The sequence below is a fragment of the Acromyrmex echinatior genome, chromosome 15 (genome assembly GCF_024713525.1).
Source record: "Acromyrmex echinatior isolate Ae372 chromosome 15, ASM2471352v2, whole genome shotgun sequence".
Taxonomy (NCBI): domain Eukaryota; kingdom Metazoa; phylum Arthropoda; class Insecta; order Hymenoptera; family Formicidae; genus Acromyrmex; species Acromyrmex echinatior.
The window spans coordinates 3,638,732-3,710,820 of record NC_141866.1 but is presented as its reverse complement, the minus strand read 5'-3'; the positions used below and the strand labels follow the sequence as shown (position 1 = coordinate 3,710,820).

Sequence of the window (72,089 nt, the reverse complement as noted above, 5' to 3'; positions counted from 1 at the left end):
CTTTTCAGTATAGCATACCCTACTTTTTTCCTCAATACTTTTCAAATGCTTTTTCCATTGCTTATAATTCTTTTATTAATAAAGATACATTTGCTTAATATCGTCATTTTTTTTAATGTTCAACGTTTTGATTAAAAAAAAATTATTTACAATACGTTCACTTTTATAAAAGTTATAAACAGTTAAATGGTTGTGAGCAGTGAATTCGAAGTGTTTTATTCCTGTAGTGTAGCGTTTAAGAATTAATATATAAGTTATATAAAATTATTTTATATTTTTAAACGTTAAAATATATGTAAATATTTAGAAAAACGTAAATTGCATTCTACACATTCTCCGTATCTTCAAATTCAAGAGAGACATTTAAGTGTCACATTCTGTATAGATAATCGCATCGTTATACAGGATCAAACCAGAAACTCTCCAGGGTGTAAACACATGAAAAGATCGCCTTCCTATCTTCAATTCAATCTTTTTACAATGTACAAAACACTTCTTACTATAGGATTGCTCAGTTTTCTCACGGTCGAATTCGAGCTATAGTTTGTATCGTACACCATTGTTGTCCTTGAAGAACACTTTAAGATACGAAACGATACCGTTTCGGCTTATGTTCGAACATCGTTGAAGCTAAATTTCATCCGGGCAATAACCTGATTAATCAAATGACATGACGTTACATAGCGTAATGTCCTAAAATTAATGTTACGAATTCGCATATGACGTCACAATATTGCGATCTATTATACAATCGATCGGTAATATACACTCTGAATGGATATCTACGTCGCCGTCTCTCCTAAATTATTACATGGATTATATATTCATTATAGAAGTGAATATAACAGAGTAAAACTTCATCGAGGGAAAATAATTTTGCTAAAGAAATACAGGAAAGTTTAAGGCGTAATGGTATGGCTGAAGAAAATACAGTAATTAGTTTCCGATAGCTATAATCATTTAACTACCAAGTTACAGTTTAGTTGCATAAAGAATAGCTTGAAACGCTACCTCGTCTCTAGTCTTAATCGATTATCGCTATATAAAATGATAAAATAAAACTTTTAAGACAAAAAAACAAAAGTCTTCTGTTTTTAAATTTTAAAATTAGATTAATATGCAGCGATTAATAAAAAAACATTAATAAAGAAATTGTGTGTGAAAATTGATATTTTCACGAACATGTAAATAATTCGTTTCAAACATCGTACATCTTTCTAAAATTTTTAGAGTAAAATCTAACTCTAAAGAGTAAAATTTCAGTCTTAAAAATTGACAATTGAGCTACTTTTTTTTAATATTGGCTTATTTTTTGTCACTTTTTAAATTTAGACTTCAAAAATTTTAGAGAAACTGATGAAAGTATTTAATTCTCGCACAGTAGAGTTGATACAATCATTTCTATGTTTAGCTCTACATTTTAATTTAGTACATTAACCTTGAGATCACGTAGACACCTCGATTTCAGTTAATGGCATATATATAATGTGAATATAGTTATATGGTATAGTTATCTAATGTAGTTTTCAAACGTAGGTTCAAGGCCAGTACGTTCTGTCTGTCCGTGATCGTCGAACGAAGTTTAAATATACATCGAAGCATTCACTACACTTAGTTAATTCTGATAAATTTAACAACGCTGCTGGAGGACAATGCTCGCATATGAGTGCGCAGAGTAAGCGACTTTAACGAGGGTGAACGACATCAGAAAAACCGAGATATTAAAAAACCACATTATGAATTATGTAACATTCTACGAAGATTGGATATTCCTTTTGACTGTAGTAATAAATATCGATTTTTTATGAATTAATATCAAATTTTTATTTCCTTATGTTAGAAAAACAAAGCAAATTATTTGATGCTATGTTAATATTGAAAATAATTACGAATTGGATAATATTCTACGGAAATTGGATATTCTCTTTTACTGCTTTATAATAAATATCAATTTTTTAATAAATTAATATCAAATTTCTATTTCCTTATGTTATAAAAACAGAATTATTATGCTAGCACTGAAAACAATCTTTTTTAAGAAACAATCTCTTTCGTTGAAACTATAAATAAAATACATTCATTTTTTTTCCAATGTGTGTATATATATATATATATATATATATATATATATATATATATAATATATATATATATATATATATATATATAATATATATATATCTTTAGAATTATCAACAATAAGCGCACGGTATAATTTAAGATAAAAATTTAAATTAGGAGTAAATAAAAAATGAACTTGAATTATATTTAAATCAATTTTAAGATTATAATTTATTATTAGTTTTTTTCTAGGAGTATTGAAATCAAAAAGATATTTTTAAATTTAAGAATAAAAAATGAAGCTTTGAGCTATCATTAGTTTCTCTCTATCTTTATCTTTGTCAGGATCTCATCCTTATCTTCTTCAACTATTCTCTAATTAAATTATAGCCGGTACTGATAGTCCACTCTTATTTTAAAACAGTTTTAAGTAATGTCTGCTAAAGGCTTAGTGATTAGCTAATGATATCTTAGAAGAAACTAATTAAAACGAATTTAAATACAAGAACAGACTGAATAAATACTGACCTATACATATGGGGCTTTCACTTTTTTTCAATTGTATCGTGTTCAGAAAAGATATGTATACAATATGTAAATATACATGAATGTTCTGTAAATGTATTGAGTTCATTAAACCTAAATGTACGGATCAATTATTCAATAAATTTCTAAAAGGAACAATTTGTTCGAGATGATATGCTGACGAATGCTATTAAATCACGATAACAGGTGAGGAATTAAATAAAAAATAAAACGGATACGAGTCTCGGGGACGTGGTGACCTCTATCGTCGGCACGTATATGTACAGGTAATGAAAAATCCAAACAATTAATGTTCTGCTTTATCGGCAGTGCGGTCCCGGGTCAACGACCACGGTGTTGAGGAGCGCCTGACCTATTTATCACGAATGTATGTATCCAGCTTGCGCACACGTGTGCGTGCTACGTGCGTTCTTTCTCCTCTTATCTGCCCACCTATTATCTGCTGGCGGTGATCTTTGAGAATCTCGACGAGCACACACATTTGAGATTACATTTCCGAAATCTACCGCCGTAGACCCGTCTTTAACCGAATCCATCCGTCCATTTCGGACAATCTCCTCTCTTCCTCCGTGAAATCGCGAAATCGTCCTCGCGAAATTCTCCATCGCATACAGAAGAAAGCCACGAAAAAAACAGACTCCTTCCAGCAGATCCTCGAATGCCGCTGCGGGTCGGACGTATCACCTGGCGAATTCGAATCGATCCTCATCTGTCGAGACGGACGAGTCGCCTCGGCGCGAAAGATGATCAATCGGCGCGACATTGATTCAATCGGGACGACAGCGAGTCTCCGGGCAGTTCGTTTACGTGATCGCCATCGTGTCGACCAGTCCGTGACGCGACAAATCGCTAAGGCCTACCTCAACCTCCCCGTCAACCCGCTTTTATCCGGAACGGAACAGACGCGACCGAATGATTAACGTCGGGTCGTTAACACCGTGTCCTCCGAAGATAAGGGTCGTCTCTTGAGGGCGATGCGCTCTAGGTGTCAATGCCCTTACGAATGACAACGGGAACACCCGTTGTCATCATTCGTAATACTATAGACAGCCACGCTCACATGATATCGCGTGACAGTATAAGCCGTGCAAGTCTGAGGGTTGATAGGACGGTTCGATATATTGTGCGATTTTATATTAAAAAATAACGAGCGACGTGGACGAGAGAGAAAGAAAGAGTGCTCGTGCGCGCGCGAGAGAGAGAGAGAGAGAAAGGGAGAAGGCGAGAAAGAGAGAGAGAGAGAGAGAGAAAGAAAGGAAAGTTGATTAGTTAGGCGAATGAAAGAAGTATCTCATAAAGGTGCGTACTTGCCACTTTCGGGACTGGAGGGACTGCCGATTAATCGCGCAACGATATTATCCAAACGTGGACAATATCCTGGATCAGCCGCGGCGGGCGACTCCTTTCGTCACGAAACACTGCACATGCTGTCACACCACGGCGCGGCGCGCGCTCATCGCGTTGAGACTCGTCCCCCGTCCCGGCCGCTATCGAGCGGCTTCGCGCGCGCCCCACGATACGTGTATGTACGTGTACGCAGCGTGCTCACGCAACGGGTGGGAACGGTGCGGTGCGGTGCAGTACGTTCACGCGACTCCAACCTCGCGCTCGACGCAGTGGCGGCGCAATGCCGCCATGTTTTCTCTTACAGTCTTACCGCCGACGGTTTATTACCAACCCGACCGCTCGGCCGCGTTCGGTCGCGTTCGGCCCCTCCTCAGCCACCCCGCGACCCGCCATCGCCTCCCCCCTCCCCCCGACCCCCTTGTAATACACGCGCACGCAACGGTTGTATTGTATGTACACCGCTACGTACACCGCGTCAATCGCAAAACGTGGAGCGATCGCAACGTCGACGCCGTTCGCGCGCGGCGATACGTGAAATTATGACGACAGCTCGAGAGTCTTCCGTCGGAGATATCTGCTTCGCAATAACACCGTTTTAACACGTCGCGATAGCCAAACGATACTTTGCCGAAAGACACCCACGACGATCTTTTGCAAAGATTCACTTTCGATGGTTACGATAGCGAGAAATACGGAACGATACGAACATGACTCTATAATCCTTCGCTCCATAACTAAACTTTACGATTTGAAATTTGCATCGAATGACGTTGCGATTTTCGAGATATCGAAACAGCGAGCCGACTCGCGGCAGTTGTTCAAAATAAGAGTAATAATAAATGTTGAAATAATCGAAATAATGTTAATTCTTTCTCTTTCCCTCCTAATAATTCATTTTTACAACATAATTTCCGATATTCGAAGTCGCGTTTTATCTATATATATATATATGTTGAATAAATAAAAATCGAAATGTATTTTTTGTAAATATGTTCGAATAACATTTCTAATTTTTAAAATAGTCAATGATGACAAATAGGAGTGATATGTAAAAAAAGTATATAAAAATCAATATTCAATATGCAATGTATGCAAACAAGACATTTTGTTTTTCATTTTTATAATTATATCGGAATTTATATTATTATACAAATATTGACGAGTTAATAACTGCAAAATAATATTCATATATATGAGAGATATCACTTTCTCTTAAAAAATGTTATTCTCTTTTTTCATAAGAATATTCTTTTTTTTAACGTGACTGTATTTCTCTCAAATTGTGACCGTTTGTTTCAGTTTATTTCTTCTCACTCTATTTGTGTAATATTTGCTGAGAGGATAATGTACATGGTGAATTTTTCAAACTGCGGAAATTTTTGTATGAGAGACTTGATATTTCGATGACATTGATATAACTGTATCAGTGTATCTTTATTAGAAAAAATTTTTCGATTTTTTTTACATTTTTATATCTAAATTTTTTTTTTCATTTTCTCAAATTGAAAAATAATATATATCTTTAAATTATTTTTATATGTCACTAGCAATCAATACCGATTATTTTATCTACTAGATACGTAGACATAATTTGTATTTTTAAATTTGGATTACATTTTTTTTGTAATATTATAAATGTCGCATATTCATCGACGATCGATCATATTCAACTCAGCGTTTTCCAGTTACCTATCTGACAAATGAAAGTTTATAAGTTTAAGAATTTTTTGTATTTGTAATCGGCGAAACAAATATAACTCAATTCTCTTAAACATATTTGGTTAACAATTATTTCTAACTAAAGTATTATTTTATAATTTTAATTTTATGATTATTCTACGATGTGAAGCTTGGAATGAATATTATTTGATCATATGATATGGAAGAATACGAATTTCATATAAATTATCTTCACTTTAGATACATATTAGAAAGTTTTAATTTTGTTTCATTTTGTGGATAAAATTTATATTTTATAGAAACTGTTTTACCAAGTAATTATTAAAATTCTTATATTTGCTGTGTAATTTTTATTTATGATAATATTTTATATAATTTTCTACATGTTCGATTGCTGAAATTATATCTTCCTCGTGAACATATTGCTGGAGATAGTTGGTAGATGACGCTACAAACATTTAAATACTGTCGCGATTGAATCATCTAGATTCTGGAAAATAGAAATTTTATCGAAGTACATAATTGATTGATAGTACATCTTATATTATAAACATATAAATTTTTTATTTTTAAATCTACATTTATTACGATATATATAAATGATTATCTAATATATATTTACTCCATTTATGTTACAATAAGATACATAATTTCAAATAAAATATAAAAAATAGCATTAGTATTGAAAATAGTATTAATATTATATAGTATTAATATTATTTAGTTTGGATTTTTTAAATTGGATTTATTATTTAAATTGGATTTTTTTTTATTTGTGGAATTATGCTATAAATACTGACTTTTATCATTCTTTAATAAAACTTTAATGAATTGTATTTATTAATAGGTACATATAATGCACTCAATAATAAGAGAAATTAATTTAAAAAATATTACATTAATATTTTTCAAATTACAACATAGAAATAAAATGAAGAAAATAGCTGATGATAAGAGAACTATTATTAACAAATATAAAATTTAAAAAATCTCTGTACAAAGTCAAATTGTTTCTAATGAATTTTGTGTACAGATATCTTTAGTAGTTATAAATATTTTAAAGAGTATGTTTAGAAACAATGAGACACACATGTTTCTCATAGCGCAAAGTAAAAAATAATTGATGTTTATATAAAATATCGATTATATTAAATACACTTGTTTCTAAAATTTAAATTCACTAATTACAAGATCTAACATTTGATTCATTGTCAGTGTTGAACGATATGAAAATTCATTTCTTTTTTTATCATGACAGCGCGTTACATCTATATGTAAGGAGGAAGGGGAGAAGAGGAGGGACGCTTAATTGCACAAGAATGCGAATGAAACGAATCCATAAGAAAATCCGCTTACTTTCATTTCTTCTTCAAGGAATCCTATCGCGGATTCTTCGCTCGCGACATTCCCGAGGGAGATGCGCGCAGAGAGAAAAAGACTTAACAGATTACGTTCCTCGAGGATCATATAATTTCGCGATCACGACAATCATGATGAGGAAGTCAATCAAAGCGATTTTATTTTTGTATTAATGCATATCGATAAACATGGTTTTTTTCCATGGATTGTCACGGAAAAAGATCATTCTTTTTTTCCTTTTTTGTTCTATCGTCATGCCAATGATTTTCCTCCTACATAGGACTCCACTATTGGCCGCGGTCGCGGCAGGCCTCCGGCACGTGATATTGTGGCAATCTGATTAGAATTGTTAATGTTATTGCGACTAGAAGCAAAAAATGGTGCAACGGCAATAGGCTCGCGCATGTACGCACATGGTGCATTCGCTCGTGCTCGCATTCGCTCGTTTTCTTCCTTTGCGTCTCTCGCTATCTTTCTCTCTCTCACTCTAGAATCATTTAAAATTTCGCTAAAAGCGTGCAAATAGCGTGCAAATAGCTCTTTTCCGCGAATTTTTGTTACGGCTTACTGCACTCACTACTCACTCACTTCTAACTTATAATTATCATGTATAGAAACATAAACCTGATTTCATTTGTATATGACTTTATTATTTTGATATTTCTAACTATCTTTTTTTACTACTAAATCTCATAAATTTATGCAATAATCTTAAGAGCGTTTCCTTTAAGTCTTACACTTCGAAATTAAGATGTATAATTTTTATCTTATTTTTAAGATGTATAATTGTTCTATACTTCGTATGTTCGATTTTATCTTTACGTTTATCTACACAATCTTATATCGTTGCTCAACGAAAATGTTTCTTTTTTTACTTTTATTCATCCCGCAACAATCGCGATACCAATTATTTCTTTGTGAAATTGAAGAGGCAATAAAAATGTGTTACAGTCTTTAAATAACCAAGTCGCAGCTATAATGTAAAAGCTCAGGAAGTGGGTTACCGCCGTGACCAGAAAGCTTTCGCAAAAAGGGGTTGGAAGAAATGGACGAAGTATGGCATAAGCCATAGAGGGATGTTAGGCTTTACAAAAACTACCCTCGCAGTCTGGCTTGAATAGGCTTTAGGACAAAGAACGTCAATTCCTTTATGAAAGATAAAAAAATCATAGAAGTCAGCACAAGATTATTCACACGCGATTTCCTTATCAATTTCATAATAAAAATAAATTCCGAAAATTGTTATAATGTTAATATTTGAAATAAACATTTCATTATGTGTTTATTTCTTTTGCATAAAACATTTACTTCAAACATTTATTTTTGGATAAATTTTGTTCTTTGTCCGTTACGATAACTGTAGGTTGCTACGACGAAGTCAATTACTACGCATTTCTGAATTGGTTGTAATAAAAACTTTCTATTCTAACGAGTTCATATCAATTTAGAAGACAACCTTGGTTTCGATATACATATATATATATATATATATATATATATATGCATACATTATACACATATCTATTAATGTTCTTATATTGCAGCTACTAAAAATCCATTTTTATTGCAATTGTAAATTATAGGCATTAAATATGTATACGTATAAAGTCTAATTGTGTTTTATATATAGATATATGTATGGGGTCAAATTATGTTATATATAGAAGTCTATAGATAGAAAAAAAAATATGATTAAGTTATATATGGAAGTCTGTAGTTAGAAAAAAATATGATCAAGCTTGTCACAATAAATTACTGGTACGCACAACGGCAGAACGACGGCATTATGATGGATGTTGTTAAAACCATATCCTTGTTCTACGTACGATGGGCATGGAAGTAGGAACTATATCTAGCTTCTGCGAACGTTCTCAACAATGTATCAATTTCTTTTAACAATTATTAATATTTAGAATATTGTCAAAATAATTAATATTTAGACATTGTCATATTTATAAAGAAAATCATCTAATTTTTTTCCATCTAATTTTCATTTATAAATTTCTATAATTATATAATTTTTGTAATCAATATCTCTATTTCTATCATTTTTAAGAGAAAGAAAGATACATAGTATTATAACTAATTGTAAAAAAAAGAAGGCGTGCGATTTGCAGAATCAGATATATATATATATAAATTCACTCAGAAATATTTAAATATTAAGATCTGCTTCGAAAAATAGGATTTCTTTTATTTCAAAAAAGAAAAAATTAAAAACATTAAAATCCAACTCTACACTCTTTATATTAGTTTTATGATTTTTTAATGATTATTTTTTTTATGATTTTATAGAAAGAAATGTAGAATATGAATGAAAATATAGAATAATAATATTAAAATAAATGCATCTAAAACTGATACATATCATAATTTTAATATTGACATATATCTCGCTAATCCGCGATCAACACAACTTGTATATGATGTGTAGCCTCAATTGAACATCGATACGTTTTAAAACTATTTATACATTTCATCCGTGACAGCTGATACAGCAGTTTGATATCTGAAACGTAGTATATTCGTGATAACATATGATTTCGGAAAATCGCCACGTGCATGAAAAATGCATAATCGCGTAGGAGTGGCGAAATAAATCCCACGAGCTGACATACTAACAACCAGATAAAAATCTAGCCTTGCATCGCAGGTGTGGTCTGCAGAATAATTTTTATAGCTTAACGTCGCATTGCGATATGACTAATGACGACTTATCGGCCAGTAATTCTTCATTATGGAAAATCGAATCTGAAATTGTATATCGCGAATTAATGAACTTGAAGACACGTTATTTCTTAACACGATATTTTTATACACTCGCGATGCTATAACGATAAGTAAACAAGCGGAAAACGTTGCAAAGTACATAGCAAATATTATAAATTCATATCAATATTATAAATTTGTTGATAAAAATTGTCTTGTATTCGCTTGAAAATCTTGTTCAGTTTACGTCATTTTCATATCTCAGCCAGTGAGAAAAAAAAGAATCCTTTTATAGCGATAATTAACGACGTTAATTGACTATAAACAACATAGCTTTCCTATGAAGTTTAAGGAAGGGAAACTTTCTGGGTCGATAGACTTCTACTTTGCCGTTATGAGTCAGATAAATACAAGCGTATGACGAAGTAATCGACCTTAGATTAGCCTCGTCAGGAAACTGTTGCTTTTCCGCTAAGCGAGATTATTCAATTCTACTTTTACGGTGTTTCAGAAGTAGGAAGTATAGTGACGCAATGCCATCTACCCTTGTTCTACATTGTATCTTTATGTCACCAGCCTGCCGCGGCAGTTATTCGCGTGACAAAAACGATACCCGAGATATTTGGTACATGGAATGATTTCATTTTTAGCGTTGTTTTCACATGCTCTCATTCTTTAGTTATCACGCAATGAGCGAATGTCACCTATGATTATTAAACGACGCGGAAAACAGGTTAGCACATGGAGCGATTTACAACGAAATAATTAATATAATTAACATAATGCTGTGAATTAAATATTGCGTAAGAATATTATAAGATATTTTAAGTATTTAACACACTGTTATGATTATAACATATTTATTAAGTAGAAACATAAAGTGATTTATCAATCAGAAAATAAGTGATCTTTGATAAAAATCCAATTGAGATTTGGTTTAATATACAGGTGAACAATAAGGATTTAATTAAAAGTAAACAGTTATTTTTCTCCTCAATTTCGACGTCATTTATCTAATTAGTATAGATATGTATTTGAGACCTGTCAATTTTATTTGAGTCAGAGTTGTACAACCTCAGTTTATGAGTATTAAAGTAAACGAACTAAGCATTGAAGAAAAAATGTTTCTTACCAAGTACAGACTAAAACTACATTCATACAAACAAAAATTGCAGTAGTAAATCTGAAAATATTCTAAAAGATGAATATTATAATTTATTTAAAAAGTTATTCCTTCTTGGAATTGCGCCCACCTACACATATTGATGATCTGAGATCTTACTCATTTTTCGATATCTATTTTCGTATAAGATTATTAATAATTTCGTTATATATATTACATTTTGAATAGTCATAGATATGATTTACTTGGTCCATCTACACAGAAAAAATTTTTTCTTAAAGTTTACCCTGAAAATACGATAATCGTGGGACAATATTGTATAATTTCGAAAAATTTTAATATAAATCTCTCTCATTCATTAATAAAATTACAATAAAGTATAAAATAGTTTGATTAATTTACTGAAGCGCATGATAAAAATCTTTAAAATATTGTAACGTACCACAACTATCGTAATTTCAGGGTAAATTTTAAAAGAAAAAATTCTCTCCGTATAGTACTGTTACAATGAATGACATAATATTTATAACATCAACAAATATTTTGAGGATCCTTTGATTTGAAATTCTTTGATTAGAAAAGCTACTCAGATCCTGGATTTAAATCCAGAGAAATGTACCAAAATTTGATAAAATGGCGTTTCATTTATTTTGTTCGGTCTAGTTGTTACGAAGTAAGAACCATTTACTTTCAAATAAATCCTAATTGTCCTTACACTCTTAATCCTGTACCGCGTAATATTATGAAATTCGAGGCAAAAATCTTGAAGTAAGAATGACATTTCAAGTTATACACTAATAGGAGGTATTTTTTGAGGAAAACGTCTCTATAATAAATCATCATCAATCATTTATCATAGCATGACATAAGAAATATAAAAAATAAAATGAACATATATAAGATGAACATATTTGCGGTATTTTGGAGGTACAAGGTTCTTCGTATGTACCACCAACATTTCAAAGATAATATTCGATAGCAACAGAATTATTCAACTGACAGAGTGAGATATAACTTTCGGCACGATCAAACAGCTCAATTATTTCAGCACAATTAGATTAAGCATCGGTGAATAGAGTTCTGACAATTCCTTTAAGATATTTTATGTTTAATGGTATTCATATTATGTCCCTTGTAATTTATATTTCTTTGTAATTTATATCTACTTATTAGTTTATATTTCAACGTACTGCCAATTTTTAGCGATACGTGATTAAGAGTGTTTATTTTATAGAATTCGATTATTTATCAAAAATTCAATTACATTGTAATTTTTCCTAAAATTGATCCACGATGGTCATTGACATCAATTCTTTATTAATAGATGATTATAGTTTAAAATGTACGTGCAAAGATGCCGATTTAGATCATGCACAATTCTAAACGCTCACATTCGCGATCTATGGGAATCTTTGATTCTTCAATTAATAATTAAGTTATCAATTGTTTATCATAAACATTTAAGCATATAAAATGCTCCCACGCATGTGAGTGTACTAATGAGGGCCTAATAATGGTATATGCTATGGAGACCAAGGTCGTTGTACGGCATATGCATGATTTTTAAACGCATGTAAGCGCAATCATTTAATACACTCATAAAATGAATATTAGAGATAATATATGACAATCAATTACGTTGCTTTATTACAAAACGAATGGCTTACTTGGTGTTGATCAAATTGTACCGGCTCGCAGATGACTTAAATTTCAAATCTTATTACAATTTTACATTTTCGAAAGTTCATTCACCTTGAATATATGTTTCAGAGAATTTCACGATTCGATGATTTGCACTTTATCCTTAAAGTCATGCCATGATTACCGAAATTGATACGCTCGCAGCGTGATTTCTGTATTTTTACAAAAATAGAATTTTATTAATACATTTGTATTATTAAATATGATTACAAGTTTAAAAAATATTTATGAAGTTATTGATGCGACAATTTACTGTGCAATTCCATTAATTATCCTGTTATTTATGATAAAAACGCGTCTCTCTAAATATGAAAGGCATGTAAATTAATAGAGCGACAAAATCGCGTAGACAACGTGCCTATCTAGTACTTCGGAATGTTTGATTGAATATCCGATTGCAATTATCATATTTAATCGTGCGCGCTATCATATTTATTTTCGATAGTATGATTTTTACAATCCATGAATAATGTTCCTATGTAACTACAATCAGTTTGTTAAAATTATTACAATATTATGAAGTTAATATATAACTTATATACGAGGTATTCTGGACTGGCCATTTTTTTCTGTAAATCTTTTGAATAATATAGATTTAATCGATTTTTCCTTAAAGTATTTTTAAAAAACGATGAATTCTTTAATTTTAAGTATTAGGTGTTGGAATTAATTCGTAGCGTTTTTTAATGAAAGAATGTTATTTATTTCACATGAGCATTAAAAAATACATTAATGAAAGTACTTTCCATCACTTGTAAAACGCTACGAATTAATTCCAACACCTAATAATTAAAAATAAAAAGCTTTTGGAAAACTAAATTTCAAAAATACTAATAAATATATTGGATATAATAAATATAATAAATATATTGGAATGATTCTTTGTTGAATTTTGGTTGTTGCATGAAAAAATTTATAATCTTTGAGGAGAGAGATTAATTAAAATGAAAAAATTTAAATCATGATAATAATGTTGCTAGAGAATATTAGATTCTAAGTTACTCAAAGAAAGTAATTTCAATAATGTTACGTATAAATCGAGATGTAATTGTTTATGACAGCATAAGCTAATATAAGTATTTGCATCATGTATAGTATATGATATAAATATTACAAACTTTATGTGTCTGCTAGCAAAGGGCCTTTATAGTCATAAGTTCTGCGCGATCTGATTAAGATATCACTCGATCATGATGATTACCTAAGTAATAGCTATAGAGCGTACATAACTATTCTGCTAACAGATTTGACCGTGAGAGATTTCGTTATACGAGCATAATGTAATACAGACAGTTATTAGTTCACAATTACCTGCATATACCTCAAGATATACAGCACGTGGCAGCAATTTTTGTAAATTATAATTCTTTTATTTTATGACTAGATATTTTTCACATGGTATGCAAATTACCATTCAATTATATACGTGGTATTTCAGAGTTGCATTATAGTACAATTTCTATGTCATTGGTTATTGCGATAGAAAATGTGTGCGAATGAGACTGAATCATCTAATACAATACATTTATATTAAATTATAAATGTATTGTTATTACACGATAATAATTTTTTATTCACACGTACAGAAAATACTTAACTTGTAGCATCTTTTAATAGCTCTCGTTAATCTCCTTCATAGTATTGCTAAATATGTATTGTATAAGCAAATGGATAAACGTACAGGATATGCATTCTCTTCAGGTTGTTCTAGCACGGATGTAGATATGGAAAGTGCGAGTCAAGGACGTAATTCATTTAGAAAGATTGCATCTCTTTTCTCTATTTTGTGGCAATTACGTTACGTTTGACGCCACTATAATTTTGGCAGCTTACAACGATAATATGGTATGCATTTATATTTAATTAACGATTTATATCATTTATATATTAATTATGATAATTGTATGTGTAATAAAAATATCTTATTGTCAACATTGCAAAATATTTTTTTTCATTTATAAATAGATGTAAAGAATGTAACATAAAATTCTATAATTATATATTATAATTAATTGTATAATAAATTGTATAATTAATTTATGTTGTAAATAGAAATGTTAACAAAACTACACAAAAAGCAATTAAGTAAATCGAATTGAATATCTGTTATTAATTAGATATTCATTTTATTATTAATCAATCTTAATTTTTGAAACTATTTATGATAAATTATTGAGTCTAAATTACATAAAGGAAATTAATTTTATTATATTACTGTGAAAATGTAACGTTTAGTAGTATAATTAAGTATATTAATTCCATTGTTCATGCGTTACTATAAAGAAATTGCTTTAATTGTTTCAAACAGATTTTATATTTAATCTACATTATTCTATAACTGTAATAATTACATGTACAAAATGTGTTACTTTATTTGTAAATCCAGCTTTAGTCTACTTTGCTATTAATTGTGTTTCAAAACTAACAAATAATCGATTCACAGTTTGCTTGAACTGAAAATTATATGATATCACAAAAAATATTATTAGGCATGAAGATCCATCTTGATCGAATACGGTGTTTTTCCATTCATTTGTGTTTCCATAAGTTAATTATAAGTATTAATGCATTAGTACATTAAAAATGTAAGGCAAATTTGTCAACAGCGATTAAAGAATCATTAATCTTTTGAAGAAACACCAAGGTCCTTTGCGGTAGATATAAAAAAATAATTGCAATTCCACGCAATAATTAATTCCTACAGTAATTTGATAGGCGTATTCTCAACGCTGATATAACGATTCTGCAGGCGATAACGATCCTGCTCGATTGACAAGTCTGATAAGCCTGCATATGTATTACTTCCTACAAAAACCTTATATTGCGCATATGTTACATTCTAACGGAACCCTATCGATAACTGTACGTTACCGACTTTATTAGATTCTAGAGCTAAATTAATAAATACAATGTACAAATTAATTTATAAAGTTTTGTTTTTAGCACACTTATTTTATTTTCCCTGTCATAATATCAATATCAATACCAAAATATATCACGGAAATAGATCTCATGTCCTTCAAACATTGCGCAATTGTTTTTTGTTGCAGGTTTTGCAAGAAAAATATACAATATGGTTGAACGATTATTGAATAAATGTGATATAAAATTCTAAATTGAATGTTTCTTATTTTTACATGAAAAATGTATTCCAAACATGGATCTTTATAGTTATAGGAAACATCCTAAATATCAAACTTTATTTTTGTCATTTTGTATCCAAGAACTTAACACAAAGCTTTTTTTTATCTTACATGCAAGTTTTATTTTTTATGCTGTACATTGTAACGTGATTGCACAACGATACTTTTTTGCATGACTTGTTTTCTGCTCTAATATGGTCGCTATTATACATCATTAAATATTCATCTATGTACGTTCTATCTTTTTTCCCACGCTGACGAGAATAAAGATATTTTTAATGGAATATATTGATGCTGATTTAATGTATATCAATTTATTAAAATCACCTTTGACCATTTCCGCGGTCTCAGCAGTTTGCTCTTCGTAAAAAGCAAGAAACAAAAATGCCTTTTATATTTATAAAATATGTGAACGTAAAATTATTAACGTGTATCAACATAGCTTTTATTATCACGCTAAAATATAAATTGTATTTCTCCCTTCTTCTTCGAAATGTTTATATCTTTATAATTTTTATTATTGTTAGGTAAAAAATAAAAGAACGAAAAAACTATTATAATATACTTCAATAAGAGCATTAATAAAAAACAGAAAATAAATACAGAAAATAATAACATAAATTTGAAAACTTTGCGATCTAACAATAAAAGCCTACAGCTTTAGGTATTAAATTTTTATTTTTCAATGTGATTTCCCTCAACTTTAATGCACTTATCTAGCGATGATCCAGTGCTTTTATGCGTTTTTGGAAGTTCTTCAAAATAACTGTTTACTGTAACTCAATTTTCTTTATTAATGTATACGATAGTATATTCAATATAATTTTCATCTCTTAAACAATTTTATTAGTATTAAGCCTTATTTAACAAAGAAACTTAATTTAGCAGTGTTCCATATCATCTATTTTACAGACATGAGTACTGTTTTGTTTATAAATTAACTTTTATAACAAATTATTACTTTTAACATCTTAACAGAACAAATTTAAACTTTAACTTATATAAAATATGTAGATGTCGCTTTATCATGCGCTAATATTTTGAATATTACCATATTTATGAGTTAGATCGCGAATTTTTCAAATTGTTCATACATAGTCTTTTCTTTTATCTAAAAGTACACAAATTGTTTACAATCTTTAATTAAGTTTAAATTGCTCTGTTTTAATTTTTTAAGAATTTGTATTTACAAACAAATTAAGCTATTTAAATGAGTCTGATTTTAATAGATGACAATAACTAACTCGGTATTCTAGATTACCATCTAAGGACACAATTTACTTAGATCAGAATTTACATCAAAGTGATTAAACAGATGAAACAGTTTGTACTATAGTGAATAAAACACTATGTTGTACAGGTTGTACATTATTAGAAAAATATACAACTGAAGATTGCGAAAGTATAAAAATCGAAAAAATGCACAACGAGAAAGGTATCACATCAGAAGATATTACATAATCATTCTATATTGTATTATGTAATTTTAATTATTTAATTATCTTTTATGACGTACATTTTATAACAAGTAAAAATAATTAATACATAATTTTTTATATTTACATTTAGATAAAAATTTTAACAACCAAAATGTAAAATACTCTCAAAAATAAATATATTGTATAATAAATTATCCTATAATTAATAACCTCTTGTACAATGTCATATTAAAGCAATATTTGTGTTTTTCTTGAATTTTAAGATTATAATACATTATTATAAATTAAAATTATAATTATAATCTTGCTTGTGAAATAAAAACATTCTTTTAATATTATTTTACGTAGTCAATAAAATAGATTTATTTTTGTAAAATATCAATTTATTATTTTTAATAAAAGAAATTACAGAAAAATGTTTAAATTTTCTGAAAAGTTATTTATTCAAAAGTTACTTACTTCCCACTCGTTTATTTAAAACAATTTTCTAAAACTTAATTAAATGATAATTCTTGCAATTGTTTGTATATTTTTATAAAACGCATACTTGAAATTATTCTATTTCATATTTATACTCATATAATATTAAAATTTGGAAAAATTGAAATTACTTGGAAGATTCGAAAAAAAGATTATATAATGTATAAATTGTTTCGCATGTTTCACGTTTTATGCAATTGCACTATTCTTGCATACGATCGCAAAATGATTTCATAATAATTCTTTGCACTTTTTTATTTGATTTTTTTATACGATTTTTTTACTCGATTAATAATTGAATATTATTCTTATATTAAATATTCATATATCTTGTTTTTATTCTGTTTGTTTAAATCTGTAACAGCATATTAAATCTTTATGCATCTCAATTTGGTGTTACAATAAAAACAATAAAATATAATTTCTATATTATATCCAGATTATAATCAAAATTTACGCGAGTATATAATCATTATTTAATATTATTTATAAATTTATAATTTATAATATTATATTGCATTTACAATAATGTTTCATTTGCCAAGAATAAGGATCCATTGTTTGTGTACAAATCATATAAGCATGTTAAATGTTTTGCTTTTAAATATTTGGCTAGGTTTGCTTGGTGAAATATAATTTATTATTGTCACTCTCGATGTTTCCTTCAAACAGTATTCGTACGATCGTCGCGTTACACGCGTTAAAGTGAAATTATCATTTACAAATAGTGATAGTAAAATGGCAATTTGGTGTTTCAATAAAACAATAGCTTATGGTGCAATAGCATCTGTTGCTTTAGTATATTATATTATTGTATTACATAATCGCAAGGAAGAGAAGAAAACGGACAGTAAGTTGAAATATATCTATTCAATTGAAACCTGCTTTCGTCGTTTGTTCATTTGAAATATTCGCCGAGTAGTATGTAACATAGATGAGAAGACCAATTGTAAATGTATAAATCTAATTGTCATATTTCTTATTTAAGAGGCCGATCATAATAAAGCTTGTGAAATTGAAATAACTAACACATCTTCACTTAATATACATAATAAAAAACAAATTTCTACTAAAAATACTGCAGCTATTCCAGATAATACGACAGTGATATCAAAAGTTAAACAAGTTGTTTCCTCATTGCCAAACCTAAATACATCTAATCCAGTAAAACCGCCACGAAATAAAAGATTGTACCGGATACCATCAAAAACTGTAGAAGATTGTAATTTAATTATGCAAAATAATATCAGGTAAGACATCGCTTAAATCATTATGATAATAAATTATTATAAATTTCAATTCTCATTATTATTTCTAATTTGTTGTTAATTTTTAATTAGTTCCTAGTTAATTATTTTTAATAATTATTTCTATAAATCGTGAGAATTATCAACTAAAATTTGCCTATTTAATTTCTTATTAATTATACTAAGAAATAATTTAACAATATAATGATTTAATAATAATGTAATGTGATAAAATTAAACATAATAAACATTTGTTTTACATATTTCTCTTAACCTAAAATCTTGAAATAAAGATAATAACAAGATAAATTACAGGTGCTTTACACACAATGAGTCAAGCGATACAATTATCATAAATAATTCACCTTCATCTTTTGAACATGGATTTAGAAATACTAAAGATAACTTGAATCCAGTAGTTATTCATATTAATAATTCAATAAACTCCATAAATAATAAAGTCCAAATAAAAGTTTCCAACAGTCCGGTAAAACTATCGACATTGAACACGAAGACAGTATATGCTTCTGATGATTCTTCTACTAACTGTAAGAACAGGTAGAATTCTCTTTTTAATTGTTAAACAAATTTAAAATTGTACACGATAAAGAGGCTAATTAAAATTTTCGATTGATACAGATTAAAAGTAAAGTAAAATAAAACTTATACATATATGTTATGGAATATACGCAAAATTATCTTGTATGCTATCTTGATATTATATCTGAAAATATCTGAATTCAAATAGCTCCTTATTTATATGAATTTTATATTGTATATTCATATTTCCGCAATCTATTAAATATTTAAATATTTAATTTTTAAATTAAAAAAAAATTTTTGTCTTTCTTACATGACTTAAATCATATCTACTTATTTGGCGATTTATTAATTCTTGATATTGAAAAGATTAAATTTAAGAAACAAATTAATTTATTTAATATTAAATATTAAATTTATTTTTATTAAATATATATTATTAAATATATCTATTAAATAGTAAGATAATTAATATTTCATATCTGAACATATATATGCTCATATTTTTTAAAAACACTTCTGAAAAGAAGATAACTAAACTTTTATTATAGGGTAACTACGGTATATACGCCGCACCTATCAAAAACTTAATTTATCTAGTATTATTTACTATGTTAAAAGTAAACGAACTATAATTAAAAACTTTGTATTGTCTACTATTATGAAAAAATATTAGAAATCCGAAATATTTATATTTCGTATTAAAAAATAAACTTTTTTTAACCCTTGCATTTTTGCCGTATGTATATCCCATAGGAGTGGGATATATGGCTACTCATAGGGGGAGAGGGGTATGTATGACTCATAAAAATTTACAAATAATGCATACGTAAAATGACACAATAACTTATAAAATGCGTTTATAAAATTTTATTAAAAAATAAGAATAATAAATATGTATATAAAGTAATAAATAATAATTACAATCTTCCCACATGTATTACAAATGTTATGCGTTTATTGTATTTAGTGCACTGAATTCAATCTGCGCACACTTTGTATGCTTTGGACATAAATTCCGCCTGTTAAAAATGCCATATATCCCAAATAGATGGGATATACAAGACAATAAACTAAATAAAGAATACAAGAGCAAAGTACTTGTATTCGTTATACATGCTTTACTATTCTTCTACACTCATGTATCATGAAATAATCACTAAGTCTTTTGCACATTCTACAGTAATCATTTTATGTAGATAATTTATGACGGCGTTACTTAACACAATAACAAATTGAGATTCAACTTACAATAATTTCATTAATATTAAAAAACCGAAATCATAACACAATACTAATATAACATAAAGGCATGTAACAGAGTAGTTGTGAGAAAATTATTTCCACTTCTTTTATTTTTTCTGACTTCTATGACATAAATCCTAGTGCGGCGTATTTGTCGGAATTACCCTATGTGCTAAGCCAGATTAAATTGAATTATTGTTATTTAAATTTAACGTTTTAATTTTTTATTATTGTTTTATTATAATAAGAAATATATATTTATTTTTACGGTTAGGTCCACCAGTTTGACTAAGATCAACCAGAAAAATGAACCTAGGGAGATCAACATTAAACTGCCATCGTTCAATCGTCGACGCCTTGTAGAATATTTTATGACATTTCGTCGAAATCGATTAACGAATATACGCGATAATAAATGTACGAAGGAAATAGAAAGAAATAGTGTAACTATTATAATCAATACTTCTACGTAAAGATAAAAATAATAATAGCGAAAACGTATTTTTTAAAGATTATAATATTTTTTTTTATTTTGTATTTTGAGATGCAGGTACATCTCTTTTATTTAAAAAAATTAAGAAAATTGTTTAATTATACTAGTTTTTGTACAAATTAGCAAAAAAATTTCTCTTTTTTACGTAGAGAGAGAGAGAGAGAGAGAGAGAGAGAGAGAGAGAGAGAGAGAGAAAGCGAGGAAGGGAAAAGCAGAAACACGCAAAGTACAATATAATCGCGTAAATACTTATATTTTAATTTTGACTATGTAATGTTATATATATTTGAAATTCATATCTGTATTGTCGTTTATTGTAATAACGCCAATTTGTAAAATTCTTCTATTTCAAAATGTTACTTGTTATATTTATTATTTGTAATCTAGATATACACTTTAATATGTTCTCTTGTAAGATAAAAGTTTTATGAACGGCTATCACGTCGTTCAAAAATAATATTTTTATAGATTCGTATTTATATTATGTTGTATATTGTTTATAAAATTTGGATTAAGATTATATTTATTTTATATTTACTTTCGTTATACTTAAATCTGGTTATTTTCGTAAATACAGATACAAATTTCTTAGTTATTCTTATTACACATGTCGTACAGAATATATATTTATATTTAAATATGCTTACGAAAATTTTCAATTGCAAGTTCTAATAAATATATATTCAAAGACAAGAGCAGACATTTTAAATATTGCTTTACGAGAATATTGCGCTTACGTAATAGAATTTTCTTATTTTAATTAAATGCAAATAAATACTGTAAATAATTATAAATATTTTTTGTTATCCATGTTTTAAAAATCTTAAAATATAAAATGTCTTTTTATATGCAAAAGTTTTTGTTATATATAAAATTACAATCTAATTGATTGTGTTATAAAACATAAATCATTTCATTTTTATTTTACTTTATATTTTCAGTGCAATTCTCTCTCTCCTTCTTTGTCGAAAATATAATTTTATTATGTATTATCACGTTACTCTTTAAAATATTATATGTATTATTGTTACATGAAAAAATTAATTCTTTGTGGTTACATTTCTTAAAAGTTTCGTAATGATCACGTGATCAAAATGACCCCAGAACACATTTAACCGTATTCACAACTTTCGTTTTATGAAGTAAAAAAAATACTGATTAAATGCGCTCTGGGATCATTTGAACTTCAGTGACTACAAAGGGTTAAATATTATGATACATATTTTGGATAATTTTTTATTGCATATTTTAATAATAATTATTATGCTATTGTATATATATATATATTATACTATTGATTTTCTTTTTATAGTACTATAGTAAAGTTATTTTAAAAGAATGTCTAGAAATTTATACATTTTTTAACATTTTATCGCAAGGATTTATCTAAAGGAGTATGTGTGGTGATTAATTTCAACAATAGTATAATTGCGCATGTATGCATGTACGAAATGCTTCATTATCCAAAATATATGAGTGTAATGTAGATCTAATATAACATTCAATAATTCGATTTTTTATTTATGCCAACTTCCTTATGAAATAAAACTAGTATTTTAGAAACATTAAAAATTTAAATATTTAATTTATATAAAATAATAATTTTAATATACGTGTTTTTAAAAAAAGAAATGGGCATTGTAAACGAGATTTGTGATCTAATTTCTATTCACGTATTTTCTATATTAATCCTACCGATCGACATTGATATAATCTGTTATTATATAATTGCCGAGTTTATTCACGAGACTCGTTAAATGCGACACGACGTGGACAACATTAAATAGCTTGAAATTTCTATAGCAAATATCTACTAAATTACACATCATTATCTAACTGATAAAAAAAAGTATGTGTTTTTATTTAGATATTTTTCTCATGTAATTTTTTTTAATTTGATGGAGAGAATCGTGATAAATATTTATATCATACAGAATATGTTTGTTACACATGTAATAAAATTGCGGCAATAATAAAATAATTTTTGTCAAATTCTATTGTCTTAATTTTGTAAAAATGATATATAAAAAATATCTATTAATAATTTACTTTATTTAATATTACTCGTGTAACGAAATCAAGTTGCGAATGTAATTGTAACTACATATATGTAACAATTACGTAAGTTAGAAGGACCTGAATTACGAAATATATTACAAAATTATGTGACTTTTAACGGGAATGACAAAAAATAATTTTTAAACATGAGGTATAAAGAAGCTGAAAAATAAAATATAATAAATATACATTTTTTAATATACTTGCTAGATTTTTTATACTTTATGTAATTTATAGTTCTGTAATAATGCTTAATCTCGTTGTAAGTATTAAGCATTGTTACAAAGTAGAATTATAATTTTTATTATTGCTGCAATCAGTGTTTTTGTTATTCTTAATTTGTTAAGTTATATATACTTTGAAATATACATATATGTACAATATAAGTAGTGTATTTTACCGTTTTTATCAGTTTTATAGTTTTCAGCTTATATAACTGTATTGATATATTAAAAGAAATGCATGCTTGTGTGGAAAAAAAAAGATTAAAGATACAGTAATATGTTAAAAAAAAAGTTGATATTTTTGTAACTGGATTTTCCAAGGATAATTATTAAGGAACTGCCGGCATTTTTTCCATGTAATTGCGATTATCTGTTTCACGCAGCTTCCCCTTTTCTAATTCATAAATATTCGTAAGTTCGTTGACGAAATTATTATTCATAACGCAAAAAAATTATTACTCATCGACTTATTACTCGGAATTATTATTCGAGGCCATCAAAGAAAAAAATTTCATTCTGTTCGCGACAGTGCTCCTGAATTTTCATTGTGCAATCTGATAAATCGCTGTGTCTAATAGATGTTCTCCCTATAAGAAATCATTGGTGCCAACACGTAATGCTGGTTACATTAACATCTGTCATTGTCTTGACATGGTCTATCTTGCCAAGAACGTCATTTATTCTATGAGATCAAATGTGTGAAAATCATCGAGACATTAATCTGCCAATTAATCGACATTAAGTAAAGATATTTGTCGTACATGACACCTAACAATTAATTCGACCGGAAAATTATAATTCAGTGAAATCCATTATGACATATGACGTATCGCGAACATAGGTCTGGGTTGAGCAAGTTTGCATTAATATGGCACCATTGACATGATATGTATTTTTTGATCGATTAAATCGCGAAGATCGTCAACTAGTTTTAAAATTAAAAGTTTAAACATCTGATGCACAGAAATGATCTATCGGCATAAAAAATGATTTATCGACTGATTGAAGTGTCTGATCGTAATAGATCGTTTGTAATATCGAACGCTTCGGTCGATGAATTATGTATACGCTGCTGGTTTATACTTAAAGTGCGAATACACAATGCGCTCGATCGTCGTTGCTACGCGTGATTTGCATATTGCGGGTTCGCGAGTAATTAACGATCGGCACGTTACATAATAAACCGATTCCCGATGATAAGGATGTCCATTCGTTAGTATGTGATCTATTGCACTGTGTAGATATGTACCCCCGTTAGTTGGCGCGCGCGGTATTTCCTTTTTCCTTCTTGGATGACGCACATGACGTCCACGTCCACGTCCGTTAATCGTGGGTGTGAACCGGCGTGGCCTGTGGCTATACTGGCGGGCCCCTCGCAGACCTTGAATTATCTCTTGTCTCGAACGAGCATTCGATCTGTTGCTATAAATGTAACTCTTGTGGATATGTCAAGGAAGCTGGAAGAACTTGCTACAGACTCTTCGATGGCGTAACCGGTAGTCGACTCGTGTTGTAAACAAACTTTTTAAGGCTGATGTCCGTTTAATTTTAACTTTATTCTGAATAACTTTATTCTTAACATAGCATAAATCCTGTTAGTTTTTTGAAGATTAAAATTTGATGCCAACCCGCACTAAAAAAAAAATCTAGTTATAGCTATCAGATATTGAGTGAAATAGTTTCAGCTAAATGTTGAGGTAATATAACTAAACATAACTTTACCTTTACAAATATTTAATATTATCAAACGATATTACTGAATATTTGTAAAGGTAAAAGTTATGTTTAATTATATTATTTCAACAATATTTGATATTATTTTACTCAATATCTGATAACTAGACTTTTTTTCAGTGCGCTAAAAAAATTGACTTAATTTGCACACAATATTACGATTTGTTATTGCGATCGTATTATATTTAGCCAACTAACGGCAGTCTACTCTGATACATTATTAATAGCTAATTAATTCCAATCATAACGCATAATTAGTTGTTGTCTGTACATCATATCCCTCCATGCAAAATACGCATGCATTAATCTTATCTATAAATTCTGTGAATTATCTTGTATTGATTTCTAGCAAATAAAGGATATAAAAGACATATATATATATATATATGGATTCGTTATGACATATAAAGTTGTTAGAATTAAGTTGAGGCGAGAATTCCAAAGACTTCAATCGTAATTACGGCCGGACGACTTTCGCTCATTAAAGGAAAATCTCGTTCCTTCGTTTCCTTCAGGTTGATAAATCGGGCGGTCACCTCGGACTAGTGACGTAGCTGGACGACATACTAATCATAATTATACTGCAATATCCGTATTTAGTACTATGGATACCTGGAACTTCACCAGGAAGAAGTCGAAAGTTTAATAACTGATAGGAAAACCAACTAATAGATATATAGAAATATTCCACGTATCATTGATCCATTATAAAATCAATCAATTCTTTATAATTTTGCTTATAGTTAAAGTTGCATCATTATATTAAAGGAATCTCTAATTTCAATTGATTTCAGACTTTCCCTCGACGCAGTACCTTGAAACTTAGCACGTGACACGTAAAAGAGAATCGAGTTGTCGATCAAAGATACGTTGAAGATTTCTCCTGTGTGACTGCAACAATGTGGATCATCGATCATTGATGTTACAAGCGTTTGTATTTGATCCTAATAACAATGCAATACATAATCGATCGAAGGTTACTAAGTAGCTGTGATCATTAAACAATTGCGAAAAAAAACATGAAGATAAACTCTAAAGATAATTCATTTCAAACGCGCAGTTAATTCATTTCAAACAGTATAATAGTATAATAATTCAAGAAGTATATATATTTTTTCAATATAAAAATATTTGTTAATTACACCTATTAAGTTCCTTGTCTAATTAACATAATAATATATATTAAATAAAAAAAATAGTACAATATATATTAAATAAAATAAATCTGTTAAATTTCCTGTTATTTTTATATAAAAATATTATTAAAAATTTTTAATAATATTTTCATATAAAAATATAAAAGATAAATTTTTAGACCGTTTTAGAATAAGAAAGTTCTATTGTATGTGCTTGTGACGTTGCTCAATGCTATTCACGGAACTGCCGATTTGATAGTTATCTATCGAATCATATCAAACCGCAAATTAATTTTTATGATTCCATCTAAACGCGTCTGCTACATATTTATGACGTGTCGCGCAATGAACACGCGCAGAGAACGGAAAAGACCGTGATATCTACGATTTTCATATCGTGCTTGATCTTGGACTATGAAATGTATTCCACTGATTGCAAAAAAACTCACTGGACCGGCAAGGGAAACCGTGGGTTTTACCTGATTTTACTCGGTAAATCGAAACTACATCACGTACTTGCTTCCTCAAGTAATTGCTTTTTTATGGGGAACCTTGAGTTTCGTGGAATTGGAACGATAATATATATGAAGAATGCAATTATATACAGCAGCACAAATTATATTCGTTTCCCGATACATCTACTGATTTCTATTCTACTGATAATATTATTTTTTACGTTTTAATCTTGACATAAATTGAATAAATAAGATGAGTATTTTAAACATAAAAAATTTACGAAAATAATTTTGATCATGTTACGTTATATAATTAGAATTTTTTTTAATAGATCGCATTTTTTATAAGTGAGAAAACTTATTGATTCCAATTTTAGAACAAAGTGCATGCAGCCGACATACTTTCCACGAAAATCAATGTGCCGCAAAATTACATCAGTATAGTATTACAATATTGCAAAAATAACCATTGCAAAATATAGATAGTCCGTAGATATATCCGTCTCCATATAGACGTAAATACCACGAACATTGATCCTTAAGCCAATTTTAATCTTCCCAGCCTTTTAATAGATTCGCCTATTATAGCAGAGATAATTTGAATTCGCTTTTGAATGACGAGAATAGATTTAAAACAAAGAAGAGAAAAAAATAACAATTGTAATCAGAGTTAGAAAGGAGGATGTGCTGGAAGATTATGTTTGGCAACCTTCACTCCAGATTATAATTAAAATTAAATACTTGAGAATAATTCTCTATTAAAATATATTATACAGTAAATTATATATAGTCTAACATAAAAAGTAGATATTATCTAACATATTATTAATCATGATTAATATCAGATATAATTGATCGTTCAGTCCTATATTAATAATCTGCAAGAACCGGCTCTGTCTACAGTTGCATGCATCCGAAATAATTATAATAATTGAAGATTGATTTGCATCTTGCGTTGTCTACGGTTTCACCTGAGATTCGCAAGGCCACCAAGCACACATATCATGCATGAATCGTTATATCATGATCATTGTGCATATATATTATTGACGTACAACTTGTTATACCATCGCGTGACTCTAATCCATTCTGTCACTATGCACACTGATAAAAATCCCGGAGTTCGATCAAATTCTAATTAAACAAGATAGATAAATAGATAAATAAAAGTGTCGTATCTATAATTGACTAACTCTAATTGTTCTGAGCAAATTATTCCAGTAGTCAAACCAGATTTGCATTTACGTCACGCTCATTAAATGTTCGTTAGTAATTATTTACGCATCATTTTATACCTGTTGCGATTTACGTGTTGCATTAAAAATAAACTTACAAAGACTTTCCGCAATCGCTCTTAATTGTTGCAAAATAATATATGCTTGCAAACTAACATAATGTTATTAATGAAGTAATCAGAAGCGATTGAATTTTTCTTTTTGTTTCTGAAGATTTCGATATAATTACACTTTTAATCTTCAAGTTTTCGCTCTAAATAAATTGTTATCTAGAGATCGATCGATTATAAATAATCGGATATGAAATATCGTGCCCAAGTAGTATTCGTATAAAGAAGTATATACGGCAATTTAATCATTTTTTTATAAATAAATATCCGTCGCATTTTGCATATGTAAGTTGTTGTATTTAAATGTTTAAATCAAATAATTGTGAAATAATCATTTCAATTACTTCGCATAATAAATATTTATTTGGCACAGTAAAGAGTATTTTATCGAAAAAATAACACGATTTAATTAAACTCATTTCAGTTTCTTATAAACCCAGGATTGTGCGATGAACAATAAGAGAAAACGGCAATGACTGTCCCTGTACATCAGAAAACTCGGATGCGACCACTCATCTGGAATAAGCATCCCTCTGCACGTAAAGCAATGATCATTCACTGTGAATCCGTGTGAAATATATCAGGTCTTAGCGAGGGTTTTCTGACCATAAAGTGTGCCGCATTCCGCAAGCTCAAGATACTACCCTATCGGAGTTATAGCCGAATCGCAATAATATTTCAAAGATGATGGCGTCGCGTCTTCTGCCGAATTGTAAAAAATATGTCTAAAATCGTATTTAAAAGTTTTATTTATATATATATATATATATATATATATATATAAATAAATGTAAATCGTCTGTATTCTCTGCGCCATAACTCAAGATAGCAGATTAAGGAGCGATTCCTAATATGTTCGAAAGCGACGAATGCCAGTAATCCGCAAGGACATCGCTTACATATATCCGATAGTGTTCTAAGACACACTTGCGAATTAGACATGATCGAGGTGCGTCATTGTCATTGTAATGACAAAGCTAACACGCTTCGGTGACTTTTGACTGATTACGTGCGACGTAAAAGAATAAAAGAATTTCTCCTTGGATGACTTTCCTTGAACTCGTTGGGTCTCTTCCCACGACTGGGATGATCTATGGTTTCTTTTATTATTATCGACTAATATTCATTGTGTATGCAATGGCGTTGCAATTTCAAGTTTTGAAACATAGAAACGATAAATCGACGATAATCAAATATAAAAAAAAGATATAATTGTCTGTCAGAAAAAGAATAAGATAATTCTATTATTGTTAAATAATATTTAGCTTCTCTTTTTGTTAAAATTTTTTATGTAAGACAAATTATGATTTATTTTCTCTAAGATTGTCGCACACCTAATAATTATTTCTAAGGTCATTGCGTTTCGATCGTAATAACTGATAATTTATCGGCGACTATTTGTCATCTAGATAATCGATCACGGAACTATCTGTGTATCTTAGAATTATGTATATTCCTGCTGCAATATATCTGAAATATATATATATATATATATACGTATGAAATATATATATCAGATATATACATATGAAATATATATATATCAGATCACTAACAAATCCTTAATCCAGAAATGAATGTCATTGCATGTATCAATAATATTGATTCGAAACGATGTTTAGTGCACTCTTTTGAGGAATTAATTCAACAAAGTCAAAATAATCGTAAAAAATAATCATTTGTAACAAATTATGTATCAATTCAAATGTATATGTAGATGTAATTATTTCATAATTGATTAAATTAGATTTTATATAATATTAAAATAAGTATTCATTATAATATATATATATTAAAGCAAAACATGTATTGCTTTGACAAATCTTTTATATTAATTAATTAGTTTTATCACAAAAAATATATAATATAACTACATTAAAAGCTATATGAGCTTTTTTTATAATATGTATAACATGCGTGACTTAGATTACATATAATAAGAAAAATATAAATGTATCTTTTATGTATTTCCACGATCTTTATATTTCAGACTTTTATGACTATACATAATTTAGCTTATAGTAAGGTTTTATGTATATATATATATATATATATAAACTTAAATTAAATTTATTATTAATTATACCAAAGTAATGATTTTTATGGGACGTGTGCAAATGTAGGTGCGAACAACAAACAAGAATTTCGATATCGTAACATTACAATGGAGGTTTGACAGTCTATGATTTGAATTCACAGGGGGCTAGAGATTGCTCTCGCGTAAATCCTTCACAGTACAAGTTCCAAATTCTCGGCTGGTTATCTCATTGAATTGTACTGATACGCACAACCGCAGATTGCAGGTCATTCGTTCGCGGCTACCTCATCGTTGGTGTACACGGTGGACGATAGCGAGCTCTCGTAATTATTAAAATCCTCTCAGTGGCCTGACAGAGTGTCTCTCGTGCCATTGGCACGCTCATTGTTGGCCCGTCACTCCCAGAGCGACTTCCCGCGTTATAGAATCGAAGAGCTATCGATCGCACGCGCAATTTCATTCGCAAAGACGTTTTTACAAACCATGAAATTTTGTAAAAATGTTTCCATTTCAGCGATTTTTTATTCAATCTCAATCAAAAACATATGATCTTAACTTTTAATAATATCCATAAACTAGCGCTTCAAATTTAACGCGAGAATGTATCTTACACGAAAACTTAGTATTCTCATAGTTTAATCTCTTTCCTACAAAAAAATTTCTTCTAGAAATTCAAATTATTACAGTTCTTAAAAAAAATAATCAGGTTGGAGTTGAAGTTTATAATTTGTAAAAACATCCACGTTTTATATTTCATATTGAACGTATATATCTTTTAAATTATTGTTTATACTCTTGTAAACGTTTGACAAACGTTTGACAGATAAAATTTTCTAAAAAATGAAAGATTTCTATTAAAAATAATATTATTTTTTGTTTTAGATATTTTAACATTTGGAAAATATACATATTAATAACTATTTATAATACTATTCTAAGAAATCCGAAGACAAGATTCTTCCAGCTATCGAAGTAAATATCATTTATCTTTTATATACGTTTTTGAGCAAATAAAAGTGAATCATGAGACGATAGTCATCCGCGCATATGATTATCGCATAAAATACAAGTATAAGGATTCTCGATAAGCGCGAGCGAATGTTTGAAGAGAACTACACAACTGTCAGGTGTATCATGAAAGAAAATAAGACAGAAAGCCGTGTAAAAAATGCCTATGCACAAGGAGATCCAGTTTAATTTTTGTATTCCTTTTCTTCTACCTGGATTCGCTAACATATGATGAATTAAGTATACACATCATATTGATCTTTTTTCGAAGGATTTTCATAAATATGATTTACCTGAGAGACGAGATAAGAAGAACTATAGAGAAGAAACAGACACCTCTGAATGCAACATACTTAAACATGTTTCAGTTTGCGAGGATAAAATCTTTAAATTTCATGACATTACGAGTGTTGAGTGAGTTAATGAGATATAATAATTGTCTGTGATAGTATCACGACATATTACAGGGATTTATCTACGCCATTTTCTCAGTTAATGGCCTATGAGTCTTCACTGTCATTTAGTCCGCGATTAATGACTATCACGAATCTGAAAAATTACAGATGATGATGTTGGAAAGAGTTGGATAGCGAAATATAATATATCTTGCATCTTGGAATAAAATCACCTGAATCGAGTTGATGGTTTCTAGACGCAGCCTCCTATCGAATGTAATTATCGAGTGTAGGAATGTATTTAACATTTAATCATTTTTAACTAAATATGCTACATTACTGTATCTATATTACTGTATGAAATAACCATAATTATTGCGCAATTAGCCGGAGTGATATCATCACATAGTATCACAGTCTATTATTTTAAATTCAAATACGTCTGCGTTACGTGAATATGACTCATTAAAATAGACTCAAAAAACATAACGATAATCTAAATAATACGTCAAAAATTATACATCACTAGTGTAACTATTATATTACTCATATAGGGTCGCCAGCAGTTATAACAAAATCAACGTTTAGTTAATGTTACAACTGTCAATTGACGGCCAAAGTTTTGTCAATCAGTAGACCATCATTAACAAATGTCTGGCTAAAATGATTGGGCCAATACCACCTGCCAGTACTGGATTCAAGTTATCATCCAGTACTGGGCTAGTAATTTGTCAGATACTGTACACAATACAGTGTCTGAATTATGGCAATTAGTATACTGACACAGTATACTGCGCCAATTGTAAAATCGTATATGAGTATACACAGTAAACATGAATTATATTATCTTTTAAAATATATAAGATCATTATAAGTAATGAATTTTAATATAATAATACATCTAACTATTTTTAAGAGCATCACTTGTTTGTGAAAAAGAATACGAACTATTAAGATAAACTATTAAGATTCTTTCTCTTACACAGAAATTATGATTATCAAACACTTCTATTACATTGCTATTATATTGTATAAAATAAATAATTCATATTCAATTAGAAGAATTAATATATATCTGATATAAAGATAAAAGTTCTTTAAATTATTTTAAAGATTTCTACTTTGATAACAGTAGCTAGAAAAAATGTTAATCTTTAACTGTTAATATAACACTTTAGAATAGCGACAATTCTTTATTATTGATGTCTTTTTGCACTTAGACTCTTGTATGTAGTAAATATACCTACAGCATGCGCATGATAAATATCTTTTTAAATTGTTACAAGAGGTGAGTGTCCTAGTTCCTCTTACTTATTTATACAAGAAATAAGACGTAAACATTGAACTTTTTTCTACGTAACATTTGCAAAACTAATTATATCTCCTCTTATAAAAATAACAGAATTATTCGAGTTTTATTATAAAATTAAAAAATTAAGTTATAACACAATTAATCCTATGTTACTCGCATGGTTTTCTTAACGTAATTGCTCGTGGAATGTTTCTGACAGCTAAGCATTACTCATCTCAATTTTCATTGTTGTCTTTAATGACTTTAATGAATTAATAAAAGTTAGTAATATTTATTTAGATAAGGATAAATACAAAAAAATTTTGTATTTATCTTTATCTAAATTAAAAAGATTTTAATTGAGAAATAATTTATGCTAAATGTAAATAATGTGTATAAATAACATTTATATCTTTTTAGTAAATTTATATAAGGCTGGAACGTCTTGTACATTTCACGCGAATAATAAAAAAAAGAGTTAATATTATAATATGTTTAAAATCGTATTCGCGATTTGTTACGGTTCTCTAAACGTTTATCTATCTGATTGTGAACGTATTTATTCTATTACGCTAAAGTTTTTTGTACATTCGCCATGAGTCACATTAATAGTTCAAACAAAAATTGCTTTACCCTGCCGGGTGTTATAGTCCGGAACGAATCAATTAGAAAAATTGACCAGTAAAGCGGAACCGCGGCTCTATCATTGTCGGATTTAGATCATTGAGACGGGATCACAAAACGATCCGTCCGTAGTCCGTTGTCGGAATAATTGTCCTTGGTTCTCCAGTTCCGGCCGAGATCGAATTGCTTTCAGTTTCGCGGTGTCGCTGATCGCTACGAATGAGTAATCGTTGACTTTATCAGAGCATGCGTCGTTCAACTAATCGACTGGCCACACGTGTTAGGATGAAAAGAGAGAGGGAGAGGTACTAAACTAGACTTTAGTCGAGAAAAAAGTTCGGTTTCTTTTGTTGCAGAAAAGTTGCAGAATTATTTGCGTCTCATTTGTGGACTAGCGTATATGTTACTGCGTGCTTTTAGCGTCGTCTTATTATCCTTTTATTTACAATTTGCAGCTATTAGTGTTGGAATTAATTCGTAGCGTTTTTAATGAAAGAATGTTATTTATTTCACATGAGCATTAAAAAATACATTAATGAAAGTACTTCCCATCACTTGTAAAACGCTACGAATTAATTCCAACACCTAATATATTTATCGGATTTACACTACTGTCAAAGTCCATTCTATCTTTTGTTTCATATCTTCCAATAGGCTTTGTATAATTTAAATTAAAGCAGAATGACGTATACGTAAAGCTGTTTTACTATGTTGACATTGAAATAAATGTTTGCTTACTTTCTATCTATTATAATATAATTATTACACTTCCAGTAAATATACTATAAAATATCAGAAATAAAATTATTATTGCCAAGTTTTTTAGTATCTTTAATAAATATATACATGTATAGTTATTTTTATTATTACTTATTTTATTATTATTTGTTTTTATTGATTATATATAGACCGATAATAAAAAATAAAATTTGGCTATCGTCTTTGCTACTAATATAAATAGCATTTATTTTAGTATTAAATTGGATTCTATTACATATACGTAAATTTAATAATAATTAAAAATTAATCTTATTTGCAGACAGTTGTTTCTTATTCGTATTCACTAAATTTTTCGTATTCATTAAACAATTCATAGATTTACCATTAATCACAAAAGTATGCATTTTATCTGTTGATTAAATATTGCATATTATAATATAATATAATATGTTGCATATATATATATATTACATTAAAATCGTCATTATAAAAAAATCAGTCAGTGTTATCAAAACAAGTTAGTTATTACTGTTATGATAACCTTCAATTAATTTAGAATGCTCAATGCCTTGAAGATTATCAACTAAATATTCATTTATCAGTGGAATTTCCGATAGAGATACTTTTATATAGTTATTTCCTTAATTATGTTATCGTTTGCATAAAATCTATCGCAAATTTATAAAACATGGAATATTCCTGATAACAACGATCAAAACAAGCTATTGAATTGGCTAAATAAAAATTGATTATACTTTTACAATCTATTTACAATTATTTTGCAATGTATACGAAAGATAAATTGCGTGTGGCAAAAATTTATACAATAGATAAATAAATAAAATTTATACCGTGAGCTAAATGCTAAAGAATATCTATTAATCTTTGATTATATGCAGTTTCTTGTTTACACGTGCCACGTTATCAACTTAATTTTCAGAATAAGCCACAAATATCAATAATACGATTGGAGTATCGAGTACGTTCAATGGATGATAATTACCATGGTTATCTTCTATCGTAGTGATAATTCTGGCTTATCTTATAAAACTGAGATACTGCATGATAATTATGCAGTGTTATAATTACTACGTGTTGAGTTAATATCATAAATCGGTTTTTCCTGGATCAATTTTCTGCATAACTAAATGAATTTACAATTACATATAATTCAGTATGTAAATTTCTAGCGTGCAAATGACTACAAGACTTACAAGTATATGCTCGTATTATTAATTTCAATCATATAAAATATTATGATAATGTTATAAGAGTATCTAAAATCATATTTCTGTTTATTACACCTGCAGTAAGCAAAATTATAAAATATGTATGCCAATATAACTTTAAACGTCAAATTAAATTATATTTTAGAAAAGATTAGAGTGTCGATTTAGGCGGGCTATGTTTAAGTAGATTCTCTGTACTGAGTTATTAATAGACAATATCACGACGATTAAAATAACGTGATTAGACTTTATTACTGCAATAATTATCATAATTGAGCTCTCATATCGCTTATGAAACGTCGACGTTCCCAAGGCTTGTTTATAATCGATTTCTTTGTGCATTAAGGAACTTATTACCCAACTATTATACATACCCAACTATTATATAATAGTATTTGAGTATTAGCATACATCGATTATCCACATTGATAAAAGCTGTTAAGTGCTATTATAAAAATAATGTGCATCTATAATTACCACGATTTAAAAAAATATTTCTTTATCAATCATTATCTTTTTGAGAAATTTTACATAATTCTTATTGTTATTACTTTAAATGCGAAGCGCTACTACGGTCTGAGTATTGAGATGTTGAACTAATATATATATTCATATAAATGAATTAATTTTGAGAAATGATAATTACGTGCCGATAGTTGTCGGACTTTCAACGCAATCAATCTGAAATATTAATAATCCCCCCAAATTTCCCAAATTAATCTTAAAAAACTGTAATAAACTTATTGCGAAAAATAATCTTATTGTTATAATATTTTATTTATTATATTTTAAAACCATTTTTCTGGATGTCATATAATTTTATTGATTTGATAAATCTAAATTATAATTCATAATTCATAAATACTGGCATGAAAATATTTCTATAAAGAGTATTAAAGAATTAATTAGTTAAAACGAGAATAATAAAATATGTAAATTATAATAATAACATTCTTCTATAAGTTTATGATTACAGCTAAATTATATTTATTAAAATATAAATTAATTACGATTATTTATATTAATTATGATATTTATATTTTACTGTATTTAAATATACAGGGTTGGCCATATTCGACGGAAAGATCTGGCAACACTTTTTTTTTAAATGAACAGCAAAAAATGTGTTTTTTCCCATGATTGAAAAAAAAACATCTTTCCGTCGAATATGGCCAACCCTGTATTTACAAATTTATAGTTTCGTGAGTCTACATAAGAAATCAATTTATAAAATAATAAAACAGCATAATATATAATTTTATTATTCACTATTAATTAATTTTTCACAATTGTATAATGTAAATAAATATATAAAATCATTTGTTTTATTATTTACTTCCAAAATGAAAAATCATTAATTTTACGGCTAATTAGTAAAGCACTTTTGTATTGTGTGCTTTATTAATATAATAATAAAATATTCAAAATCTTTCTAAATTATTTGCAATTACTTAAAGTCAAATTAGCAAAAATTTACAAAATAAATATTATATAATTAATAAAAATCTTATTAAATTTTAATTACACTAAAGCTACAATGATGTAAACTCCCTTTAGAATGGATAATGAGTCCTTCAAATAAGACATTTATACATTATGTCCTTAAATATAACACTTTAATGAATTGTACAAAAAAGTAATCCAAGTTAATGACTCACATTCCTCATTAATTGAATCATGTTACATCTAATTGTGAGTGGAATTATTTTGCTATCCAGAAATATTCCAGATGTTTCATCTTAGTTTCACTTAGTTTCCTGATATTAAAAAATCTACTACATATTGAATAGGGTATTAATTTTAATATGTTATTAAAGAAACAGAATATTTTTCGTCACCTATACGTCAAATAGGAAAATTCTTGTAATCTATATCATTTATTCTTAAATATAACTTGAGAAAAGAAAAGTCGAACAAAAAGAGAAAGAGTGAAATACTTAAATTTCCTTCAAATAACTCAAAAAAAACCACGATGTAAGAAATTTCATTTTTAGCAACAAAATAATGAAAAAGAATACTCTTCTTATAATTAAAAGGAAATAAAAACTTATAATTAGAATTAATCAACTTCAATAAAACTAATCTTTATCTCTTTAAAAGTTCAATTCAGATAAAATACATTTTCTTTCTCCTCCAACACATAACTAAAAGTTATATAATGTTAAAGAACTTTATTTTAATGTTAATACTTTTTTTAAGTAATTAAATGTGAAATTCTTTTTTTCATAAAATACATGCGCTAAAGCATTTGACTTTTTCTATCTCAAAGACTGATAGGAATTTAGACGGCATCTAATGATAAATAATGGGATTTTCACCATTCCTAACATTATCATGCAGTTTTATCGGTGATAAGTACAGATCAGTTGACATTCTGCTTTACACAGCGCAGAATTTATAAAAGTCATACGATAGTAAATTTATAAACCATATATCTTTGCTAACATATGACATAGTGATGTTGTGAATAATATAACCTCTCTTAAGCGATTATATTTTTAAGTTTGCGATAAATTATATGCGTGCGATCACACATATCCATTGCATACTTGATGTTGAAATCTTGTGCGGAACAGAGTTTATAAAACCGACATTTATTCTGTGAATAACAGTAATTAATTAAACAACTGTGAAACATACCTTCGTTCAACATTTAGTACATTTTCGTTCCAGAAACATAATATAAAATAATATAAAATGCATGATATAAGTAATCGGTATGCTTTCGTTACATGGTTAAAAAGTCAAATACATATAAAATGTTTTCATAATATAAATATATAAATGTGATATTTCTAACGAATATGTAAATTAGTGCTTTACTAATTAGACAATTTAAGTCAACAAATCCAGTTTTCAATATACCGGTCTCGTGAAAAACTAACTTATGTATACATTCTATTAATCTGTATTAAAATTATTATGATATAATTTTTGCATAATGTATTATCAAGCCTAATAAAATGTATAACGTATTACCAAATAATGCATTATACTATATATAAATGAATTATATAAATTATATAGCTATATGAAAGTAATAAAATAATATTTGCCTATGCATTTATGAACTATGAATTCTCTTTATTTAAAAGATACAAAGCTAACAATTGATAATTTAAGCAATAATAAATGATTGTAAATTATTTCAATCATTTGTTCATATATTAATGTAAGTTGATTATTTTTAATCTTTTCGGGCCCACTCTCATCGTTCTAATCCACTCGTTTAATCAGTTCGAAACTTATGAAATGCTTAATTACGGTTTGGATCACAATCACGTAAGTCCTGACATACAGCAAGTGCCATTCCGTCTCCGGAGCAACATGCGGAGCGGCCTTGATACATGAAAGTAAGCTCGCGTCTCACATTTGATATAATGGCGGTAAATAGCTCGTATATATGTATATATATATATATATATATATATATATATATATATACAGATGATATATGTATGCGTGTATATATCCGATCGTGAACCTATAATTTAAACCGCATTAATATGTTTCCGTATTTGATACGTTCCGCGAAAATAAGAAAACCGTATTTCGTCATAAAAATATATCTTATTATTATAATAAAATTTAATAAAAATGTATTGTTAAAATACACACTAATATGTATTAAATTTTAGGTTTTTTGTAAACAGTCTAATAACATCTATCGCAAGGATCTCACGACATGAAATATAATTTCGGAAACAATTAAATCTTTTGTCTTTAGAATTTGTTTTGCCTAAAAATAATTTATCTCATTGGCTAAAGGCTAGTAATAATTCTTCTACATCGAGACATATAGTCGAAAGTTACTTAGTTTAATAATTTTTAAAATGAGATCAACTATTAATCACATTTCGAAAAAGTTTACCGAAATCTTTCAGATAAAGTTTAAAATGCATAATCGGAATTTTTAAATCAAGGTTTAAACTTTCAAATTTAAACTCTTGTTCTATTTTTTATAATTGTATTTCGTTCTTAGATATCGTTAATTATTATTTTATTTACAATTTATATTTATTAATTATTTAATTCGATACTATTCAAGATTTGTAAAAGTCACATAGAGAAAAGTATAAGGCAGTAAGATGTAAGTACAGAATCGGTCAATCACAGTAGAGAACATAAGGCAATAACGTAAACAATAGCAAATAAAATATATTGCTTACGCGCGCGCGCGTCCTACTACGTATTTCTATATAGATATATATACCATTGACTTAAATCTGACAATGAGTATTAACTTGAAATGTGACGTTTATACGCCTTCCTTTTATTTCTATCTCCATTAAGGAAAAGGAAAAAATAGACATAAAATGCCGATGTCCAAAATTAAAAGCTATAACACACAGAAAGACGCAAGACAGTAAAACTTAAGCAGTAAGCCAATCACAGACAGTGAGACATAAAACAATAACATAAGCAATAACAAATAAAAAAATGTAGATTTGTTTACTGCATACAATAAAACTGAAGCAATAAGTCATAAACAGTAAAAGGAAATCAATATGTTAAATTTACTACTGTTTATGTCATAGCCTTACCAGAAGATTTCTTCTGTGATTGATCAATTCGATTACTGCTTAAGTTTTTTAAGTATCATCTTTACAAATCTTGAACAGCAATGACTCAATTATTTAACTGCTCATTTCCGTTATTATTTTGATAGTGTAATTATTCTAGGAATAAATGCAGATATACATCGGCTATTCAATAAACAATTATGCAGTTAATAATGTATGATTAGTTTTAAATAAGTAGGTAAACATGTTTATTTTGTGCTATGATTTAAATTTTTTTGTAGTAAAATTCTGTTTACAGAAACAGCACAAATATTAAGATCTATAATTTCGATTCTATAATGTTTAGAAAAAAATTTATTAAGATAAAGCGAAACACTTATGTGTTTTACTTATCTTTAAAAAAATATATAGTTGGCTACAATAAAAAGTAGTGTTAACCATGAAAATTTACAAAATTTTAAGAAAAAATAGAAAGAATATAAATATGTATGAATTTCGCTATTTTCCAAACGCTAATTTAACATTTTAAGAATCTTTATTTTAGATCGCATATGTGAGAAACACAATCAATACTAGAAATTTAAAATGCCTATTACGATCGAAGCTGGATCTTTATTGCTTTAAATAATTCAATCTTAAATTACTAATATATACTATATATGTACTTGCATATATACCATATTGTAGTCTTTTCGAATTGCGTGCCGAATTATTTTCCCGGACTTATAAATTTATTAACATTTTACTTAAGTCGGTTTATTCCCATTTATTCATTATGATTATGCAACTAGATATTTGCATATTATTTATCGCTTTTATTGTATAAAAATACTGCGGAATTATCCTCTTCATGTATAATCAACAATGTCTACGCATATTTCTTTCTCATTAATTGATAGCCCATATCGATTGCTTAGTGACCCTTGAGAGTAAAGTCGATTAATATGTCGATGTGTTTATTGAATAGCCGATATATAGCCAATATATAGCCGATATATAGCCGATATATAGCCGATATATATTGTAAATCATTAACTGCATAACATCATTAATTTGTTTAGATAGCGTAAAGTCCACATTACAGCGTACTTCCCCTGATATAGAATGGTAAAGAATGTTTACGATGCAAAGTGAAAGCACTAATGAATCCACGAGTTACATTATCGCGTTATTAGGAACATGATTCACCGATGCTGCGAACGGTTCTTTTGCTCGGAAGATTACTCTTGGAAACTCCCAGTCTGGGAATCCACACTTTGGAACCGGATTGGCTGCTAAGGAGATCAGTAGAATTCAACTCGGCCACTCGGGAGTCCCCAGTTATTCGTGCCTTCAGGCAACGCGATTCGTGACGTCGACATGTGCTCCTACCATACCTGAATGACGTCTGAGGAAATTTCATAAATATGCTAATAAATTGATGGGTTGTCACGGAATCAGCCATCGATTAAAAATATTACGCACCATTTTCGTAATGTTTGAAAAGATCTAATCTTAAAATTTGTTTATCGACAAACGAAAAACATCGAATATCAATATATAAGACTACTAATATCAGACAATTCTGTATAATATAGTTTCTTCCACATTAATTTCATTATATACAAATTTTTATAGGATTATTTTTAAATCGTTCTTGTATTGTGTATTATTCCTGAATCTTAATCATAACGATCGAGAACGTTACTATTTTAATTTAATGTCTACGCATTATATATGTGTGCCAGATATATAGAGACGTATTTTTTCGATCATTGATTTAAATAATACATGCACGGTTTCCTTCTCATCAATCTTCACTTTTAATCGATAAGTTTTTTTAGGAAATACTATTTGAATGATCTCGCGCGGCTATTAATCAAGAATAATCAAATTTCTGAAGTCTCTGGATCTCTGTTATACAACGCTGTGCATATATAAATTCAATATTTTTCTATTTTCGTTTACACTTATGATGTATACATCGTGTTATTATGTATATTATGAGAAGCAGGTTTTTAACGATATTGGCGATCGTGTCGCCGCTATTAAATATTCATTATAATAATGTTGACACGCCTATCAAATGCACCATTGTCGACAAACGCACGTCAGAGGCCGGACCGTTCGCAGTTATATCTCTAGAAAGCTATAAAAAAGCTAACACGTGCCTTTTCTCTCGTAAGATCTTTCTCCAAACGATCACTCGATTGCACGCGCGATCATTCGCCTCGTGCGTGCATGCGTGCATTACGTGCATACGTACGCACGTGAACGCGTTGACGCACAGAAGTGACGATCGAATGTAATGGCAGGATTGTTACCGAGGATTGAACACGCGTAATCGCGCGAACGTCACATTTGCGAGGAGTTAGTTCCGACGACACGACGCGGACGCAAAACCGATCACCGCGCGCGGTTTGACCTTTAATGTATGGTTTACGCAAACCTAGAGGAAAAGCGACGTCAAGCGGTAAATTACCCACGTATCTTTTTTTTTTAACTATAAGGTAAAAACTGCCTGTTTAATTTATCTGACCGAACTTTGTTTACGACATACAATATTGAACTAAAACTCTATGCAAATTTGAGAACCGGGAAGGTGAGCATTTAATTTCAGAAATATCTATAATCAACTTATATACAGTTTAACTTATATATAGTTTTCAAATTTTGTCTTTTCAAACGGAGATAACTGTATACTATTTAACGTATAATTTTTTTTATAATCTACATAATAATAATTATATAATAATTTATATCATTACATTTTTAAATGTCTCCTTTTCGGATACGTCAATTCGCCGAGATAAATATTCTATTTTAAGCACAAGTTATAAATACGCCGAATCCAGAAAACGATATTGGTAACTTGATCATTCGTTCCATTTGCATTTGCGTGTTCTGCACAAAGTTTGTTTCCATATCGATTTTGAAAGGCACGTTTTTCATAATATGACGTTTTTTTTAGCAGCGAAGAATCAAGAATTATTACTTAAACTTTCTTGAAATTATTTTAATAATTATTCTTATTAATTTAAAATGTAACTAATCTTAATATCGAGATAATATATTTGTATATTTATATTCAATATATTCTTGTAGAAATTCTCAGACAATGCATTATTCTCTGTAAAGCATTATACCGAACATGTTAGCAAATTCAACAGTACGTGGAGAAAGACCAATTACTTGTAACTATGTCAGAACCCCTATTTGGTAACTTCTTATCATCGCCTGCGTAATGGGACATTCCGTTATCGTGAATGAAAGGTGTGCGATAGTGCCTTACGGGATATCCAATACGAGATACGAAAGTATCAGCAACTAGGCAAGGAATCCCCTCATGATCGTCGTGGTCTTCGTCAATGGCAGTGCCAGCGGCGCTGTGACGGCAGCGACGGCGACGGCGGTGGTGGTAGCGGCGGCTGCTGCTGGTGGACCACCCGAAACGACGATAGGGTGGGGGCACCCCTGACCCCGACATTAGCAGGCGGTGAAGGGAGGCAACGTTTATATGCGGCGGCAATCCGCCCCGTAGACGCATTCGCTCGTACGCTCCGTCCAAAGCGGACTTAAGTAGTAGAGGCTCGTTGTCGTCGCCGACGTCCTCGTCGTTTATCGTAGTCGAACCGTAGCAGATCGGACGGATCGAGGCTGAAGAGGACGTAGCCGAAGCACATCGGGATATTAAAATCGAAAAACGCGCGCTCAACGGGGAATCCATTCGTGTAATTTCTCACAAGCGGCAGTGAAGAGCTTACGCACATCATCTACCGCATTGGCAGTGAGTACTATCAGGCCGAGGACTGACGATTGAAAGACGCTCAAGTCGATTGACCATCGAGCAAAGAAAAAAGTATCCAAATTAATCGCTAGAAAAAGGAGTGATAAAGAAGATATGATGGCAGTCGCAGCCGCTCAGAAGAACCGCGAAATGTTCGCCATCAAGAAGTCTTACAGTATTGAAGTAAGTCTTATTTTAAAATAATGATAAAAGTATTGCAAAAATCGAGAAAATTTTGAAAGTGTCAGTTATACAAAAAATAAACTTTCAACCGCAAAATATTACATATTATATAAAAAAAAGTTTTTGTATAAAAATACTACTTTGTTTCTGTATATTTATGTTTCTCAATCAAAAAATCGTGTTGATCAATCTGTCTATTTGTAAAAAATTTTTACATTTGCTACTGTCAAAGTACTTCTATTGTTCTATTCATGTACATGTCAAAAGCAACAGGTTCGATCATAAAGATCTTAGTGAGCGCGCGAATTCAGTCGTTCATTTAAATCACCGAATGTTATATGTACGAATGTCGCTGAAAATGTCATCCTAGTTTCTTAACGTGAATTCATATATTTCGACAAACGTAATTGCAGAACTTGATCTTATTGTACATGCAACAGTATATTATTTATCGAATTATATGAAATTACGTGCACTTTGCATTCATTACAAAGACACGAGTGTCTCACGGCTACTATGCCATGCGCTCTGGCTTAATTATACAATTTCTATACGTAGTGTTTCATGTTTGCTTTTGTAGTTCTCGAGATTTTTCTAGCTAACGGCACATTTCGAAATGGATAAAAAAATTGCGTCAGAAAATCGCTTAAAGATGCATGTGTGTCGGTATGTGTTCTTTCTCAATCTTAATAACCGGAGACGAATGCAAGTGAAATTTTCACGTAGGCCCGGCGAAGAGTCTTCGCGCAGAGAAAGTAAATGCGCTGTGTTTAAAGTAAATACGTTGTTTATACAATGTTATTGACCTTGTCACAATATCATATTAATGAATATTTAATTGTCGAGGTCACATTTTGTATAAATTTGATTCTAAAATTTTTCACGTGTTCTATTTTAATAATCTAAAACCGGTCTGGAATAAATTCTTATTTTTAAGTTATTCGTCAAATCTAGCCATTTATTAGAATAATAAAAAAAAAATATCTTAAACAAATTTATGTAAAACATATAAATAGTACACGAACATTTCAATTGCATCGCAGAATAATTGATAAAAATTTTGATGTTATTTGGCCGTTGCGAATCTGTTCATAACAAAGAGTTTTCTTTCTCTTGAAGTTGTCAGAAAACGTCATAATAAGATGACACAAAGAAATAATCATTGCCGTTCATTGCCCGATATATGTAAATTTGCATAAGATCAAGAATCGATTCAAGCAACTGATGCAACAAGATATGGCACTTACAGCGAGCACGAAAAATTTAATCTGTTGAAGGAGCGTAAGTCCAACAAGATTATGAGGAAGTAGTCGGTCACGAGTCAGCTGTTTTCGATTATAGGAAGACGCAGCGGTTGGGAGAAACCGGCAATTCTCATGACGAAAGACAAATAGTATCTTTCCTTCTAGCGTTATGCAAAATTATTTTCGCACCACCCTCTTTCTCTCGCAAATATTTGCACTTCTACTTCTATTTGATGAATAAAATTGTATTTGCATATATCCCACGGCGATGAATATAATAACAAGATAGGAATAAATAATTGTAAACGGTTTTATCGTTTGCTGAAACTTACAATTATCGACTGTAGTCATTCTCGAGTATGTAATATTAGCTGGAATCGTGTAATTTTTTAATATATACTGTAGATATATCCGTCTGCTTTGCAAATTATAGCTCGCGAGAACTCACGTAACTGTATTTTTTCCCCAAGATCGCACACTAATAGATTTTAATCGATACTTTTTCGAGGTTGCTGCGTTTTTCCGTCGCGTGTATAACGCATCGTGGATTATGATGGCAAGGCCGATTCTGTTTCTACCTTATTTACGTCCAATAAGTCATATGACAATTCATAATCAACACCTTTACGAGGTTATTCGCTTTTTTTTTTCTCCGTACGTGTATTTATAACGACAATTTGCGAAATTTTGCAACAGCGCAAAAATAACCAGCAAGATCTACATCTTATTTCTCACGTGATATCGCTTATACTTATCTCTTTAATAATCGTGTTAAACATACATCGTAATCGACTTTGAGCTTTTCGACTATACCTACGTAACTTTCTCAAACAATCGAGATTTATTGATGCAAAAATATTACTGCAAACAGTTTACAAATCGCTAATGTTTGTTTGTGAGTTCGAATGCTAATCGAAGAGATTCGTAGATTCGCAGAGTTTTCTCTGAATTTACCTTCCCCATTCATGCATAATTTAACACGATGTTATGTACATTGGATATCGTTACCGATAAGTGAGAAATTAATATTCTTTAGTATAACGTTTTTTAAAATTAATACCTAGACGAGTTTGAATCTCGGTTCAGTGCTTTCTTTTCAAAACGATACCCGGACTTCTTCTCTCGGAAGTATTGTACAATTTATTATTTGCTTCCATCTGTACAAATACCAGACCACGTTACTTCGATGTGACGACAATCTTACGCTTTCTCCGCAAATTCTATGGACCGAAATCCTTAATATGTACATAGAGTGATGTCTTACTAATCAGTGAAATTCAAAATTACATTAAAATAGAAATTGCAAATGAAAAATTAAATTGATTCTATATACGTATAGATACATATTTTATGAATATTATATATTTTTAAAAATTAAAAAAATCTTCAAAATAATCTAAATTCTTTTCAATTAGGTTATTTTATAGAAAGCATCTGCCAGAGTATCTGGCGATTTCAATTCCGGCGAGTAGTGTCTTTCTGCTTTAAATGATAAATCTCGGAAGTAAACGCACGTAACTACATAGGCACATTTAATATTCTCGATTACATAGACAGATATAATTGCAGTTGTTCGCTTCGAATTATGCGCGTATTAACTTCGATTTTTATTCATTTGACGATCATGACGAGTCTGACTCATTCAAACGGAACTTATGCGTGCGCACACTCCGGATCTAGATACTGGACCAGATCGAATCTAGAATCGGCTATACGCGATCGATAGTTATCGTACGAGGAACGACGGGGTGAAAAGTAAACCGACCTTGAGTAAATTTCCTACCGCGATCGCGTCGCCAATGTGGATATTATTTCACGTTTCTGTTATTCCGGGTATTCGAATAATTTAAATAAACTAAATAAAGATTCACGTTCTCGCCATCTAAATTGAAATCTTAATTAATCAATTTATACATGTTCAAAATTTTTTATTATCTTTTCAGTCATGTTAAAACCGGTATATCGTACATAGATTTACCGAAATATCTAGAAATTTAAGTTGCTACAGATCTGAAAACAACTTTATTGGACCATCAAAATATTTACGTAGGAATCTCGAACAATATTGCAAAAAGTTACGACATTCTAGCAACCAGTTTGAGCGTGCTACATAATTATTTTGATGGTCCAATAAAATTGCTTTCAGATCTGTAGCTACCTAAATTTTTACAAAATTTTTACAAAATTATTTTTAGATATTATTATATAGCTAAACTTGTAGCAAATATATTATCGGTTTTTTTTTTAATGAAATCTAGATAGCTTTGTTCTGGATTCTAATATGGCCACTAATGATTATACGCACACGACTACAGGTTGTTTTTCTCAAGCCAATCACCTTGCCCTAGAAGCATCCGTTCACGCGACCACTTGCTAAAAGTCCGCTTATAGAATAACATTAGAGCGTTCAGCGAATTCATGACAAAATTACCGCGAGCTTATTTGCAAGTTCGCAATAAGATCTGATAGCACCCCCTCTTAGTATCAAGGCTGCTGCTACTGCTGATCGATCATATTAAGCAGGATTATGTCGTCGCCGTTGCAAAATCAATCTCCGGCCTCGTGCATGATAATTATGAATATATTATAAATATGAAGTGATTGTATAGAGCGGTTAAGAAAGAAAGAACGAGAGAGATACGCGAAAAAGGCCCTGAACGCTGCACCCGTTATTCGCCTTTGGAGGCTCACTGCACATGCACTCGTTGCATTCGCAACTATCCTTCGGCGCATGCAACTCGCGTGCGCATGCTGCATGTGTATTCGTCTATACACGTATTAGCACGAGTTTGCTATGCTAATCGTTTTGCTTAAACGCCGGTTATTTCGCCTGGACCGCAGCTACCTGTCTCTCTTTCAGGGTGAGAAGGATTATATTAATGTGAGATTTCGATATGTGTGCGTGTGTATCTCGGCGCATTATGTATCTCGGCCGCGCATTCAACTATATGATTTTATGCGGTTTTATGAGTTTCAAATTAATACTCAAAGACAAATTATTTTTGCCCGTTGGAGTTCCACCGAGGTATGTGCTTTTTCGCTCGCTCTTAATCGCCCTTATGCACGCTGTGTTCAGATCGAGGAACTTGCTGCATTATTTTTTGTTCTTTTCTTTCATGCAAAGATTTATAAAAATATTAAATGTAATTTTTGGTAATTTAAAAACAAGTGTTTAAAAATCATATTCTTTTGATTCATTTTAGAACTGAATTAATCATTGAATAACAATAATAGATTAAAGATACTATTTATATCACGCAGTAGATAGTGTATGTCAGATTCCTTGATAACTTCTTAGCTTGTTACTAATGTTTGCATTTTTATTATTTTGAAACAGGATCATAAATAACGAATAATCATAAAATATGATTTTTATGATTGTTAGATAGATATCAATCGAGATAAAAAGTAATCGAGATAGCAAAATCCGCTCGAATAATTGGGCAGATAGCGAGCTAAATTATGCGATTTTAAGAGCGCAATTTTAATGATCAACCTTGGTTATATATTATATTATCCACGAAACATTACATCATATTAGCATCGTAATTATTCGACATTCACTACGTTAGACGCGTATGTTACAGAAACGCTTTTCTATATAATAGATAATAAGGTAAATCGAAACTATGAATGGTCATAAAATTATATGACTCACACGGATACATCTATATCTACATCTCGATTTAATTATACTACTACTATTATTTGCAGTAATTATTTAAGTAACTCTCGTTACACAGTCAAATTAAAAAAAAGCACAACTTTTTTAATGCTTCAATTAAGATGTGTCACTTGTATTATACTATATTATATAGTTTTTCAAGAATATTAAAAAAAAAATAGGAACAAATATCCGGAGCAAAATTAATGAGAGAAGGTGCAAAGAGAGATCCTGTTTATCTACGGATGCAACTCCTCCGCCATGTAGTGGATAATTACTCGACTTGCTAACTCGAGGTCGTTTCTTTTGCATCTTCGGCCATACATTCGTGCTATTCTACAAGGTCGGAAACAACATTCCTACGGTACCTGCCATTTGCTCGATTGGACATTCGCATCGTTTATTGCCGAGTTATCGTCGCGCTGTTTCATTCTTTTTCCATCGAACGGACAGTCACCGTCTTGTACATCAGCTGTCGACAAATATTTGCATATATTCGTCACTTTCCCGTACGATAGTCGCAATGGATAGTCGACAACTCCGGACAGCTTTACGATAGGCATTAATTAATTTGTGACTTTATCGATCCATGGGATGAGATTTATCATGCATTTGCTGTTTCTTTGATGTGTTATCACATCGTGTCGCAATTTCCCGACATAGTCAACTATTCCATCGGTAAAGTACTTGGCCCACTTAACGACACGCGTTGTTAAGGGAGATTGCTAAACGCTTTCTCTAAACTATGCCAACCGATGACTTTGCTGGAAAATGCAACTGGGTCTCCAACGCGGCGACAGTCAGGAATTTGAATGATTGGTAACGCATGCTTGTCTGTTTTCGCCAAGTAAAAGCGTCTATTTTAAGTCTTTTAAGTCTTTGTCTCTTAAGATTTACACATTAATTTTTTTGCGCACAAATAAAATTTGAAATAAAGTTTTGCTTTGAAAAATTCATGTAGCTGAGATGTAAATAGCTGAGAAATAGAGATGTAAGTAGCTGAGAAAAGATGTAAATATCTCAGATAAAAATTTTCCATCAAATTGCAAGAAATAAGCAAAATTATATTAACTAAGAGAACGATAATAAAAAAAAATAAAATTTATCTTCTTTTAAGAACAAAAGCGATACTCGAGCCTCTTTCTACATCTCTGATAGAATGAATTCATTTCCTATACTTCAACGACAGGACGGAAGTCGCGAAAATTCATTTCCATGCCTTTTGTTCGTTATCCGATTTAAGTGACACTTGGTCGAATTGACGAGTTAGATTTCCGTTTCGTCTCACGTCAAAGGTGGTCACGAGCAGATCACACAAAACGGAACCTGACTCAAGACGAAAGGACATCCGCCCTTTAAAGTTCTATCTATAATTGCTTGTGCTTCAGCATACAATAGAATAGTACATCAGCACTCAGAATTTAATTACAGAAATGATATAGATATTTTTAGCAATATTCTTATTAATTTAATGTATCATGATATTTTACAAAAATCAAACTTTTAATTTATATTTTCAGAACGGATATCCAGCGCGACGACGTTCCCTCGTAGACGATGCCCGTTTTGAAACGCTCGTCGTCAAACAGACGAAGCAAAGTGTACTCGAGGAAGCTCGACAACGAGCGAATGGTAAGTCTTGCGAATGTCTGGCATGATTAATTCTTTTTAACTATCATATATATAATCTCTATTACTGCATGTATAGATATGTTTTATGTATAAATATTTTTGTATTTGCTATATATACGCATGATTTACTATATAAAAGATTATGATATTGAATGTACCTTTATTAGAAAAATGTACTATTAAAAAAATTTTTTTAATAAAACGTATCTTTTTGCTAACGTCGTACAAGTGCGGAGAGAAGCAATATATGTATATGCATGCACATGTTAATGCATGACGTGTTTCTTTGTTATCGAATAGATACGAACGCGGATCAGACAATTACTTGTACTAAGGATAAAGGACAAGAAGAAAATTACATCGATATTTTATCAAGTGATGATGAACAGGTGGAATCATTAGTTTGCGCAGTGCAGGAGGAAGGTTTGTATCTAGATGTTGTCAATTTTATAACGTTCTTTGAATAATTGGAGGCGTAATATGCATAGGATATAATTGCATTGAGTGTCATCATTAATTATTTTATAATAATTTTATTCAATGTAGTAATAATCTCCGTGCATAATTTTATAATGTTTACTATAATGAGAAATTGATTGATGTCAAATGCATCTGCCGTCAAGTATTCAAGAATGCATAAATGTTGCATATATATAGCATGAGCACGAAACTTGTAACTTTCAGAAGCGAAAGCGGAGGCTTCATCAGACAGTGATGGAAAACCGGATGATGATGATGATGATGATGATGATGGTACGTATCTTCTATCCCTTCGATAAATAATAATTATGTCCAGTGTTCTCTAGCAAAATGTCACATTGCGTAATAGAAGTAAAACAGGAAGTGGGTGATTGCGTGCAAAGAGGGTACGCACGTGACGTGATATACGGTGGAAAGATAGGAAAGTAACGATAAATGGAGGGTGAAACGATCGCCATTGTCGACAGTCGACTAGGGCGAGTGCTGACACTTGAAGTGAATTACGTCTCCGAGCTATTTCCGTCTTTTTCCAACCCGTCTTCGCCCTCCGAAGCCGCTTTGTGCATTTAGAATCGTATTACCGGAGCAGAGCCTTTCTCGAGATTTCACAAGCGACCCTGCGTGGCCGCAGTAAATGTGTGTGTGTGTAACACGGTTATTCCTTTTCGCATTGCCTTCCATCTCACCGGCACGTTCGCGTCCGCGACAATGACGGCTACTTTTGCCACTTTTCCGCCGCCCCCGCGACCAAGTAGATGGTACTGTTTCCGACGTGACGGCAAAGCGCTATGCGAAAATGGACTTTGAATTGCTCGATTATTACTGCGGAAGTCACTTAGGGTACCTGCAAGAAATCATGCCTAAAAAGAATCGCTTCTAGAAAAGTTTTACAAGTCGAATTTGCGTTTTCCTTATTTTATCTACTATCAAAACGCTTGTATTTTCTCAAATGTCAAATCTACATAAAACTGTGAGATAAATGATGATGCGCATTTCCTGCGGGTAATGCATTATTTCGATCACGCGACATATACCGAGAGTGTCTTTAATAATTGATCGAGAAGGTCGACATTGGTTTATGTTTCCGTCTAACCGTAGCTGCATGAGTTTCTTTGTCGTCTAACCAAAGGAGTTGTATAACACGTATTGATTTCTCGATCAAGACGAATAGGAGAACAAAGAACTATTGTCGAAAAAATTTGCGAATCGTTGTTAATGTCGAGTCGTCAAATTAAGAGTGTGACAACAAATAACGAATTGCGAATTACGATTTATAACCGAGATGTAAAGATGAGTTGTGATATACATTAAAGTTTATTTTAATTTATTTTAATTTTTTTTTTAATTGTGCACGAATAAGTTATTCTAGTGTCCCACAAGAACAATGTCATGTTGCGATGAAAATCTTTTTAAGAGATGTCTTAAGAGAAATCTTAACAAAAATTATTTGATGGATAATTTGAGTTCATTTAGAAAAATTTTTGATGTCATTATCAAGCAAAAAATCTAGACGATGTTCGATTTTTCACAGATGCTGGATTAACCGAGGAGGAAGTAGTGCTCGCGAAAACTATAGCCGAATCTCCGGATAGCGAGCACAACGTGCAGAAAGCGGCGCTGGTATTGAGATTGCGAGAGGGTATCGGCTCTCTAGGCAGGATCCTAAAGACAATCGAAAATTTCAAGGGCACGATCACTCATGTTGAATCACGGCCCTCCAAGAAGGAGGGTCTGCAATTCGAGGTCTTGGTCAAGATTGACATGAGCAGACAGAGTCTGTTGCAGTTGATTAGAAATCTACGACAAAGCTCGGCCTTGGACGGCGTGAACCTGCTCGCCGACAATTCCGTCAGCATCAAAGATCCCTGGTTTCCCCGTCACGCCTCTGATCTCGACAATTGTAACCACCTAATGACTAAGTACGAGCCGGATCTCGACATGAATCATCCAGGCTTCGCCGACAAAGAGTATCGCGCTCGTCGCAAGGTCATTGCCGAAATTGCTTTCGCTTACAAGTACGGCGATCCGATACCTTCTATTCCTTACACCGAGACGGAAAACGAAACTTGGTCACGCGTCTTCAACACTGTGTTGGACCTGGTGCCAAAACACGCGTGCGTGGAATACCAGAGAACCTTCAAGAAATTGCAAGAGGAGAGAATCTTCGAGTCTCACCGTATACCACAGTTGCAGGAAGTCAGCGATTTCTTAAAGAAGAGCACAGGATTCACTCTTCGACCGGCCGCCGGTCTCTTGACAGCGCGGGACTTCTTGTCCAGTCTTGCCTTCAGAATATTCCAGAGCACCCAATATGTCCGCCACATCAACAGCCCGTATCACACTCCCGAACCGTAAGTGCTTCTAATTTTTATCATTTTTTACTTTCATTAGTTCGAATTTATCGGGATCAAAAAATAGTTATTGGAATAGTATTGGAGTAGTTACTTCTTTTCAACAACGTTTCTGTTACATTTAGATTATTCTAAAAAATGGATAAAGATTAAATTTAAATATATTGAACATGCCATTTGCAAATCATCTTGTCCAGAAAATTTTAAAACTTTAAACGTTTTACTTTTTTTTAATTCAGTATAAGCAAAATATGCAGATATAAAAAGAACATACTATACATGACTAGTTCATAATGAGACTCGATAAAATATCGCTTCGAAGGCATAAAGCTGCAACGCATCTTTACATAAAAATCAGGCATTGTAAAGGTCGCTCTGACTCCGCATCACAGCTGCCCCTTCATGTCAAACTACAAGGCAATCGATATTGCGTTATGACGGGAACCTGCACCCGGTGGTACACAGAGAACGATGATAATAGAATTACTGCGCCTCTCTAAGCTCGTAATGGAACTCTAATTGGCTTTTAACGACACGATGGCGTTGATAACTCAGTTCCACAGTTACGAACTCGTTTCTCCGCGTAGCGATCCACGTCACAGTATGATTTCCAAGAACTCTAGATAGCTTTGCAAATTGTAAGAATGGAATAGCTCCTTGAGTTCGTACCATTTATTTGATGGATTTTAATTAATTTTAGCATGTTCAATTTATTTAATGCAATTAAAATTTTACTGTTGATGTAAAATTAAGCATTTAAATATTGCAAATTGCAAATCTTATTTAATTACAAATCTTCACATTTAAAATTAACTAAGCAATAAATTTAAATATGAAACGAATAGAAAAATAGGATATGGATAAATTTTAAGAGTACGAATTTTAAGACAAGCACGTGGCAATATTCTTTAAGTTTGTTTTATTTTATTTGCAGAGATTGCATTCACGAACTCTTGGGCCATATGCCGCTTTTGGCCGATCCAAGTTTCGCTCAATTTTCGCAAGAAATTGGATTAGCGTCTCTTGGCGCTTCAGATGAAGAAATCGAGAAGCTATCAACTATTTACTGGTTCACGGTTGAATTCGGATTATGTAAGGAAGGTCCTGAAGTCAAGGCTTATGGTGCTGGCTTGTTGTCAGCTTACGGTGAACTCTTGCACGCATTGAGCGATAAATGCGAACATCGAGCTTTCGATCCGTCAATTACCGCTCTCCAGAAATATCAAGATCAAGAATACCAACCGATATATTATGTGGCCGAGAGTTTCGAGGATGCTAAGGAGAAATTCCGTCGTTGGGTAAATACGAAAATGCTAATTATTTCCAATGTGTTTGATGAAATCGTTTTGAGTAAATGCTTTGTGTTCAGTATTACCTAACCCATGAAATGAATTTCGAAATATAAATTTAAATATTTTCGGATTAAATTTCTTTTTTTCTACAATTTGCCAAAGTTTTTAATTCTTGCTATATGTACACTTATCGATAAATTCAAAAGTATTAGAAGCGAAGTAGAGTAATCTTCTTTTTTTCTTTTCGTTCTTAATTTCTTCAATATTTTTTATTTCCATTTATTGCAAATAAAGAATAGTAGCCTGTTCATTTCCGCTAACTGTTATTTCTCACTTTGGTAGAATAAGCTTAGTCATGAACCTTGGTTTCTCTTACAGGTGGCCACTATGAGCCGGCCATTCGAGGTCAGGTTCAATCCGCATACGCAACGCGTCGAAGTCCTTGACAGTGTTGATAGACTGGAGGGTATGCTTTCCCAACTCAATACCGAAATGACCCACCTTATGAATGCCGTCAACAAAATGAAAGCGAGACAATTTGCGTAAGGATGAAAAAAACTTGCGCGTTTTCGTTTATGATTCGATTATTCCTTTTGCGAACCATCGAACCTCGAAATCGATCACTTAGCCAATTAAATAATCTTTAAACTCTTTGGTGACAATAATTTTCGATAATCTATCAAAGAATAGCAGATAATTATTATACTATAAAAAACGTTCTTCCTAGTAATTGTAACAGAGCTTGATGAGTCTTTTAATGATATATTTCGAAAGCGTACCAGTAATTTTAAGGAAGTTATAAGACCATCGCGAAAGAATTATTTGTTTTAAATAAGAAAAATATTTTGAATTGCATCGAAACTTCAGCTTCCAGGTTCGGTGGAGCATATCATCTCATTGTCATAATTTTTATTGCGTAATTCGTCCTTCATTTCGTGTATAAAGTCGTTCATTTGCGTTGTTATATGCATGTACGCGCACTGATTACAAACAGTGAATCTGATTATAAACTGGATTATAAACAGTGACTTTACTCTACTTTGATGCACACGAATGTCAGCTTGTATTGTGTACGTTTCGTCAAGATAATCATACACCTTAATTAAGTAAATTGTGACAGTCCAATCTTTTGTTCTTAAGACACAAAATAAGCGGAAATACATATCACAAGATTATCTTTGAATAAATAGAATTGTTTTTTTTATCCATAGTTGCGCGTACATGCACATGAAAGATTCTCAAAATACTATTATATTATTATTAATTATTAATTATTATTATTTCGTTCTATTCTATTATATAATATTGTATTATTATGTTAGTACGCTATGTTATACATGAATTTACTTAATCCAGCAGACACTGGCATCTGCCCCGATAATTCGTAGTACAATCTATTTAGCAAAAAAAAGTTGTAACGCGAGATGGTTGTAGCTAAAAATTATATCGTAGTCTTGTAGAACTTGTAGAATTCGCGGGATTGATTCCTCATCGCGATAGAATTTGTTGTTCAAACTTGAGCGTACAGTATTCTCTTCTTTCGCGAATTAAGGGTGGTTCTCCTGGACTAGCCGATAAGAAGTGACCGTTCAGTAAATGTTCTTATTGGCTTGTCGCACTTAATTTAGAATTTACCTACATCGAATTAAACAGTATTTCGTAAAGAATATCTTTAAGTTGTGTTCTTACTTAGATAGTTCGCATCTGGGCGCTGTATCGCTTTTTGTTCGATCGAATTCTTTGGAGATAATAGTTCCCCAAACAGTTCCAGAAGTTACGAAGCGATATTGCTTTAGAAAGATAATATTATTTAACGAGTAGTGCGAGTCCCCGCTTGCGCACGCTGTGTTATCGCATCGATCCGTATGAAATATTTTTCTCATACGTGTACGTGCATGTAACCCATCCTTGTTAGATTGTAATAAAGACGATCAATACTTATGACATGTTTCCTTTGTATTATATTGTAAAGTACTCAGAGCATAATAAAAAATTAAGATATGAATCTTACACGTGTCATTATCTTTTTACGCGATACGTCTGTAATTACAAAGTGAAAATCCTGTAAATGCGTGATATAACTATTGACTTACCATATTAGCCATATTAGCCGTTCATCAAGCATAATTAAGACGTAAGTTCAACTGGAAATACTTGAAACGAAGTGAAATTGCCTCTTACGTTGTGACGAACATCGCTTCAGAATGCATGTGTCACTCAAATTCTTTCTCCTTTTTCTCTTTTATCCGGAATACTATGATTAATGATTAAAATATAATAATGAAAAATAATACTTAAACAAATGCATCTAATGTCATGAAATTTATAGTCCTCACTGTTGCGTTTGCTACGCAATGCGTGTACGCCAAATCGCAAAATGGATATGGTAAGAGAAAGTGATGTCTTCTCTCGTCATTCAAGTGACTTCCTTCTTTACTCATCAGGTTATTTCGACGAGAAATTCTACGTGCTTGAGTGGATCACCTACCTGAAGCGACTCTCGTTAATCGCGTTAATGTTGTGTGGTGTCGTTTTGTATTACGTGCCCAAGTCACGTTCATGTAAGTAGGAAAAGGAAAAAAACGTCAAGTGAAAGGAGAAAAAGAGAAGAAAAAAGAAAGAGAGAGAAAGAAAGAACTTTTATCACCGTTTGTAATTTTTATCATCGTTTATAATTTTTGATTGACTTCCGAACATAATTAAGATTTTATGTAATATCACATTACGAGAACATTTTTCTAACCGTAAACTTCCACAATTTATCGTTAAAATATTATAGATCTGTATCGTTTATGTTTTTAGTTACAGTAATCCATTCAAGATTTCAATATATTCTATTTTAATTAAGCTAGAAAGAAAAATTTTTTAGGATTTTCAGATTTATATTTCTGTTCAGCTTTACTTATTTATTAAATTATAATGAGAAAAGAATAAAGTGAAATGTATTAAATTCATGCAACAATTAGACACAAATTCTTATAATGTATAAATAAATTATATTATATTATAAATACATTATATTACATTTTATATGCTTTTTTAGATGCTCGAAGAACATGTTGCATCTTGATAGATACTGTTGCAAATGGATTAAAGTTTGTCTTAAATATAGATGAAATTAAATATGAAAAGATAAAAGCGAGATATGAAAATGAAACTAAAGAACTAAGAATACAAGAACTATACAGAAAAGTATACGAAGAAGATATAAGAAATAGTCAAAAATACATTAACAAAACAAACTTGGATAACGATAATCATAAATCAATAAGGTCAGTTATATTTTTGCTTAGTTTTTCTATTTGCGAAGATAAATCAGCTAGTAACTTATGAAAGCCTGATCTATATAAAAGATGTCGCTCATATTTAATATTTTATTATGCAAATATTAATGTCCTAATAAATAATATATAAGAATTTCATATATAGAAAACACAAAAGTAAGAAATTCCGCGCAAGGCACACTATCGATGGAAAACATGAACGTCATCGACATAATCGTCATAATCAAAATGCGATCAATAATATGTTGCCGGAATCCAATGCAATGATAACCGAGTATGTATATATGTCATATGAAATAGGATTATCAACTTACATAATTACATCACTGTCAGACTATTGATGAAATGGAACTTAATACATCGAAAATTACATATTTTCGATAAGGAAGACACATGCCGCGTCATATCACTCATTTGACCTTTTACGTCCTTATCTTTAAAATATCATTTAGTTAATCCGTGAAGAATGCAAATGGTCGAGCATTTAATAGCATGTATCTTTTATATTAGAAATAGCTATATCTTTATACAAGAATTCATGCAACAATATGCAATATAATTATTATTATAGAATGTATACTTAAATATCAATACTTGTAGGAACAAGCCACAGCAGATAACAATAATCGATGAGAGATGCAAAAAAAACAATGTAGTAATTCTACAGGATCCTATTCTGAAAACAACGTGTACAATGTCGGCGGATAAATTAAAAAATCATATTGATTCGCTGCAAGAAAATTCTTTAAATAAGAAAGCAGATTCCAGCACGATTTCAGAAATTATTGATAAAAATAATACCAAGTATGAACTGATGTGCGAAAGCAATGATTATCATATAGTTATATTAGTAATAATGTATCAATAGCGAAAAGTTTCCGATAAAATTTAATTTGAGAAATTATGTTCATTTTTCGAAAAATTATAACAAATATTGGTGATAGCTGCAGGAAAGCAAATAAGAATTTTATAGCAAGAAACAAAATTTTTCGAGATGCTATTATAATGTTTTAGGAAATTCAAAACTCCATCTCAAAAACAGGAGAACATAAGCAACATCGATACTAATAAAAAAATGCAGACTAAACAAAATTTTGATTGTGTGGTATGTGTACATGCGCGTGCAATTATTATATTATATTATATAATGTAATAAATAGAATGTAATAAATATAATATTATTTCTGAATTAATTATCATATTCTAATCATTCTTCAAATTAAATAGCATTTTATATTTTATAACCTAAATTTTATAATCTAAAAGCTATTACGTTTTTCAGAAGCACGAAGAAATTGCAATACTTTCTCGATGTCAGTCAAGTAAAGATTACGTGACAATGGTCATAAACAACCAAATGGATTCTCGTTATGGTAATTTATATTAATATACCATTTCATACCCGCATATTATTAAATAAAAATAAATTATCAATTTATTATGTACAGAAAAACTATTCACAAAACGACATGATGGACTTCGAAAAAAAAATCATCGATTTCCTCATGACACAAAAAGTTTTACTCATGATTGTTATGAAAATTCATCGATTACAAACAGTACGTGACGTAGGATTCAACTCAAATCAAATAGTAAAATCCAATCGAAAACAAAATAATCTATTTTGAAAGATTATCGCACGAGGAATACTTAATTAATATAGAATACTTTAATATAAATTTAATTATCTTTTACTATTTTTATCATTTTTAAAAACAATTATTATAATTAATCGTAATATATTAGGTGTTGGAATTAATTCGTAGCGTTTTACAAGTGATGGGAAGTACTTTCATTAATGTATTTTTTAATGCTCATGTGAAATAAATAACATTCTTTCATTAAAAAACGCTACGAATTAATTCCAACACCTAATATATTTTTATGAAGATTATTATACTTTCAATCTTGTATTCAGATGATAATTTTTTCCAGATGAATCTTTCCCATAAATAATATGTAATTACAACGTTAAAATGCAAGAGCTTATTAGAAATGTTTATTTAAAAAATATATATGTTTCAAAAAAATATAATCAAAAATATGATCAATTATAATTATTACAGCAAGTAAATGTAATTTAATGTCAGAAAAATTCTGAAATTAATTGATTCGTTATTCAGATCGGGTTAAACCAGTCCTACTTCGAGTTGTAAACTGGTTTTTTGGTGGTTGCCCAGAGGCATCAAAACGACATCGAAAACAGACTGACAAAGTCGAAAAGGAAGAAATTTTCGAATCTACCAACACGTGGCTCCTCTAAACGAACGAAGTACCTGCAGCAGTAAAGTGCAAAACTGTCGATAAACGCAGAGATCTACGTCTTCATCTTAATGTAATATGAAGATAATTCTAAAATTATAGTAAATTATTATTTGACGATTTTCAGTATTTTATTATTAATTTTTACATAGCAACAACATTTATTTTTATTGACGTATCTTTTTTAAGAATAAATTTATGTGTTTCTTCTTTTCTTCATTTCCGATTTTCTATTAACATACGTAATAAAATATAAATATCTATAAAGTTATATATTGCAGTATTTATTCCATGCATCCTTGCACACATACTATATATCGAATAATTTTATTATTAAATAGAAAATCTTGCGTTCAAAAAGTGTAATTTTTAGTATTTTATAAATTTGGATAAATCTTTGCATTTAATTTTAGATTTTTATTCGCTACAAATTTTCACGAGAAGACAACTAATATATTCTTACTAAAACATTGTATAAGATAAATGTACTAGTTAGTGGACTAAACAGTCAATGGACTTGACTCAACTATCGGACAAAATAAATTTGTTTATAAAAAATTAATAAAAAAATTTTATTACTTTAAAAGAAGCGCCACTACAGTCTGAGTATTGAGATGTTGAACTAATATATATATTTTCAAACAAATGAATTAATTTCAGAAATGATAATTGCGTGCCGATATGGTTGTCGACATTAAACGCAATTGATCTGAAATATTAATAATCCCCCCAAATTTCCCAAATTAATCTTAAAAAACTATAATAAACTTATTGCAAAAAAAATTTTATATTTACTGTCGTACATATCATTAAGCTTAATATTTAAAATTGTTTGTCATTTCATCCATTAATTAAGTCCATTAACTTTGTATAGAATTTATTAAAAATGTTTCAATATAATTACTTGTAAAATTGTCACTAATCGTGATTCAATCGATGCATTTGGCAAAATTTCCGCGTTTCTAGGAAACATTGGTTACATCGCGATTGCCCATCGCGTCGCGGCGCGTACGTCCATTCCAATTATATCCCGACGCGAAGACGGCACGTTCCTGAGCTTCGGAGGGACATCGGCCGTTTCAAATCTCGACCTTCGTCTGCGCACACATCTGTACCGGAAGCGGGTACCGCATGTACATGGCTTAAGAGCAATAAGGGAACCGGCGGGACTCGCGAGCCGCCAGAAGAGAATGGGGCGAGACAGTCGCGCTAAGACCAAGAGCCGCGGCGGTTCACAAAGCCGCGAATTCGAATGAAACTGTTGCCATTCACGTGACAGACGCGCAATCAGTCGATCTATCTTCTTCCGTTTTTTTATCATTCAATCGTACCAATAGGTTTGCTGTGCCTTATTAGTGTCTCGTGTTCGATCTATTGATTTATTGATCTTACAAAATTAATTGTCAATAGATAATTCCGTGAAACATTCTGTATTTCAAGTTAGAACTATGCATTCTTATCGTTATTCGACGAACAGTTTAATTGCAATATGAACTGATAAAACGTGTAAAACGGAAAATAATAGTGGAGTTGTAGCAGAGTGTATTTTAGTTGACTCGGTAAGTGAAAATACTTTAAATAGTTTAAATATAAGTAAATTGCCTTATTTTTTTGGCTTATTTAATTAAATATATGTTGCACATGGTGTCATATATTTGCTTGTCAATTGTTAACGTAAGATTTTCATCAATGAAAAAATCATCAAATATATATATATATATATATATATATATATAGAGAGAGAGAGAGAGAGAGAGAGAGAGAGAGAGAGAAATCATATCAATAATCGTGTATATTTTTACATGATACCAAAATCGTTAAGAGTGTATAGTCTTTTCAAACATAAAAAGTAATACAGTTTTATACATTTTATAGTTTTATAGTTGGAAGTGTCTAGTAGCTTTTTTAGTTATTAAGTAATTATAAAATATTGACATGAATGAAAAAAAGAGATAAAAAATATTTCATACTTATGCAAAGGAAAGGAGAAAGTACCTCTCGGCGAAAAAGTATTTACTTGTGTTAAATATTATCTACTTATATTAGGTATATTCATTTGCATATTTTTACGTCATTAGCGACATCTATTTATATCTGCGCTATATGATCGCGGCTATTTTATTATGCGATCAAATGTTCCAAGATTCATTAATGCGCATTCATTTAGAAAAATGTGTCGTTAAGTACATCAGCGCATATTTTAACATTTTAGAGATTACGAGAGAGAAGAGCATTTGCATTAGTTTTCACATTACAATTTAAAGATTTATTAACTATTTACGAAAGATAAATTAAAAATATCTTATGATAATGTAGTCACTATAGAATGTAATAAACTCTTTATTAGATTAGAAGCGATGTCGAATCTACGCCATCGCACATGAGATTATATAGAAATTTCGTAACAAACCGCATTATTGTTCTCATCGCGCCCGGTATTCGTAACCCCGGTACATTGTTAGACATTGGAAGAAATTCCCGAGATTCCATGGAACATGTGTGTGCAAACCGTTCTATTAATGTACCCATCACATCTTGCCTTCGTCTTATCCGCTTCTCGCTTTATCTCTCTTTCTCTCATTTCTTGACAGGCACTCTTGCCGTTCTCTTCTTCTTTCAACGTGTAGCGCGATTTATTCAAACACGCGTCCAAAGAGAAACAAGCGGCGGATGCCACGAAATGCCGTAAAAATGTTCGTTTTTATTATGTTCTAGAAGAAGTGGAACATCCGGTATATAAATCGTAATTCGATTATCCAAAAAACAACGAAATACTAATTTGACGACAAAACATGATAAATGCAAAATATGTTAAATATAAGTAAATAAATATAAGTATATTTGGATGTTCCTTCCTTTCAAAAATAATTTTTGTAATGCAATCACGTAAATTTTTAAATTTGCAAATAGTAATAGCAATATTAGGAGAGAAGAAGAGAACAATAAATATTTATCACTAATTTATTTATCATTAATTTATTCATACTATCGTTAATAATAAAAATAATACTAAAGATATCATACTTTATATAAATTGTCTTTTTATAAAAGTATAATATTTTCATTTTGTAATAATAGAATGCAGTTAAAAGTTATTTTTATGTTTTGAGATATATATCCTCTCCTTTATTCTTCCGAGAGTATAATTGAACATCATTAGAAATTTTTTTTTCAGATATTTATTAGATGTTTCTGTATGATTCAATGTCATTCTAATTTATTTTCTTGCAGTGACAAATGCTTGTAGTATGACGTCAAATGCGATTAGAGGTATCAGAAGAAAGAAAAGTTCGCTTTGCGAAGTTAAAGTAGCAGTGATAGGAGCTCCAGGAGTCGGCAAAAGCGGTAAGTGAATGTATTATATATTACAATAAAAGAAAAGTTCATAATAAACTCATAAAAAAAACATAAATTTTCTATTAATACAAATATTAATATTAACGTAATAGAGTTGTGAAATAAAAATGCTATATCTAAATATAATTTTGTTATGATTATAAAATTAATCTTAGGAAGATATACATTTCTGTAAAATATTATTATACTATATCACGAAATAAAAATGCAGCAAAAAGCCGACTCCTGTTTCTTATGAATAATAAAATTAATAATAAGAACCATAAATTTCACAAAAAAGTATTGAATTTTTTTTTCTCTCTCTATATAAAAAATTATATTTGCAGTTTCTTATGATTTTACTATTTCACGATTTCACTATAAGAAATTTTCAAATATTTTCTAGCTCTGATCATATTAAGCTCTGACATATTAATAGAAGGTAGAGACAAGTTGATTACGTCAATCAAAATATATTTTAATGGCTGCTAAAAATATTTTTATACAGCAACGTTTTTTTCTAATTTCTATTAATGTAAATATAATAGCAAAAAATGAGACACACACAGCGAATTGCTTGAATCTATTATAAATCAAAAGATTTTGGCGTGCAATTAAGAATAAAATTTATTTTACACATTATTACGTACTATGTGCGAAATCGTGCTGTTCTATAAACAAAAGATTGTAAAGAAAGGAATGAGAGAATAAAAATAAATATATTTCGAGAAAGAAATACTCTCAGGTAAACTTCAACACTCTAGATTCAAGTGCAAGTACGCACGTATATAACATGAATCCCGTTTCATATGATGAAGATGCATATATGAAATAGGTATGCACTGAGGACCCTGAGAGTAGCTAACAGCGTGTATTTTTGGTAATGGCAAGCGTAAAGGCATAGGTAAATAATTGGTCCGTCCTCGCCAGAACTGTGCGTCTTTTCTGTTGGCCGTAAAATATGTGGGTACTATTTATAAAATTTTACTTCAAAATTTGCCTTGGATTATCATCGAATCTCAATTCACCATGCTTTCCATAACATTTCTTTGCAATTGAAACTTCATATTAGAAAAATATTATTTCTTTTATATCTTGAGCAAATATCTAGAAGGTATTGTAATAGCATGTAACAAATATTTTTTTAGCAATATTTTTTGTACAAAGTGTAAATATAGATTACAATAATCACAATATGTTATATTAAATAGATATTGTGTAAGTATAATGATAATCCAAAAGGCATTCTAAAAATTTACAGATATATTTTAATAATTAAATAATTAAAATAATTTTTTAAATTTTTTATATTTTTTTCTCCCTTTTTTGTTACCATATTTATAATAATTACTTATTTACTTTTAATTAAAAATTACCATTTTAATTATCTAAGTTTAATTTTCTAGAACAAGATTTGTAACAAAAATTCAATGTGTTTGAGAATTTGAAGATAAATTCTAAACTCTTTTCTAACAAATAATCGAGAATTAAATAAAAAAAGAAATAAAGTAATATTCTAATGATATATATTGGTCCACAAATTTCCAACGCAAATAAATCAATTGCTAACAAATTTGTTGGCCTTTGAAACATACACGCGTTCCTGTCGATCAAAAACTGACCTATATTCTGAACAATATATATATATATATATCAAATATATGTATAGAAATACATACATCTTATACAATTGTAATGTTTACATTACATTCATAGAATTTTATTAGTTGCACCATTTATAAAAATTGTGTTAGATTAATTTAATTTGACAACTGTTTTTTTTGTTTCTTTATATCTTTTCTCCCTGCAGTAAATCGTCCATTTCATATTGATTTATTAATTTTGATTTATTAATTTTACGAAATGTTAGCATTTCACGATCAAAAATTAGATTCGGAAATAAATTGTTGTCTGGAATTGATGTAAACTGGCTTCATATTCGAAAAGAAAGTGTATTCACCGCACGTGTTTAAAAATGAAATAAGCTACAGTGGCGTTAATGCATCGCACAAGGTTTTGTGGCGCCGTGGCAGATTCGAGTTCGTGATAAAAATAGTGTGGTATACCTCGAAGCGTGTCACTAGGTTGTATAGTTTTCGTTTCTCTCGATCAAATCGCAATATGTTCAGTTACAGTATCACATCGAGAAGATCATATGTCAATGTGATCATGCGATTTCATCACTTTCACACAAAACATTGAGATTGATAAACATTCAATAACGTGTCGAAGATTAGTGCCGTAAAAACAGTAAAACAGTTTGATTTAGATGTATTTCTATTAAAGTCAAATCCCCAACACAAGTTTTCTTATTAATTCTCTAATTAAAAATTATTTAGTAGATATCCAATAATAAAAATATTTCATACAAATATTTCAATACAACCCCATAAGATATTAATCTTTTTTTCTTTAAGGATGTTCGATAGATATTTCAAAATAATTAAAAAATCGTGAAAAAATCATAGAATATTCTAAATCGTATTTAAAAGTACTACAACAAACAAAATAAAAAAATCTAAATATTTTTATCTAAATATTAATATACATATTAATATATATATATATTAATATATGTATTAATATATATATATATTCTTTAAAAATGAATCAGTGTATTATTACTGACATCAGACTGTTTTTCAATAATAATACACTGATTCATTTTTAGAAGTTATAGTTTCTACAGATTGAATTTGCAGAAAATGATAACCTCTAAAAGTGAATCAGTGTATTATTTACTGAAATATTTATAAATATTCATGAACAGTAAATATTCGCTGATGGTTACATCAGTTATAAGTGTAGCACTGAAGTCAATAATAATACTGATTCATTTTTAAAGAATATATATATATATTAATATATGTATATTAATATTTAGATAAAATATTTAGATTTTTTTATTTTGTTCGTTGTATTACTTTTAAATACGATTTAGAATATTCTATGATTTTTTCATGATTTTTTAATTATTTTGGAATATCTATCGAACATCCTTAAAGAAAAAAAGATTAATATCTTATGGTTGTATTGAAATATTATATATATATATATATATATATATATATATATATATACATATATTTGCTGATTCACTTTTAGAGAGTACATCGAATATATTTAATTAAATTCGTACGACGCGCCAGACAGTTGTTCGTATACTTGTATAAGAGATGGCCATTTATATAAGTACACCTTATAAATATTAAATATAAATAAATAATATATAATTATATAATTATATGAATGTATATAACACAAAATATAATTTAATAATTTAATATAATAATTCATTTATGAACTTCCACTGCGTATAGAAACAATCATACAGGACTAATTATATGTAGATTCAATTATTAAATTTTTATATTTTTATATTTTTAGTTTTAACTTCATTAAAAAATATAGTTAAATATTAGATGTGATTTAGCGCATAATTCTGACATCGAGAGAATAGTATTTTCGTGTTGATTTTCTCTTGCATAAATAGATACGACTGTAACAAACGAACGAAATGTAGATCACCGCGATGCATACGAATTCGAAACGCGACGTTGCGTGAATAGCCTGTCATTATAGTTTGCCAACTCAATTATATCACGTACAACATAATTATGTCATGCTTGAACTATATACACATGCAGTAGATATTTTTATTATGTTTCAGCATTGACAGTGAGATTTCTGACAAGGAGATACATCGGAGAATACGATCATCAATCAGGTGAGGAAAGTCTTAGCCTCATAGTTATTTGAAATTTCAAAAATCTATTAGGTGAGAAGTACCCTATGAATTTTGAGACATGCAAATGATCCGAAAGTCACGTTTAAGTTAAAAATTAATTGAGAGTGTACTCAGTTGAGAAACAAAACAATTGTTCGTGTGAAACCTGACACTATTCGAATATTGTTATGATACATATGAGTAACACATTTTCTCTCTTTGATATTCTTTTGTACCTCCTGCTATACTTTCGTTCCGTCTTTTATTTTCTCTTCTATACTTCACTACGATAATTGGAAACATACATTTAACGCATACCTAATGACTATAACAAATACGCAGTTACCAATGCTATCATTCTAATGCGAATCGAATGTCGATATATAGTAACTGATTTATTGGACATTAAACTAAAACTAGTACACAAATATTTTTGTTCTTAGTTTCATTCATGACTTAATACAATCTACTGTTTTGGTTACGTTGCATCATCACAATTTATATACACGCAAAATTGTCGTATTACCAAGCCATAGATATTAACGTAAATGAATTAAGTCTATTACTATATATAGCAAAAATGTAACATAAAAAACTTCAAACTAAATTATCGAATGCAAATTTTTTAAACTGAATATTTAAAAATAAATGTTAATTATTATTTGCTACATCCTTCATTATTTATTATTTTTTATAAAGTTGCTGTATTTGGAAAATACGTATTTTCTACCTTTTATCCTTTTTCCTAATATGCTAGCTATTCATTTTAAGATAATAGATCTTTCAAATAAAAAGTATTGAAAAGAGATTTTTAATCTTTCATTTTTTTCTGATATTTTACATATCAGAGTATATATATATATATATATATATATATATATATATATGTAAGTATATTAAAAATAATTTTTAGATCCGTTTCACATAATTTTACTATATTAAAATAAAATGAAAATAAAAAATAATTAACTTATAGATACGATACGCTGCAGTGGAGTTGTAACACGAACATTATATCTGAAACAGAAATATATTCAGAATTAGATAAATAAAATTATACTCGAATAATTAATATTTCTAAAATAATTACAGATTCTTATTTATTTTTTCCAAATAAAAAATTTAACAAAATAACTGTAATTTCTGAAAAAATCTACTTTCATAAGAATTAAATTTTCTAAAAAAAAAATTTAAAGAATAATAGATTTATTTTATTTTCAAGTTATTAAATCGTTAAAAATTTTAAATATATTTATATGTATATTCTTTGTGCATATACATACATGTATTTAAAGCCGGACAATATAAGCAGGCACAAATAAACGAACAACTTATTTAAATAAATGCAAATAGTATCGTTTTAGAAATATTTAAGTTATGTTTATTCACGTTTGTTTGTTCTCTTGTCTTGTTCTCTTATCGAGAAGATCGGATTTAAGATGTACATACACATTTGTATAACATACAATGAATAACATTACAAATATATTATGTATCATGCATTAACGCACGGAAATGCCATACGATTATCATGGAAACAAATATGATTAATTACGTAAATAATAAGTCTAAGAAATTATTACTCACCTGTAGTTGCTCCATCGACGCCCGATATCTCCCAGGCCTGCTCCTCCTTTCGTGTCGTTCGGTCGCTTCTTCATGGCAACATGGTACCGAGGCTCACACACAACACTCGTTCACGAAACATGACTAATTACGATTACCAATTAGAACAATAAAGACAATCGCGAGATACTTTACACAACACTCCATATGTTGAACTCATTCGCAAAAGACGGTTAGGGGGACGCCCGATAATCATCAAATTACGACACTCGCACGAAACTCTGTACGGCACTCCCGTTAATCAAATGTATTACAAACAAGTATACGCTCACTGTTACGTTTCGGCAGAGGAATAAAGTGAAGGAACTACGTGCGGATGATACTACGATGCGTTTGTTACCTGCGACGTCGCGCGGAGTAAACAAGTGAACGAGTCAAAATGGTGGAACTAATTCTTCAAACACGCGGCCGGCACGGCATCCGCTGCCGGCAATCCAATGCTGCTTCATGCACTTTCGTGCACCTGTACTTTAAATAATAATTCTTCCGCGGTTTAGTGCGATTACTCCTCATATGTTATAACACAAGTAAATCAACGCACATACGAGTTAAAAAATATTATCTATGAAATACAGTATTTGAAGAAACGATTACCGACTGTTAGCACGCCTTAAATTACATTTGACCGTCTCGAAACATATAATTTAGCAACAAAGGTTGATATACGAATACCGAATTTCTGTTAATTGATAATATTATAATATCGTTTTTTAACAAGAGATACAGTATAACATAGTGATCATTTTATCTTTGTTTAACAATCTCTCTAAAACTTTTAAAATAAATCTCACTATAAAGAATAAAATCTCACGCTTAAAAATTGAAAATGATACTACTTTTTTCAAGATTAGTTCAATTTATTTCAAAGAATTTAGAGAGTCGGCAAACAATAAAGATGTAGTGATTCACTATATTACACTGTGTCGTCATCTTTTGCTGAAAAATGCCCATAAGTTTTAAGTCTTAAGCCGTAAGAATTGGCCATACATATACAATAGTCGACTATTATTTTCACATTTGACTGTAATTGCTAATTTCTTATGGCTTGAACTTAAAGCTAATTAAGTTTTATGCCTTAAAATACTAGATACTGCTTTAGTTCGTCGTCGTTGTAAAATATTCAAAGTATTACAAACTAAACCGAATATGTCAAATTGTCGCTCCCTATATTTTAGTTCTATTATCGCAATATTTTAACTTCGAAAATTATTAAGATTGCGTTAACCATTTTTTTTATACTGTTGAATATTACGCATCAATAAATTTAATTTAAAGCAAATAAGATTCATTAAGTCATTTAAGAAATATACAATCAAAATTCAATATCGAATATACAATACTAAACTTGTAAATAATACATGAAATATATTTATTTTTTATTAATCAATCGATGTATCTGTTTTCTATTAATGAATCATTCGAACCGATGTAGATGATTTTATTTCGCGCATTTTATATACAGTGAGAGCAAAAAGTATGCGTACAAGGAAATTTTTTATAAAAAAAGTTTTATTTTTAAAAAATAAACGTTAATTAGCAATTTCATATTATACAATGAATATATTCTGTTGTAACATAAACAAATGAATTTTGCATATATTTCTGATTTTAGAAGCTAAATTTCTCGACTGTACGAATATTTTTTGAACATCCAAACAATACAATTTTTAATTCTCGCTAATTTTACAGATATGTTTTCTATAATTAAAACACATTTTTTTGGTATATATAATTTTATGAAACATACAGTCTATTTTATTTTTTATGAATAAATTATTAATTACCCAGCAAGAAATGATTGTCAATTAAATGTCCAATCGATGTCAAATTGATGTTGAAATCATCGTATCGATATCAATTCGATATCAGTTCGATGACTCATTTTTCGCTGGATAATATTTACTTTTAAAATAAAGTTTTTTTAAAAAAACATTTTATCTTTCTACGAATTTTGCACTCACTGTGTGATGCAAAAGGTATTTAAATTGTTATGAGAATAATTATCACGAATAAATATATTATGATAAAAAAAAAATAATCTATGATTACGACTTTAATCCATAACTTTGACTGTTCTTTCAAGCAAACAAAGTGTCAAATATTTGATCTATAAAATATTAGTAGACATTAATTACGCAGACAAATATAACATAGATAATCGGATTATTAGTAAGAAATAATTGGTTATATTTCGAGAGAGAAACCGAAACAATGTGATCATATTCAAACGGACGAAGTAACTGTTTGCTCGCCAAGCGGTTCAATGTGATTGATTGGATTCATAAGTAATTAAGAACCCCAATCATGTTCAATTGCTCGATGAACAGGCTAGCTGCTTTGTTAGTTTGAACGCAATATACGGAACAGCTCGCAGCACTACCTGCCCATTCGATCATTGTTGTGAGAATGACAATACAATGACTCGGTATAGCAACGTCCGACCTTGTATACATATTCGATAACAAAATGACACACATCAAAATTTGTTGTCGTTATAAAATATTATATTTAAAATATTATAAAATAAATGTACGTTTTTATTACATATCGATTCAATGAACAAGCTATCGACGTGTTTTTGTTTTGCCCTTCGTTCTGCGAACTCATTAATACCATAAAGATAACGTAACATTACAATTAAATCAAATCGAATCATAATATCTAAATATATCTTCAATTGTCACACCTTAAAAATGATTGTACTGAATTTTTTTATATCTAATACTGAAAGACAGTAATTAATTACTTATTTTAAATATTAAAAGTACTGTTGTTTATAAAAAGGTGGAATTTAATATATTGTAACGTCAATATCTGTTGCTGATTTTTTATTGACTCGCTTACAAAATTGACGTACATACGCGTGGCAAAGTATATATAATGGAATAACGCGTCAGTTTGAAAAATTGCCAGCAACTGTAATCCTCTTCTAAAGCTGCGTATATTCTCCCTCTGCATACCTCAGTTCGCGTCCGTTCTAAATTTATCGAAGACGAATTTGACACTAGACAGGACGGGTACTAATGCGAGGTTGATACTCAAACAAAACTTTTCGTTTTGTAGAAATACATTGCAGACACGATCGTAGACAGAAGGAAAGCACGTGTCATGTTAGCGTCTCAAAGTAAATTTGATCCGAGAGAAATTGTTAAATATTTGCGTGGTAGAAAGTTACAGATAATCGTTAAATCTTTTCAATTCATTCAAATTTGCGAGCAATTAGAACAATTCTTTTTTTTAAAACAAAATAAGAATTAAAATATGGAAATCATATGTTTATGTTATAATCAAAGTGAATAATTAATTTTCAATTTTTTTCTTTATCATTGAATTAACTCTGCGAATCAGT

General features: G+C 29.9%; 5 protein-coding genes across 11 annotated transcripts in view; 4 read left to right on the top strand and 1 right to left on the bottom strand.

Annotated features, from left to right (window-relative positions):
* The window catches only part of LOC105145055 (uncharacterized), a 108,618-nt gene extending 104,349 nt beyond the window's left edge, over positions 1–4,269 (bottom strand). The window contains exon 1 of one of the 2 annotated variants that reach the window (XM_011054380.2): positions 3,915–4,269. The gene's annotated coding sequence lies outside the window, so the exon portion shown is untranslated. The remainder of the gene's footprint in view (positions 1–3,914) is intronic. The other variant, XM_011054382.2, reaches the window with a different exon arrangement.
* A 9,232-nt stretch (positions 4,270–13,501) lies between these two features.
* LOC147907205 (uncharacterized) lies at positions 13,502–29,712 on the top strand. Of its 3 annotated transcripts, none has more exons than XM_087413925.1 (4): positions 13,502–18,438; positions 18,682–18,838; positions 19,151–19,393; positions 20,895–29,712. In XM_087413925.1, exons 1-4 carry the CDS (start codon positions 18,327–18,329, stop codon positions 21,091–21,093), a joined length of 711 nt encoding a protein of 236 aa, XP_087270051.1. In that variant the 5' UTR covers positions 13,502–18,326; the 3' UTR covers positions 21,094–29,712. The 3 variants fall into 3 exon arrangements, with proteins under 3 accessions (XP_087270051.1, XP_087270050.1, XP_087270049.1); XM_087413924.1 differs by having other exon boundaries at positions 18,673–18,838; XM_087413923.1 differs by having other exon boundaries at positions 18,577–18,838.
* A 13,680-nt stretch (positions 29,713–43,392) lies between these two features.
* ple (tyrosine hydroxylase ple) lies at positions 43,393–56,510 on the top strand. 3 transcript variants are annotated; one of them, XM_087413819.1, is made up of 7 exons: positions 43,393–43,842; positions 50,271–50,382; positions 50,683–50,805; positions 51,067–51,135; positions 52,397–53,213; positions 54,148–54,511; positions 54,884–56,510. In XM_087413819.1, exons 1-7 carry the CDS (start codon positions 43,774–43,776, stop codon positions 55,049–55,051), a joined length of 1,722 nt encoding a protein of 573 aa, XP_087269945.1. In that variant the 5' UTR covers positions 43,393–43,773; the 3' UTR covers positions 55,052–56,510. The 3 variants fall into 3 exon arrangements, with proteins under 3 accessions (XP_087269945.1, XP_011052688.1, XP_011052687.1); XM_011054385.2 differs by having other exon boundaries at positions 43,394–43,842; positions 52,394–53,213; XM_011054386.2 differs by lacking the exons at positions 50,683–50,805; positions 51,067–51,135 and having other exon boundaries at positions 52,394–53,213.
* Positions 56,511–56,818: 308 nt separating this feature from the next.
* LOC105145060 (uncharacterized) lies at positions 56,819–60,322 on the top strand. Its single transcript, XM_087413820.1, is given in 7 exon segments — positions 56,819–56,891; positions 56,950–57,066; positions 57,549–57,777; positions 57,935–58,075; positions 58,804–58,891; positions 59,072–59,348; positions 59,913–60,322. Coding segments are annotated over 7 exon segments (1,062 nt in total). The 5' UTR covers positions 56,819–56,821; the 3' UTR covers positions 60,053–60,322.
* A 765-nt stretch (positions 60,323–61,087) lies between these two features.
* LOC105145057 (uncharacterized) lies at positions 61,088–70,022 on the top strand. 2 transcript variants are annotated; one of them, XM_087413971.1, is made up of 4 exons: positions 61,088–61,610; positions 63,283–63,396; positions 67,058–67,114; positions 68,708–69,021. In XM_087413971.1, the coding sequence occupies exons 2-4, from the start codon at positions 63,300–63,302 to the stop codon at positions 68,851–68,853; spliced, it is 300 nt and encodes a 99-aa protein (XP_087270097.1). In that variant the 5' UTR covers positions 61,088–61,610; positions 63,283–63,299; the 3' UTR covers positions 68,854–69,021. The 2 variants fall into 2 exon arrangements, 1 of the variants encoding a protein (XP_087270097.1); XR_015547590.1 differs by lacking the exon at positions 68,708–69,021 and adding an exon at positions 69,029–70,022 and having other exon boundaries at positions 61,106–61,610.
* The last annotated feature ends 2,067 nt before the right edge of the window (positions 70,023–72,089 follow it).

Bases quoted from the DNA above. Each gene is read 5' to 3' on its own strand.
- LOC105145057 (XM_087413971.1), top strand. From the start codon at position 63,300: ATGACGTCAAATGCGATTAGAGGTATCAGAAGAAAGAAAAGTTCGCTT. The intron at 63,397-67,057 runs GTAAGTGAATGT...ATTATGTTTCAG, and splicing joins TCCAGGAGTCGGCAAAAGCG to CATTGACAGTGAGATTTCTG. The intron at 67,115-68,707 runs GTGAGGAAAGTC...ACTCACCTGTAG, and splicing joins AGAATACGATCATCAATCAG to TTGCTCCATCGACGCCCGAT.
- ple (XM_011054385.2), top strand. From the start codon at position 43,774: ATGATGGCAGTCGCAGCCGCTCAGAAGAACCGCGAAATGTTCGCCATC. The intron at 43,843-50,270 runs GTAAGTCTTATT...TTATATTTTCAG, and splicing joins AGAAGTCTTACAGTATTGAA to AACGGATATCCAGCGCGACG. The intron at 50,383-50,682 runs GTAAGTCTTGCG...GTTATCGAATAG, and splicing joins AGCTCGACAACGAGCGAATG to ATACGAACGCGGATCAGACA.
- LOC147907205 (XM_087413923.1), top strand. From the start codon at position 18,327: ATGGCAATTTGGTGTTTCAATAAAACAATAGCTTATGGTGCAATAGCA. The intron at 18,439-18,576 runs GTAAGTTGAAAT...TTCTTATTTAAG, and splicing joins GGAAGAGAAGAAAACGGACA to AGGCCGATCATAATAAAGCT. The intron at 19,394-20,894 runs GTAGAATTCTCT...TTTTACGGTTAG, and splicing joins TCTACTAACTGTAAGAACAG to GTCCACCAGTTTGACTAAGA.